This window comes from Hevea brasiliensis, chromosome 10 (assembly GCF_030052815.1).
Source record: "Hevea brasiliensis isolate MT/VB/25A 57/8 chromosome 10, ASM3005281v1, whole genome shotgun sequence".
NCBI classification, from domain to species: domain Eukaryota; kingdom Viridiplantae; phylum Streptophyta; class Magnoliopsida; order Malpighiales; family Euphorbiaceae; genus Hevea; species Hevea brasiliensis.
Window position 1 is genome coordinate 96,599,911 of NC_079502.1, and position 71,202 is coordinate 96,671,112.

Here is a 71,202-nt window from a genome sequence, read left to right on the forward strand (position 1 = left end):
AAATTTACCCATTATTAAACAAAGAAAGAGAATTTTGACCTTGAAAACAGAATCAAAGGTAATAAATAGAAAAGTAAGAATTTAGGGATTTTCTACCCACATCAGATTATAAATCGTAATTATATATATATATATATATATATATATATATATATATATATATATATATATATATATATATATATATATATGACAATACCTATTAAGAGTATTTGGTAGAAAAAAAAGATAATAAACGGGTTTTTGAGAGCACAGTTTAGCAGAAAGAGATGATTAGGGTATATATATTTCAAGAGTTTTATTATATACAAAACGATATAAGAGTTATTATTGAACTAGATTGTTCAGATTACAAATATATATTTAATTTTAAAAATAATATATATAGATAATTAAAAAAATAAGTAGGCCATTCCATAAAATATTTATTTTTTTTATAAATATATTAAAATATTATTAGCTAATCAAAATCAATAAATAAATAAATAAATAAAATATTAAGTTTCCACATATAATTGTTTAAAATTTTAATAGAAATTTAAATTATATTTAACATAATTAACTACAAATTTTATCATTCATAAAATTTTATAATATGATTTTGACATATAAAAAAATAAATGTTAGATTATATTATTAAAATAAAAAAATAAACAAACCACGCAAGGCCAGACAAAACAACTAGTTACATAGATAAAGTTTAAAATAAGAATCCAATCAAATTAGTGATTATATCAAATTTTATAAATAACTTAAAATTTAATTAAAAAATTTATAAATTATCTGCAAGATAGATAAAGTCTAAGTTGATTCGTTTGAATGAAAAAGGCTAATTTTTGGAACAAATATATAGTCTAACGCGTTATTAACTTAAATTTATTTAAATATTTCAATAAATTATTTTGATTTAATCCTATTTTATAGAAGGGGCAATTTTTATAAATATTAATAATATAAATTAAAGTGAAGCAACAAATTATTAAAAATTTCATTGTAAAATAATACTTTTATTATAATATGATAAAATAATTATTTTTCTAAATGAATTATATAAGTTTTTACAAAATTTAAATTTGTATTATATATTAAAAGTGTAAATCATATATCATATATATTCTATATGATTTCACTAAATATATGATCTAAATCAAAATTTAATGAGGAACACACATAACCATAAGTAAAAAAAATTATATAATTGTAATTCTAATTAAGTTTTCATTTTAAACCTATATAATGATTATTAATTAAAAAAATTGAATAGCCTCTAAAGAAAAATCAAAATTTATCCAATAAAAAGAAAAAAAAAAAGAGAAAGATAAAGTTATAAAATATGATATGGTATTTAAAATTATAGATTGAAAAATTCACTATAATAAAAATCTCGATGTAAGAGAAATATTTTTATAATTTTTGAGAATTTATTTATAATATATATATATATATAGTAATTTTCAATTTAAATAGGAAAATATTTAATTATTAATAATTGTTTTTGAGAATAATAAGAAAGACAACATTTCGTGAAATTTAATCTAAAAAAAATTATAAATAGCTTTTTATCACTCACGAGAAAATAATAATATTAAAATAAATATTTAAAATATAAAAATTATTATGCATATCATAAATATTATTATTTAAAAAAGTAAAATTAAAATGTGGATAATTGAAAAACTTGTGAATTTATTAAAAAATATGTGAGTAAATTTATATCTTTATAAAATAACTATAATTAGAAAAGATCTATTAATCAAAATTAAAAGATTGGATAAAATGAGCCACCAACATAAATGTTTGAATTTTTTTAACCAATAAACCATTATAAAATTTTATTTTTGTATACAAAATTTTCACTATTTAACTCTATCTGCTTTACCAAAATTAAGTGTATTGTTGAATTTATATAAAGAAAATGATTCATACTATCATAAAATTTTAAATCTATTCAAATAGAAACTTTTTTTTTTATTTATATAATTTTTTTATTATATGAATTTAAAAATTAATTTTAATTTTTTCTTTCTATCCCTATCAACCTCTCCCTTTATCTTTTGTTCTTAGGCCTAACCCTCCTTTCCACTTAATTTATCATTTTTCACAAGAAGCTTTTTTTTTTTTTTTTTTATTATTTTTTTCAATGCTATAGTCATGGTTACTCCCCTTTCGCTATAGTTACAATTGCTCCCCTCTCGCTATAGCCCCAATTCCTCCCTTATTACTAGATATTTTTAAGAAGTGATAATGATGTGCATGAAAAAGGAGAACCACAAGTTTGAAGATCTCAAGCATCAAATCATTCAATTGAGGTGTGTTCAATTCCTCGTCTTTATGGCTTTCGATAAAAAACAAAAAAAATTCACTGAATTTCATTAAAATTTTTGATAGATCCATGATGAGTGACCATAATATTTTGATTTATTTTTTGTCAATCCATTTGTGATAATGAATGAAAAATTAGCTCAACATCTCTTGAACTTTCAAAGGAGATTTTCCATACAATAAATGATGAATAAGAAGAGGAAAATAGTGATACAATAAAGGAGATCTTCTTGCCTCTTTATTCTTCATCTTAAAATCTCTTTGTAATTTATTAATTCCTCTAAATAAATTTGAAAAAAAAAATGAAGGGGAAGCAAGGTCGGAAGCTTGTTTAGCAGCTTTCAAGGTCTCCAGTTCAACTGGGCAATAGTGATATTATTATTCCAAGAATATATAGTAACAGTACAAAAATGGAGGTGGGGATATGAGGATATCACAAAAAGATGGATAGATAAATGATATGATGGTGACCCAATTGGAATCGCCAAGAAACGAAAATGCACAATAATTATAAGGAGGATTAGATGCCTAGAAGGAGAAGTTGTTTTTATGTAGTCACCCTTCTTAGCACATGCTTTTGGATGGTCCAAGAAACTTATGGAAGTTGATTAATGGTAAGCTAGCTAGTTATGGGTCATGGATGCATATAGCCCTCCCCCAGAAAGTAATGATAGTGCAATTATTGTATGTATAATAAATACATTATAATAGAATTTATATAAGATTTATCATGATAAATGATTATAATATAATTGTTGTACATAAAATGATTGTACCCCATTAAGAGTCTGAGTTTAATTTTTTTTTTTTAATTATTTGGTCAAATTTATTTTTGCTAATTTTTTTTTTGGAATTGTATTATATGATCTCTAACTAATTATGTTAATTCTTTTCAATTAAGTTAATTTCCTTTATTTGTGTCAACTATATTTAACTAATTAATTTACTTTTTTCAATCATGTTGATTATGCTATTTATTTAATTTTCAGTTATATTAAATGAATTTAATTGAGGTAATTAAAAATATGTAATTTTTTAAAAATTGTTTTATATTGAATTTTATTTTTTTTAAAAAATTAAATCGAATTACATTGAACGATTGGTTCTAAGCTAGATTTTAAAAGAGGAAACAAAATCAATTACAAGTAAAGATGCTTACCATCTGATTAAGACTACCAAACCATGGTTATTTAGAATTTAAATTTTGTCAGACTAATTTTGCTTTGATTTAATATTTAAATCAAATCATGTTAATGGAGCCTAAATGTGTATGTTTTTATTTGGAGGTGGTCTACTAATAATTCAATGCTGAATTATTCAACTGATAAATGGGGTGATCAGTATTTGAAATCTGAACATTTTGATATGAGAAATTTTATTACCATGTTAATAAATCATTTAATCTAAAAATTTAAACTTATAAATGAGAGTTTCAAGCATAGTTTTATATCTTTCTATTATAATTTACCTATAGGAAAATTATTTAATTCACTTATTTTAAATTTTTATTCATAATAAAAAATAATAAGATTTAAAAAAAAATGTGAAGAAATAAAAATTTTGAGTAAATTTTAAGTTTTAATATTGAATTGAAGAAATTTTATGGGAAATAATATATTATTATGGGAATTGCATTTTAACTAGCATCTCTTCATACTCGTAAAAATTTGATTCACTGTCGTTCATAAGTTTTATCGATTAACTTTTAAATTTGGTTAATAATCTTTATAGTTGAAAAAAGAAAAAAAATTAATTTTTAAGGCAATTGAATTTTTATTAAGAACATAAACCTTTCTATATGTAAAATAAGATTCATTTGTAATGATGTTCAATAAAATAAAATATGTTGCTATGCGTACTGGATAAATTCTCCTCAAGCTCTTGTTGCTTCTACAGTATATATTCTTGGCAGAATTATTGCCTTACCTTGATGATGTTGTGGATCTTGCTTTTGCTAAACTATCTCTCCAATGTTTTTTTCATTGTTTAAGCCAAATAAATAACAGAAAGTTGTTAGATTTTTTTAAGCTTAACTTGCAAATGGCAATGGCATGGCAGCTGCCACCAAGAAACACCACAAAACCTAACTTAAGTCTTCAAGGTAAGCAAATATTTTTATCGTTTTTGTCTTTAAAAATTTCAAATGTGTAGGGAAAAAAATACCAAATATATATGACATGCCATAATAAGAATATGTACTAATTCATTTTGAATCCATCCAGTCCAAAATAAATAATAATTTATTTCAATTCGACTGGAATAATTCATAAAATTGAGAGTTTAATAATGATCTATATGACTCAATTTATTTAAATTTTAATTTAAAAATTAAATTAAAAATAATTAATTTTTCTTCAAATAAAAAAAATATTTTGATATACAACAACTTACAACATGAAAATTAATATAAAACTAGTCATTTTACTTATGTGGTACACGAATTATTTATTATTTTATTTTAATAATATAAATTTATATATATTTTTATATTTTATATTTTTATAATTATATTATAAAATTTTGTAAATAATAAAATTTTTAATTAATTATAATTTTATTTTAGGCGTGGATAATAAATAAGTTGATTAATATATTATTTTTTAAATTATGAACAAAAGCTAGATAGATCTTTATACTTTAAAGATATTAAATGATTTAAAACTCTAAATTTTTTATAAAAACATTTATTTTTTAAGCACAATATATATTTATATACATAAATAGATGAGAATTGACAAATAATTTATCAAACATAAATATTAAGATTTAAAAAAAAATAATAAATAATTGAAAATAATGATATAAAAAATAATTAAATCAGGGAATGAAAAGAGAAAGATTTTAATAAGCATTATATTTAATATCTAAGAGAAGAAATAAATTTATTTTCTAATATTAATAAATCTTATTAAATTTCAAAATTGAAAATTTAATAAATAATAGATTATTTATATTTTTTAATTAGTTTATATATACATATTATCAAATAAGAAAAATAAAACTAATATTTAATATCTTTCTTTAATCTAAATTTTAAAAATTAAAAGAATTGATTAAGTAAATTTTAAATTTTTATTTATATATTAATTAATTAATACCTTTTGTCATGTGATATATTAATTAATTAATTAATCTTTTTTTATCAAGTATCATTCGTTTTCGGTTAGTTCATATAAATTAATGGAAGGTAATAACAAATGACTGATAAATTACATATTTTTAAATTAATTATTTAAATAGATGTCATTCATTTGTGAATTATTTATAAGTTTTTGCTTTAATATATATATTAATTTTTTTATATAACAATTTAATAGATAATTCAAAATGACATAATTCAAATCCACTCAAAAACATTTAAAAATATAAAAACTTAAATAAACCTACCCGATTGGATCCGTATGCAACCTCTACTAATAATGTGACATTTAAATAAGTCTAAGCAATCAAGCAATTAGAGCAGAACAAGATTGACTTCAAGTGGCATAAGCATTAAACAATAAACATTGAAAACAATTTTAACGGCGATGAGATGACGCAAAACTTGTCAATATTCTAATGCCGTGGGTGTGTGGAAATGACTAATGTGCAAATAAAGTTAGAATTTTTTGGGGTAATAAAGAGTTGTTAGGAGAGGAGACATGAAAAATATTTTATACAACGTTAAGAACATCGTCAACTTAGTGCAGAACTGACTCAGCAAATTGTACCCTTGGCCTGGCTTACAATTTCATATCCTGGGGAGGTTGGAGACACTTGAAGGAACAAAATTTTGATTAATATTTGATTACCATGTCTGATAGACAGCTAATAACAATGCTTTGTCGATTGGTTTTTATAAATAAATCAAAGAGAGTGAATGCATAATGGATAAGATTCCATACCTCTCCTTCCCAGAACGACGTTATTAGTAATACTTAGAGGTGGGAAAAAGCCCAAAAAAACTAAAAATATTAATTCAAATAAATTGATTTATCAATGCTTGTTTCTGTAATTTGCTAGCAAATTTTCATTAAGATGTATGAGAAATTTTTATTTAAATTTAATTTATTATAGATTAATATGTAAGATATATTTAATAGGTAGGTTCAACTGTAATATATTCTATATATATATACACACCTTTTGAATAATTTATGCAGTTTTGGAAGATAGTGACATGGTCTGGTCTAGACGTCTAGTTTTATTCTTCATGCAAGATTTGGGGAATTGAATGCAACTCACTGGGTAAAGATATCCCAGCTGTTGAATTTAATGCTTTTATCAAAATTTAGAATTGATTGAATAAACCCAAACAGGTGGGTATCAAGTGTTGGATTATGTGAATTGTTATATTCATTTTCAATTTATCTATGTCAATTCAAACTTTATACGGATTGAAATATATTATAGATTGGTTTAAATTAGATAAACATGAATTGAATCAAAATTTGCCACTTCTAACAACCTGAAACATTCATCACATATCAGGCAGATCAAGGACTCGGATCATGGGCTGCCTTCAGCCGACAGCTCCCATTGGACAGGATTTCATTGTAGAAGCAATGTATTCAGTTTGGGAAACAATTAAATTTTCTATCCATTTGACCCACATTCAACGTATGTGTTATAACAAACACGCAAATTTAAGGCACATACACAAATCGCACAATCACACAGTATAAAAAAGAAAAGAAAAATAACATATGATTTACTATGGTTTAACCGTAAGATTTATGTACACGGGAAAAATAAGAGAAAAAATTTCATTATGATGAAAAGAGCAAAATACAATCACTCAGAACTTTCAAACCTAATCCCAGTTGTTTCTCGAATATCTCACAACACTGTCATAAAGAGCAGAATATTACATTATTTATACTGAACCATATCATGAGGGCAACGGCCGAGCCCGAAGCCCATCACTGATCTTACTTTTTATCCCAATCGGGTAGTAGCACAAAATTTTCAAGTTTGATTACGATTCAGGTCCATGAAAAACATATCCGAAATTCAAGCAAAAAAAATAAACAGTATGTATACGTATGCACTTTCTATAACTGAGAAAAATGAGATAAGAGCATGTTTGCTATAAGACCTCGATTCTTTATTCCTAGTCATGAAAACTGAGCCAAAATGCAAATATTTTCTTCGGCCAACAACTAACACAATTCATTCTAAATTCATAATGCACTTGCACAAAGAGTTGATATATATTATAGGGGCCACACCATCCTGAGTCTGAGCATAATCACTGTAGCATATAATGATTCCAAGTGTAAGTGATCTGGATCTGAACCCCATATGAAAGTTTGGCAGCTTTAAGTATTCAAGCACCCAGATATCCCATCAGCGTGTTTTCCTTTGCAGGACATTGATGGAGTAGTTGGAAGGGGTGGAATCATGCACTCCGTCCTATCATTGTATCAGCCAGGAACTTGGAGAAAACCAGGAAACACAATTCTGTGATGCCACAGTTTCTCATGGTTGATAAAAATAAGTTTCATAATGGATTGCCAAAATGGGAACCCGAGAGTTGAAATTCATGGAGTAGCTCCTGCCATTTCCCCATGCATGTTCATATGCTCTCAACTTACAAGAGAAGCATTGGCCGTCATACACCATGATTAACCTGAAATTACACCATTTCTGTTGACATCAGCAGGGGATTCTTGTGGTCCAAAATAGATGGTCAACATGCCAAACCCCCAGCAAAAAGGAGGTCACATATCTTTTCTTCCATGGGAACACTATTCCAACTATAACCATCAGCCATCAGACGACTCTTTTCCTTTCTATAAGTTTCTGTTTCACAAATGCTACCACTTCTTTCTAGACCAGATAATAGAACATTATATGTACCTAAAGAAGAATTGATCCCTTTCTTTTTCATGGTTTTATAGATTTTAAGTGCTTTTTCTGTACTACCAGCAGAGAAGTATGCACCAACCATAGCCGTATAAGTAGCACTGCACTTCTGTTCATCAGGCAGTAAATTAAAAATCTTTGCAGCACAAGTGGGCCTTCTAGCAGACCCAAGCCTATAAATTAAGAGACAACCTAGATACAGTCCAAGAGAATGCCCAGCCCTAATCATTTCCTTGATAATATCCACAATCCTCAAGAATGTATTTGATCTTATCAAAATGCCTATCAGGGCAAGATATGCTGTTTTTTCAAGGTCTATGCCCATTCTCATACTGTATTCAAAGGCCAATAAAGCACTATCAGGTCTGCATTGCCTGCAGTTTACCTCAATAATAGTCGAGACAATCCAAGAATCTAAAAGAATACTCTTATCAATAACCCCAGCAAGTAAATGGTCAACAGCCACAAGATTTTGCTTTTTCAAAAGAATCAGTAAAAGTCCTCTGTCCAAAGGATCATCATCAGCACTTGTAATGATCACAGGCGCATCCTCATTATTGATAGATTCAGTAGCAAAATGAGGATTAACTTGCCTGAGGAGGGTATCACTCTCACCGGAAATTCTTAGAGTTTTGAGTGCTTCCTGAAAGATAGAGTAACGAAGAGAAAGATGATTGTTTTTCATATATTGAAGAATTTGGGCCATTGTGTTTGTTTCACCACGTTTGCAACATCTCTCAACCAAAATATTGCATACAGCTTTGTCAGGTTGTACCCCTACTTCTTGCATTTTGCTGAAAATCTCAAGTGCTTCTTGGTACTTGCCTAAAACCCATCACAAAGAGAAAAGTTTCTCAAAAAAAAAAAAAAAAAAAGCAACACTTCAACAAAAGACAGTATTATACTGGAAAAGCCATAAACATACTGCCGAGATTAGTAACATCAATAACAATTGAAAAAATGAACAATTTTTGTCCACTTCTTAGAGCATTTACTAAAATTGTGTTCTGTCAGTCAGTGGCAAAAAGTCTTGCAAACTTCCTTCTAGCAAACCCAAAATATTTCAAAAACCATAGGCAATTATAAGAATTTTTTGCAGAAAAAATCTTGAAATTTTGGCTAAATTATTATGAGAGAAGTTACAAGACATGCTTCTGAGCCTGTTATATCTTAGTATTTGTCTCAAAAAATGTTACAAGTCCAATCCAAGCAACCAAGATATACGATTATGTACCTAAAAACCAAGACATGTAATCAGCAATTTAATTTCAGCAACTTTACATCAATAGATCCAAGGGATGGTCCAAAAGTAAAGACTTGAAATTTTTCCACATATTGCTTTGGGTTGAAAGAGTTTGCGGAAAAAAAGGAGTTATTCCCAGTTTGTAGCTCATTTAATGGATATATATATATATATATTAAGAATTTGGTATAGAAATTGAATCAACACAATTAAGACAAAAGCAAGAAAGAACTTCCTTCAAAATCTAAGGTAAGAAGAACCATCATGCCTAAAAATAAGGGCCCGTGGTCAGCAATCAATAACCCAAGGACTAAATCTACGGCACTTTTTTGCTTTTGATTAATAGGCTTTCCAAACATGAGAAAAGACATCAGAATAAGCACACAACATAAGCAAGGCCTACAGTTACAAGGATCTACAATAATGCTCAGCAAAATCACCTTTCTTGTCCCCCTCGCATCCATGTCAAAACTCATTGAACATACATACGGTAAAAATGCATTCATCTTGAATTCAGATGATTTTGAATTGTTTCAATTACTAGTAACAATAGGTTAAAGATGGTTCACCTTAAGAAAGGTAATACCTTTAAATTAATCCTAAAAGAAAAATAGCACATCAATTAATCCTAAAAGAAAAGTAATACCTTCAAATTCAAACATCACTTTGATTCAAGTTTAGATTGTAGCCTGACTTCCAGAAAAATGATAAGGTAAGCCCTTAATTCAATAACAATCAAATTATTAGAAAGTCTCAAATGCTCCTGTTAGGTTCCACGCAACCCCCCAAAAAAATTAAATGAGTTTTATGTTAGAGAAAAAAAAAAAAAAGCACATTAAAAGTATATATCCCTTATATCTACCAGTCCCAAAAAGCAAGTAAACTCATGTAGAAAATATAACAAACACTTTGAGGGCAGAGACGCAACTCACCAGCAAGGACAAGGTACTCCATTAGGACAGTATACGTGTGGCAATTTGGAGCAATCCCAGATTCAAGCATCTCCTTATAAACATCAGTTGCCTCCTTCACTCTCTTATTATCAAAGAGAACCTTCATATAAGCCGTATAAGAAACAACTGTAGGATAACACCCATTTTCCTTCATTTCTTTCCAAATCTTTACAGCTCCATCAACATCCCCAGAGCTCGAAACCCAGTGCATAAGCGAAGTGTAAGTAACCGCATCGATCTTTATCCCCTTCTCTTGCATTTGCTTAAACACATAATTCATAGACGCAATCCTGCCAGCTTCTCCAAAGATGTCCAGCATTGTTGTGTAGGTAAACTGGTCGTGCTTAAACCCTTTAAGCCCCGAAGCCCAGTTGAAAAAAAGCCACGCCTTCTCCATTGGTGGGTGAGTTTTTAACACTTGATTGACAGTGTAAGAGTCCCATTGTATACCCAGTTTCGATAGGTGTTCTTTTGCAGTGTCCCAAGTGGAATATTTCAAGATTCTATATATGTTTGAAATGGTGTTTCTCATGTAAACCTTTGGGTCCTCTACACCTTTCTTGCATATTGATTTGGCTGTTTTTCTTGAAATTTTGGTGAACTGCTTGATGGGTTCTCTGGGTTTGGATTGGTGAAAGGAACGAACACATTTCATGAAACTGCTGGAGTAATGAAAAGGCCACTCACTATAAATAGATTTGATGAGAAATCTATTGATGCCACTAAAATACACCATGTTAAGACTATTTAACGATCACAACTCTTGATAGGCAATTCCGCCATCCGGTACTTCCATAATCAGGCCAATAAGAAGAACGCACAAAGTTACGAGAGGTAGCTGGACCATGGGCTAGAAGCATGTCGAGTCGACCAGCAGAACCCCAAATCCATCTATTTGAACATATGTATAAATATATTAATCTAATTTCTTTTCCTTTTTTTAAGGAATATATTAAACTAATTTCTAAGATATGGTAAAAATTATAATTTATTTTTTTATGTGAAATAAAATATACTTTTATTAATAATTTTTTTTATTAAAATTCATATCAACTAACACGATAAATTATTAAATTTACCTAGTACATATGTACTTTCATTAGATCCCATTTTCTTATTTTCATGATATAATTATTTTTATATGAATATGTATTATACTAAATTTTAATGCAATATATATACTCTATAATTTACTGAGCAACACAAATCTAAATCCATTGTCCTGAATTAAAAAATTAAACGAAGATTATTATTATTTCTTCACTTATTGTAGAGAACTAAGAACGATTTGAATCTCTTCCTCTACTTATTTTTATATTTATCATTTTTGTGATGAAAATAATAAATAATTATTCCTCATTAAAAATTTATTGGGTAAAATTTATAATTATTATTTACTCAATAAATTTTTTATTAAAATAAAAAAGAAAAAGAACTGCTCATACCCTTTATCAAGAAAAGCATAATCACAAAAACAATTTAAAATAATTATTTTGATATGAAAATTTTAAAATATTTAATAAATATTTTAAAATAATGTTTTTATTAACAACTTAAACAATAATACCAATTTTTACTCAAAAAAGGTTGATTGCGATTTGGATATATCGTTGTTTAGGAATTTGTTCCAGTTTTCCTGTTATGCAGCCATGAAAAATTGGAATTGAAGCTTGAATAGAATCCTCAAAAAACCAACAAAATTTAGAATGATCAGAAACACACAAGGAACATAGTAATACTAAAGTCATCTCTAAGATTATAATATCTCTGAGTTAAAGTCTCAATAGAAGCCAATTGAAAAAAAAAATGGATAGAGGCCACCAAGAAGAAAGACCTTGTAGGGAAAAAGGGGCCAATTTGTGGTCTAGATGGCTTGTTAATTTGTTTGCAACTTCCAAACTCGAATCCATGAACTATTGACCTCAGAGACAGAAGAAGCCATTAAATGAACTGCATTTTTCTTACAACAAGATTGCCAGTCTCAATTGTTCAGAGGTAAAAATCTAATGAATGCATTATGTAGAATATAGGCTATTGACACTGTACAGTCATGGTTCACAATGATAATGGATGCAGATTAAAAATAGAAAGAGAGATTTCTTCAAATTCTAAGATAAGAGGCACAGCTAGACCTAAAAATAAGGCCCCATTGATCATGGTGAATCTCGTATGAGTCCTATCATGATCAACAGTTAAAATCTATCCGTTATACATATAACGGTTGCATAGAATAATTTCTCCTGTAATCAGCCAAGGGTTAATGGAGCACTGATTAGCTTTTAATTCTTAAGGATTTCTCAAACATGAGAAAAAGCTCTCAAAATAACCACACAACATACTATTAAGGCATAGAGGTACAAGGATCTTCAATAATGCTCATTGAACTATATAATGCACACACTTCCTATTAAAAAATGCATTCAGCTTGAATTCAGATGATCTTCTGCGCCACTGGAGTACTTTGTCTCACATTTAGCCCTTTGCTTTTAATTTCTCATGCAAGGTCTGCTCTTGTTCTGTTTTCAATTTTGGTAACAAAAGATTTCACAAACGTTCCACAAATTGAACCACAGTCAAGGAAGTTTAAGAAAAATCCTTTACCAGAATGCAGTGCCCTTTTAGGCCTATGATATATGCCACACTTAAGATTGGCAGAGTATAACAAATATTTGGTTTTTACTCACTTTCCGACTCATATTATTCACATTTTTATGAAATAATGAAACGAATTAACTCTAAATAAAGTCATTTTAGTCTGTATTCTATTTACGATTTTGCAATAATGAATTCCATGATTCTCATAGACAACATTTCTAGATATTGCAAATTGCAATAAGCAACCATATAACATCCGAAATATTTAATTTTAGTAGATCCAGCAACAATCTCACACAGGCCAGACAATAAAAATAAGGGGAAATCACACAGAAATCCTTTCTGATAAGAGAGCATAAGCCTGCTCAACAATATAATTTTCTTTATAAAGATTGAATTCGAGTTGGACAATACAATGCGTTAGACCGCCTTCCAACCATAACATGAAATTCACACAACATAACCAAATTGGCAAAGTCAATAGTACAAATATTCAAGGACTTCTTCAGCGGTCGAGATACCTGATTATTCTCTGTGAAATCACTGTCCTTGCCTGTGTTATGTCACGGCTACACTTATTAGCATGTTCACCTAAATCCTCAATAGCTTGCATGAACACATCCAGCTTCTTCTTGATCTCATCTATCACAAGCTTCAAAGCATCTTCTTCCATAAGGGCAATGCTCGCATTTTGCAAGAGTGATTCAATTTCCAGTTCCAATTTGTTGACAAGTAGCCGTATATTATCCATATCCTTGATTACAATGAAAGTTCTAACATGCATTGAGCTTGCCAATTCCTTCTGGCCCTTCACTTCTTTCATATAACTATTCCAAAGTGAGTTACACCATTTTCCCACTGAGCCAATAGGAACAGCCAGTGCACCTGCCAAAGCTGTTACAAGAGGTGGTGCAGCAATGGCGGCTGCCACCACTGAGAAAATCAACACAGAGACAAAAGCAGCAACAAACAACACATTTGATACCCGCCTCCATGCTTTCATGTTCTTCAATTTTTTATCAAGCTTCTTCTTTTGAAGTGTCAATTTCTCTAACAAGGATTGCTGCTGCCTATACACCGACTGAAAGAGTACAAAGAAATCCTCAGTAAAAGGATCACCAACTGCCTTGAACTTACCTAATTCCTCTAATGTCTTCACATACTTCTTGTCCGCAACCCCATCTTGAAATGCTACCTCTTCCTCGAACTGCCTAAGAGCAACTTGTATGATCAATTGGCTATTCCGAGCTCGCTTAAGACAATTTTCAAGGGCAGTACAAAAATCCAAAGTTCTGGCACTATTGTCAAAGTACTCCTCAACCAAAGCAAACAAATCTTTATTTTTCCATATATCTTCCTTGCTTTGCAGTATAACTTCGACCACATCTTGATTTATGTCAAGAAGGCTATTGGTGACCTCTTTGAGAGAGTCAAAAGATAGTGATCTAAAGCCAGCACCAGTGGCAAGGGTGTTTATGATACGGTTAGTCCTTTCATGGAGGGTAGCATCAAAGGATTGCAGGTCTGGATCAAGCTTACAAGCATCCTCATATGATCTCAAGTCTGCTGTGTACTGAGAATTGCTATTCATTTGGAGTGGTGGTGGAGGTTCAACGCCTTTTTTCTTGCTAGATTGTCCCCCCATCATATCCAAATCAAACTCGAAAAGAATCGCATAAAGGCTGAAAAAAAAAATTGTAGCTATATTGTTAATATTAAGAAAGAACTAGTAAATTTAGATTGTTGAGAGCGTCTATATTTAGCTGAAATGACAAAGCTGAGATCTTTTTTCGCTTCAAATGCGAGCGAAATGCAGAAAAATCTAATTTGAGCAAAAATCCAGAAATTAAGTTGAATCAAACGATACGATTCAATAAACTTTCAAAATTTAACAAAATTGAGGAAAAATAACTTGTGGGATGCAAAAAAAGAAAATCAAAATATTAAATTTTCCAATATTTTCAGAACCCAGAAGTAATGCCTCGCTCAGTAGCAAAAATCAGATGAAAAAGCCCAAAAATTGAAAAGTAAAACTAGCTGTTTAGATATAAATTAGTTTACAGTTTAAACCTTGTATCAGATGACCTTCGAGCACCTGAAATTGAGCTCAAATCCAACTTAAACTTCAACGATCGAGCAGAAAGACAGAGATCTCGCGAACCCAAACGCTATTTTTACAGATTTAGAAACAAGTCTATAAAATTAAGAAAGCGACAAGAGGAAGAAGGGATGGAGGCAGTTGAAGCTTGTAAGAACAGGAAAGAAAGAGAAAAGGAAAGAAAATTGAGAGAAAATGTGGTCAGATAAATGAATAAAAAAATGAGGAACTAGGCAAAGGGGCTTATACTAGTATGTGCTTGTAAGGTCAACTACGCGTGTAGTTGATTTTTGCTCTTGGCCTCCTTATGTTTGATGCAGACAGAGACGAAGATGGCGAAAAGCCAAAAGTAGAGGGATGAAGTGAAGCATCGAAGAGGCTTCTTCATCTAATGGCTAACGTCTAATCCACCCCTCCTAATACACTACTATACGTTGACTGTACTTAGGATACGCGCACGTTTGGTGTATTTTTTTTTTTTTTTTTACTCCATTGTCCACTTTTACAAAATTATATCAATTAGGAAATGAAAATTTTGAGAGTATTATGTTTGTTGGTGTTAGATTTTGTTAATTTCTTACTTTGTTAATTGATAAGATTGTCTAATTTTGGAGGGTATTTATAGAATAGGAATTGTACTTCATTGAAATGATGTTGGTATAATGAATATTGTCTATATGAGGAAATGACTTTGTATAAAAATAATTGGTCAATCTTTAAACTTTTTGCATGAATTTTATATTTTCTTTCTCGATCTTCAAACTTGTAGAAAAATACAAAATAATTTGGGTGAATTAAGGGTGGATTCTATCCGTAGAATCTCCTAATTTTCCAATCAAATGTTTCATCATTACTCAATACTAGTTACCCTCAAAAAGATGAAAAAAAAAAAAAATTTTCAATGCTTAGCTATTTCAACGTTCTTGTAATGAATTAGTTAGCTCTCTTTTTAGATGAGATCAAAGATAATGTAACTTAACAGTGTATATATATATATATATATATATATATATATATATATATATATATATATATATATATATATATATATATATATATATATATATATATAAATTTTTTTATTATTTTTAATTAATAATCAAATATATAGCGCATATTTTATAATATTATAAAACATAAATTTAAAAAAATAAATTCATATTATTAATAAATAGGAACTTAATTAATTATTATTGGCCACAATTTTGGGTGAATCTCAATTTTTCTGAGTTAATTGCTTGATATTCAATGGCTTATTAAATTTTAATAAGTAAAAAAATATCTAAAATTAATAACAAGTCGTTGTAGTATAGTGGTGAGTATTCCCGCCTGTCACGCGGGTGACCCGGGTTCGATCCCCGGCAACGGCGTTTCATTTTTTATTACTTCTGATAACGTTTTTTGACTGGAAATTTCCTTTATTTTTTATTAGGAGATAGGAGTAATTATGATTAAAAATTTCCCTATAAGAATTAAGAAAACTAATTAAATAACCTAATTTTTATAAAAAAATAATAATTAATTAAATATAGAGAAAGTGATAAGGAAAAAATAAATATATTGAGAATAATCATAGATGAGGATAAAGTTAAAAAAATTAATATTTTCTTAACTTTTTGAAAAAATAAGGTAAAAAAATATTTTTAAAACATTACTCAAAATACGACAGAATCGGTATAATCAAATAATATATAAATACATTCAATTTAATATTGATGAAATTTAAATTTAAAACTCCTTAATTTTAGTGTCTCAATTTTATTCAATTATTTTTTTGCTCTCCTTAACTTTTAGAGAGAGAAAATCTTTTTTTTTTTCTTGGATTACAGGCATGTTCTTCTGTGATCACTCAGTTGTCCCCTGTTTCTTTCAGAAAGGGACAACCTTCCCTCCCCTTGCTAGACGTGAAATCACCTCTATCACCTTTGGATGGGTTTGTGAATAGTTTTGATCTGAGTTGTGCTAGTAGTAACATGCTATATAATTTCATACAAGTGATTTTAGTAGTGATTGTTTAAAAATATATTTAAATGAAAATTTCTAAATGAATAGTCAATATGAGACATGATGAATTAAAGTACATAAAAATATTTAATTACATTTTATTTCATTAGGTTTTACTAAATATAACTTAAATTTATGCAAAAACTACTAGTTTAGAAATAAAATCAAGAACTATAAAGTAAATAACACTTCAAATTCTTTAAAATCTCACAACTCTGGACTTGCTATAAGAAATAAACTTGCTAATTAATGTTAAAGCATAATCAATCAAAGATGGCAAGTTTCAGGAAGTTTTAGTTTACCCATATTTGGGAATGCCTGTCTAGAGTTTTTCAAGCTCATAAAACTGCAAATTCTATAGTACTCTATTAATTGATACATAATTGTTAGGTTAGGAATCACATCATAGCCTTGACATTGAAATTTCTAACTTCAGTTCCAAAGATGTGGGAAGACAATGGAACAAACACAAACCACGAGCCAGAACAAGTAATGTAAATAATCAGAATTCCTGGTTTAACATGAAACAACAATATTGCACAGCCAAAAACTGCACGTTTGATGCCTTTGAGGCTTGGATATAGCAGAACAGCAAAATCGGCCTTCACAGTCAACAAATCAAAAAGTTATGACAAATGTGAAAATAATTGAAAGAAATTAGGTCGGATGACTTACGATTATGGTAACAAAGTTGAGTAAGCACTAACTAAGTGAATTAAGTCAGTTAAAAGATAACCAATTTCACTAAGTCGATTTGATATAGCTCCACATAGATAAGATTGTTTGTATTTATTGTTTGATAAAGACAGACAATGATATCCACCAACCGTTCCAATAAAAGGGATTCTATTAGACCAGACTCGTCAATACTAACAGTATTAACCTTACTATACTTCATAAATAATTTGTCATGATAACTTATTCAATGTGCCTCAGTTTGACTCACTGTATGAGAGACATTCCCCCTTTTTATTTAATCGAAAGATATCGTTCATTAGATGAAAGAAAGTCTTGAGCTCAATACGTTTAGTCCATCAAAGATCCAATAAATAAATAAATACAAAGAGAAGCGCCACCTATAATCTAACTATTGTGGACCAGAAACAAGGATCCAACCCAAAACAGTTCAGGAGAGATCGGAAGCCCACATAAGAAACGTTAGGGATTTTGTACCCAATCCACCAACAAGACAATGAGTAGCCGGGGTTGAAGAAGAATCAGCGCCGCCATCTCCAAACAGGAACAGGCCAAACACCCCAAGGAAGACAACAACTAGATGAACAATGAGGGAACCAACTAAGGTTTTAAAGCCGTTAAATTAAAAGGTTTCCCGATTACACCAATTTTAAGGTCTCTCGCAAGTTAAAGATGACTCACAAACAATGGCCGAAAACTAGAGCCAAGGAAAGTCGGACAAGCTTTCCTTTCTCTTATTGCAGCCCCTTCAAGTAAAAATGTTCAGTATTCATCAATAGCTATTCCAAATTGAATATTTATTTGGTTTTAGAACTTTCCCATTGCTGGAATGGGAAAGCTATTGCCCAACAAATTCATTAAGGATCATCATATCCTATGAGAAATCACTAAAGAAATCTAGACATGTAAAATAAGTCCACCAATTACTATTGAATTGTATTGCTAGATTTTGTACAAAACTAAGCTTCAATAGAACTATATAAAGAAAAGTTTCAACTTTTCAAGTAAATATACAAAACAAACAATTGATAATACAGTGCATTAGTTTTGCCTATAAGCGATGTAATTAGCCAAAGCAATCAATGGAGCTGCCTTCTCAGGATCGAATCCAGCCAGCTGCCCCTGAGCTTCCTTATTCAGCTTCTCTGCAAATTCCCTTGATTTCTTAATCCCCAGAAGTTTGGGATATGTAACATTATCTGCCACCAAGTCCTTGCCTGCAGTTTTCCCCAATTCTTGGGATGATTTAGTCACATCAAGAATATCATCCACCACCTGAAACAACAACCCAATATCTCTCGCATATTTCCTCAACTTTTCCACTTCCTTATCGGTCCCTCCACCCAATATGGCCCCTAACACCACCGCCCCCTCCAGTAACTTGGCGGTCTTGTGAACATGAATAAATTCAAGCTTTTCTAAACCCACCTCAGATAAGCCCTCAGATCTTATATCAACTACTTTGCCAGCAACTAGCCCTTCTGCACCAATAGCCCTCGCCAATTCCCCAACTGCCTGGACAATTCTAGCAGGGGAAACATTTAAAGTAGAAACAGCGATGTGTTCAAAGGCGAATGCTAAGAGTGCGTCACCGGCAAGAACCGCCACATCCTCTCCAAACACGATGTGATTGGTGGGCTTTCCACGGCGGAGATTATCGTTGTCCATGCAAGGGAGGTCATCATGTATAAGAGACATGGTATGGATCTTTTCCACGGCGCAAGCAGCGGGCATCGCCATGGAATCGTTCCCACCAACAAGCTCACGCGCAGCGAGGCATAGTGCTGGTCGGACCCTCTTGCTGCCGACCAAGAGGGAATACCGCATAGACTCATGAATTTTAGCAGGTTCACGGAGGGAAACAGAAGCTTCTAAAGCTTGGTTAATGGAAGTAGCCTTTTGGGATATGTAATTGTTAGCATAATTACAGCAATTAGTATGATTATAGGAGATTTATATAGCATAATTATAGTAATTATCATGATTATAAGAGATTTGTGTAGCATAGTTATAGCAATTATTATTCTTGTCTAAATTAGCTCATATTCTCATGTATAAATAGATATAATATCTCTGTAAATAAGATACAGACAAATACACAATCATTTCCTTTATTACTTGTATTCTTTCTTCTAACATGGTATCAAAGCCGTAAAGTTTTTATTTCTAGTTTCTGGAGTCTCTCTTCTCTCTCTATAACCTATTCTGGTTCATTCTTTCATTCATGTTATTATACCATTTTTTTTTTCTCCTCATCTTGTTATCAATGGAGAAATCTGATATTTCATAACCTATTGCAACAGTTCTGATTGGTTCTAACTATAATCTTTGGATTCAAGGAATGAAAATTTTTTTGATAGGTCGCAAGTTTTGGCGTATTGTTACCAGAGATATCACTACGCCAACAAGAGAGAACGATAAAGCTGATGCAAAATTTGCTGATCGTCTTGAGGATTGGGATAGTAAAAATCATCAGATCATCACTTGGTTTCGCAATATCTCTGTCTCGTCCATCCACATCCAATTTGCTAATTATGACTCTGCAAAAGAAATTTGGAATTTTTTGGCTAATCGATATCAGACTATTGGACTTGCCCACTATTATCAGTTATGGACTACTCTTTATAATCTGAAACAAGAAGCAGGTCAATCTATGAATGATTTTCTTGCCCAAGTCAACCCATTTGGAATCAAATATCTCAGGCCAAAATTAGTGAAGATCATCTTCATCTCATTCAAGTTCTAATGGCTTTTCGATCAGAATATGAGGCCGTTCGAGCGTCCCTACTACATCGAAATCCACTCCCATCATTGGATACTGCTATTCAAGAGATTATTTTTGAAGAGACTCGTCCTAGTTTGGATAAAACTCCTCAATTTGAAACTGCTCTTGCAACTACTCGATCCTTACATCAGAAATCTGGCAATCAACTCTGTAAGAATTATAATCAAACTGGTCATGCTTTTGCATATTGTCCTACTATAGAATGCAGATATTGTCATGGTTACGGTCATATTCTTGAACATTGTCCCACACGCCCTCTAAGACTAAAAGGAGGGCATTCTAAATTCAAGAATGTCTCAAAGCCTGGATCTTCCTCTGTCACTGCTGTTGCTGTTGCTGCTACTGAGGGTTCTACTACCATTACCATGAGTGATCTTGAGGCACTATTCAAACAGGTTATCTCTTCTAATTCTCCTGCTGTCATGTCTGCCACTCTGGGTAATTCTTATTGGCTTTTTGACTTTGCATGTTGTAATCATATGACCACTAATCTTAAATTCTTGTCCTCTGCAAAACCTGTATCTTCCTTACCACCAATCCATACTGCAAATGGTACTAAAATGAACATCACACATACTGGTCATGTGTCTACCTCAAATCTTCATCTCCCTGACACCTATTATATCCCTAATTTGGCACTAAATCTTATTTCTGTTGGTCAGTTGTGTGAAAAAGGACTAAATGTTATTTTTTCTCCCCATGGTGTCTAGGTACAGGATCCACAAATGGGACAGATTCTTGGGGAGGATCGCAGAGTGGGTCGATTATTTGAGCTTGCATCTTTACATTTTCCTCAGAGATTTGTGTCTGCAGCTACAATCCCTAATTCCTTCATTCACCAATGGCTTCTTCGTCTTGGTCATGCTTCTGCTAGTAAAATTCAACCTTTAATTTCTCGTGGATTATTAGGATCTACTAAGTTTGAGTCATTTAATTGTTTAAATTGTCAGCTTGCAAAACAACATGCATTATCTTTTTCTCATAATAATACTACTTCAGACACTCCTTTTGGTTTAATTCATTCTGACATTTGTGGTCCTTCTCCTATTTCTTCAATAAATGGTTTTCGTTATTTTGTGATATCTATTGATGATTATTCTCTGTTTACTTAGATATATTTTTTGAAACATCGATCTAAGTTATCACAAATTTACATCACATTTGCAAAAATGATTAAAACTCAGTTTTCTTGTGACATTAAAATTCTCCGAACAGACAATGCCATGGAATATCGGGATTCTTCTTTACTTCAGTTTCTTAGTCAACAAGGCACCGTTGTTTAACGTTCTTGTTCTCACACCTCTTAACAGAATGGGCGAGCCGAACGCAAGTATCGCCATATTCTCGATTCTGTACGTACTCTTCTTCTTTCTGCCTCATGTCCAGAAAAATTTTAGGGAGAAGCAGTTTTTCATGCTGTTTATATTATTAACCGTCTTCCTACCTTGGTTCTTCATAATTTATCTCCTTTTGAAAAGTTGTTTGGACAACCTCCTGACTATTCCATCCTTAAACCTTTTGGATGTGTTTCTTTTGTTCTTTTACAACCTCATGAAAATACCAAATTAGAACCCCGTGCTCGTCTATGTTGTTTTCTTGGTTATGGTATTGAACACAAAGGGTATCGTTGTTGGGATCCTGTTTCTTGTAAGTTACGCATCTCTCGTCATGTTACCTTTTGGGACAATACTATGTTCTCTTCTCTTTTCAAATTTCATCACTCTGTCAATGCTGACTCTTTATTTTTCACTGACTCCTCCAAAGAGCTGTTTCTAAGTCCTGATCCAGGTGATTGTGATGTGCTCAATATTAGCCCAACTACATCTGCCCATGTTGAATCTGCACCAGTTGTTGATCTAGTACCTGCGCCTGCATCTCCTCCTAGCACTACTCTTCATTGTTCTACCTGTGTAAGAGAAACTCCTCATTATCTTTCTGATTTTCACTGTTACTCTACTATTGCAACCCTTCATGAGCCTCGTTCTTATCGTGAGGCAAGTACTGACCCTCTTTGGCAGCAAGCTATGACTGACAAACTTCAAGCTTTAGAGAAAACTCATACTTGAGATTTAGTTTATCTTCCACCAAACAAGACCCCTATTGGTTGCAAATGGATTTAGAAAATCAAGACCCGTTCTGGTGGAACTATTGAACGCTACAAAGCTCGCTTAGTAGCCAAAGGGTACACTCAAGAGTATGGTATCGACTATGAAGAAACTTTTGCTCAATGGCCCGATTAACATCTATTCGCAGTCTCTTAGCTATTGCTACAGTTCGTAAATGGAAACTTTTTCAGATGGATGTCAAAAATGCTTTTCTTCATGGTGATTTAACAGAAGAGATTTATATGCATCCTCCTCCTGGTTATCATTCTCCTCATAAGGTTTGCAAACTTCGGCGAGCCTTATATGGATTAAAACAAGTTCCCAGGGCCTGGTTTGCCAAATTTAGTTCCACTCTTGCTCAACTTGATTTTCTCTCTAGTCCACATGATTCTGCATTATTCACTCTTCGAACTGACAGTGGTATTGTTCTTCTGTTGCTTTATGTTGACGATATGATAATAATAGGAGATGATTCATCTGGTATTTCAGAGTTACAACATTATCTAAATCAGCATTTTGAAATGAAAGACCTGGGTTCTCTCAGCTATTTTTTGAGTCTTGAAGTTTCTCAAAATTCTGATGGCTATTATCTATCTCAAGCCAAGTATGCATCCGACTTACTTTCTCGAGCCGGCATCACTGATAGCAAAACAGTATCAACCCCATTGGAGCTCAATTGCAAACTTACACCTCTTGATGGCACTCTTTTCGATGATCCTACTTTATATTGACCGCTTATCGGGAGTCTTATTTATCTCACAGTAACTCGACCTAATATTTCATTTGCTGTTCATCTGGTTAGCCAGTTTATGTCTGCTCCTCGCTCAACTCATTTCTCTGCAGTACTTCGAATCCTTCATTATATCAAAGGCACTCTTTTTCATGGTTTGCACTTTTCCGCTACCTCCTCCCTAGTATTATCTAGCTACTCTGATGCTGATTGGGCTGGTGATCTGACAGATCGTGGCTCTACAACTGATTATTGTTTCTTCTTGGGTAATTCTCTTATCTCTTGGCGTAGCAAAAAGCAAACTATTGTTGCATGTTCTAGCACAGAATCTGAATATCGTGCTCTTGCTGATGCTACATCTGAATTACTTTGGTTACGGTGGTTATTAACTGATTTGGGTGTCACTCATTCTTCTGCCATAATGCTTCATTGCGATAATAGAAGTGCCATACAGATTTCTCATAATGATGTATTTCATGAGCGTACCAAACACATCGAAATTGATCGTCATTTTGTACGTCATCATGTTGCTCATGGCACCATATGTTTGATTTCTGTCTCCTCTGTCAGTCAAATTGCTGATATATTCACCAAAACGCATCCTCCTGCTCGCTTTCAGGATCTCTTAAGCAAACTCAAGTTGGCACCTGTGCTACCACATTGAGTTTGAGGGAGGGAGGGGGGGTGTTAGCATAATTACAACAATTAGTATGATTATAGGAGATTTGTGTAGCATAATTATAGCAATTAGCATAATTATAGGAGATTTGTGTAGCATAATTATAGTAATTATTATTCTTGTCTAAATTAGCTCATATTCTCATGTATAAATAGATGTAATATCTCTGTAAATAAGACACAGACAGATACATAATTATTTTTTTCATTACTTGTATTCTTTTTTCTAACAGTAATAATTGAAATCAAAAGAGTGGGTTGGATTATTGTGTCAAGAGTTTCTTCTTCCTTGGCAATGATTTAGGGAATTGGCAATGATATAAGTAGCCTTTGGTCGATAGTTTTTGGGCTTGAAGGCCCTTCTTTCTTTAGTTTCAGCTGGTTAGGTTTGCTGAGTTTTGTTTGATTGAGCTAGAATGTTCATTTGTTTCTTTTAGGTTTCTGTAAACCCCTATTGCTAGTTTTGGAAAAATAAAACCCTTGAAGTTGGTATTATTATTATTTTTATTATTATTATTATTATACAATAAGAAATTTCTATTTAATTTCTAAATTTTTCGAGTCCTCCATCTTAAATCTTTTTTAAAAACTAATCAAGAAAGAGTCTGATTGATATTCTTCTATTTTTAAGATGTAAAAAATAGAATGCGTTAAATTTAATTCTCTTAATCCACTTATTTCAAAATTAGTTATTTTTATAATAAAAAATATGTAGCTTATTAACTATGAATTATTTCAAGTAAAACCCTTACTTTAGGCGTTCTCTCTTAACTAAGAGCTTATTTGGTTTAACTGTTGAATATAGCTGATAACTGTTAGCTGATAGCTGATGATAGTTGATTTATGTTAAGTGTTTGGTAAAATTATATTTAACTGTTGCTGTTGATATATGAAATGAGTATATATTATATAATTTATTTTATTATTAAAATAAATATAAAATTATAAATTTATTATATTACATTATTTATTTTATTTTTAAATTAAATATACAATTATTAAATTAATATATTATATCATTTATTATATTATTAAAAAAAATATATAATTATTAATCTATTAAATTATATCATTTATTTTATTATTGAAATAAGAAAATAATTAAATTTTTTTAAAAATAATTAAATAACATTAAAAAAATATATAAAATAATAAAGTAATTATTATTATTATTATTATTATTATTATTATTATTATTATTATTATTATTTATAAAGAAAAAACTTATAATTAATTTTAAGTTTTTAAATATAAATAAATATTTTATATTATTAATAAAAAATATTTTAACAAAGTTGAAATGTATTAATTAAAATATTAAAATTATAAATAAAAAATATAAAAGTATTGATAATATTAATTTTTGAATTAAATAAAAAAGGATAATATGATCAAAATAAAAAATAAAATTAAATTAGTTATCAACTGATGAGAAATAACTTTAAAAATAGAACTGATACAACTGCAGCTGATGAGTACCATATCAACTATTAATTTTATTTTTTTAAACTTATCGAACACTCTAATTCACCTGTTTAAACTTACTAAATATTATATTTCACTTATTTGAATATCTGTTAGCTATCAGCTGCATCTAATAGATTAACCAAACAGTCTCTAATAATTTCTTACAAACAGAGAGACAAATGATTCTCCATTGTCCCAATGGATATAGACATTGGCGCGATCCGGATTTAAATCAAAATAGTTAAAATTAAATTGTAATTGAATTTAACTTAAAATTGTTTAAATTAAATTGGGATTGAATTTAACTTAGAATTGTTTAAAATTATTTTAATGGAAAAAAATACTTTGTCATTTCGTCTAATTTAATTTGTCACTCTATTAATAAATACACTGATGTGATAGATACATAATGTTGACACGATAACATACAACAACAGATGTGAAGCTTACGTGGACTACCTCCAGCCCACAGAGCGAAACCGGACTTCTCCCAGAGTCCCATGCCTAAATGCATCAACACAGTGGACTCATAAAACTGGCATTTTCACGTCTTCTTGAATTGGTAAGAGCTCTAGAAACAGGTTTTGTGTTCAATACATGCTCATACACATCCGTGCCTAACTTGGAGACACAAATAAATCAGTAGTTACATGCAAAATACCTGCAGTCAAATCAACGCTTTTATGCCAAGGGAGAAAAATACAACTTCAAGAATTAAATTTTCTAACATATGTTCCAGGCAAACGGAGAAGACTTGCAACCCAAGTCCTCGTCAACATTCGAAACATCAAATCTTATATCTGAAAAGATTTCTCAGTCTTTCTGAAATTAGTCTAAATCTGCCTTTTTTAAAAAACACAATTTCATATGCAGTTTGAAAAAGTCACTTAATCATTTTAGAGCTCTTATGACTAGAACCACGCCAAGTTTATTTTACAATTAATTTTTAATAGCCTCTTAACATATTTAAGGAGCTGTTTTCTCAACACCAACACTAATGCTAAACCACCCTACTCCGTGTAGTTAATAGTCGCTACTACCCAGTTGGAGAAAACTGAAATTGATGCTGGATGATGCTTAAGTGCGATAATATTATCCACTGATTCTGTGCTAAGTAACAAATTTGAGGTGCAAATTTCGCAAAAGCAGCCCTCAAAAAAAAAAAAAATTTTTTTCTCGTAAAGGCTTGAAAGAAATCCTAATCATGTCAAAGCAATTCAATCCTCTTTATGATAGCAGGACTTCACTTGTTGTACAGGTAGACAAAACTGAAGATAAAGAAGCCAGCCATCTGCAGTCAACAAGACAAAATGCTTAGTGCATGCACACACACTAACCTTCCCACATCTACAAACAACAATAATTCAGTTTTTGTGAGAATGAGAGAGCACCGTAGCAAAAGAAGCTCCATAATAGGGAAAGGCAGTGGTTATAAATCTTTCATATTCATTGTGTCTGAAGGGCCGAACAGGAATCTGCCATTCACAATTTCCATTACTATCAGTTAAGACAAATAACTTGTGAGGTTTTCAACGTGATATGAAGTAGAATTCTTTGTTGTGTGCATATTATTAGCAGCTTACAAGAATAGATCAATAATTTTCATTAAACAATTATATGAATAAATTTGTTGGCAAATTCAAGGATAAAAGGAACATAATTTGTGATAAACTCTTCCCCTCCACACTCCCTTTCTTTTGTGTATAAGAGGAGAGCACTGCAACTCAAACCTATAATCTCCACTGCCTAACCACTTGTGCCAGGCCCCAGATCGCTAATCAACTGTTTTTTACCCTGCTTGTAATGATGTCCCAAATATAGATATTTGGGCTGCCTGATATTATATCTCCAATTGTTTTCTCCTAGATGAGCATGCAGCAAAATTGGCACAAGCTAGAACTTGTATTATCATATATTGTGCTAAAAATATTGGTTCACTCCACTTTGTAACCATATATTTGCTTTCCCTTTCATAAGCAATTCAAACTATGTACACTACTTGGTCATACAATACATAATCATAACATCCAAACTTCTACATAGATTGGCAATTTTGTCCAATTCTCTCTGTTTTTTTTTTTTTCAATTTTAACCTTATTTGAAAAATTATTTGCAATTTTGTCCACTTGATCAAAATTAAAATTTCAAAGGTATATTTTAGTGCTTATTATTACTTATTAGAATAAAGACTAACCTAAAATTTATTTTACTTTTTCCTAACCCTCTAACCTTACTCTATCCCTCTTCCCACCCCACCCCCTTCTTTATTGTTGAGTCAAATGCTACAAAATAACCCTAAAATTAAACTAATTTTTAATACCATCTAATTAACATATTTAAGGAGGAATTTTTCTTGATAGCAACTCTAACAACAATGACAAAAAGACCCATTATTTGCTTTCCCTTTCATAAGGAATAAACAAATCAAACTATATCCACTTGGTCCTACAATATATAACCCAAAAATTCAAACCTTTACACAGATTGGCAATTTTGTCCAGTTCTTTTAATTTTTTTCAATTTTAACCTTATATAAAAATTACTTGCACTTTTGTCCACTTGATTAAAATTGAAATTTCAGAAGTATATTTTAGTGCTCATTATTAGTTATTAGAATAAAGAATAACTTAAAATTTCTTTTCCTTTTCCAAACTCTCTACCCTCTCTCTCCTTCCTACCCCCCACCTCATCCCCCTCTCTATTCTTGAGCCCAAAGCTACAGAGTAAACCATAAAATAAATAAGAAGAGTTCTAACTTCTTGAAATCATTTTTCCCTTGACCTCGCTCATCAAATGGCGGCCAAACTCCACCATATGCCATACAAGAAAATTTTTTTCCAAGTCTTTAGAAATCCTTTTCATCAAATTTAGCTGCTGCTTCTCTGTTTTCATCTCTTCTCTTCTACTTTTTTTTCTTTCCACCACCTCTAGGTGGAATATCGCGTTGCATGTGCAAAGAATCAGAAATTCCACAACTCAAAATCCCATTATTACCACCGACACTAGATAATACTCTAAAATGCGCGGTCACCGGTTGAAGAACGATGAAAGGAACTAGTCAAGTGGTCTCCATTATTCGGTAGCATGGGGCTCGGCAAGAGGGAGGAGGGCGTGGAAAGAAAAGTGGCAAAAGTAAAAAAATACTAATAAAAAAATTCTAATAATTTTTTTCCCAAATTTTGCCTAAGACAAAATTGCAACTCACTTTTCAAATCAGGCTAAAATTGACAAAATTAGAAGGATAAGAAAAAATTGCAAATCTGTATAAAGGTTTATATATATATTTTTTTCATCAGGCCTCAACATAAGCAACTTGCAGGCAAAATCATAATTGCATCAACTAATGCAAAAATATTAAGCAGGAATGTTGCTAAAATATTAAAGCAGAGAAAAAAAGTATTACAGTAAAAGGAGCTTACCTGCTTGGATAGAGACAAACTAGTGTATCCAAGCCTCTGATACTCGACCTTAAACTGGAAAACCCCATAGACATCAGGCACCTTGAATGATGCATGATAGAGACCCTGAGAAACAGGTATACAAATGATTTGAGATGCTGATATGAATATGGTTGCAAAATAAATAACAAGAGGCCAAATATACTATTACCTTCTGGTCAGTCGAGAGGGTTTTCAACACATAAGGGCTCATCATGTAGAACTGAACCTGAACATCATCGGCCACATATGGTTCCCAGCTCTTTCCAGACCATTCATATATCTCAACAGAAAAGTCCTGGAATCAAATAAAGTTTTTGGGCAGCAGTAATTTCTCTCTTCCAGTATTAACTCCTCATAACATAAATTCAAACAGAACAAAATAAGTGGAGGTGTTACCAGATCATCTTTGATCCTATACATTGCAGGTTCATCAGCTTCCCCAACTTTGTGGTGCCTAACATTAACAGCCTGGAGCCATGAACAGGATTTTATAACTATTATGCAACACATGGCAAGGAAACAAAAAGTAAAGTTAAATTTAGAACCATATGCCAGAGAGAGCCATGATATCAATAATCTAAGCTCCCTTGATAAATTAGTTATTTATTTTTCCTCGGAATACTTGCATTCATATGTTATTAACACAAAATAATAATCCAAAATCTGTTACATCCATCTCACCTTTAGATGACCTCTTTCATGGAAGATCCATTTGCTAAGTTCAGTCACAAACTGCTCGTTACCAGATTTGTCATATCTGTTGTTAAAATCATAGAAAAATATCACTATGTGCTATTCAGAAGAACACAGTGAAGGCAGAATGAAACACATGCATCTGAATGGTAATCCATGAACTTGCTCAGATGACGATTCCATAATCAAATCTACAGGAAAGGAAGCACATTCAAATCTACCATCATGGTTGGGCCTTTCTTCAGATGTACGTTGTTTGAAAGCAGTTTCTAACGCCAATGCATTTATTTACAATATATTCCACAATAATCATTTAACAGGAAAATGGAATACAAATAAGCTTGGAGGACCACCCTTAACCCCTTAAAGTAGAACCAAACATAAACAACATCACATTTGTCCATATGAGATTTTTACCAAAAGGAGGGCAAAAAATGAAGTCTTCTAATAAATGTCTAACATAGGAACGTACAGCCGGCCATTGGCATGATATTGGTCCATAGTTGTCACCTGTCAAAGGCATACCTAGGCTGCAAAGTTCACCCAAGCCCAAGGTCACATGCCTTGATTGTTCCCTGGCAAGGCTTGAGTGCTTTTAAGGGGTGTCTAGGTGTAATGGGTGCACCTTAAAGACCTGAGGATTTTTTCACTAAAATCTCATAGTGATTTGGTTTTTACCATTGGATTGTTCTATTTATGTTAATGAAATAAGTACAATAGCACAGAATCAACATTTACAAGGTGAATATCATGATGGGATTTGGAGTTTTGATCTCGAGCTGAAGTTACCTCTCCCCCTTCTAGTGAAGTTGAGTCTCTGGTGTAGTGGCAAACAAAGTGCTTCTAGGTATAGGGCTATTCTGTTAGAAAATATAGATGAGGAAAGGACCTTTTAAAGTTGATGGGCAACGAGGAAGAAGCATTGATTTGTGTGTTGTACAATGCTTAGTGGTGTTTTGCTACTTTTTTTACTCTTGCATGCACAAGGATTTTGCAAAACTAATATGGCTTGAGGTTATATTCTGTGTTCATGATTTCCTTGCACTCTACTCTACCGTGCATATAACTTATGTTGAAGACATCCTAGTTATCTTCTTCACAGTATTCATGTGTTATTATGATTTTTTTATTGTTCTTGCATTCAACTAATACCACTAAAAATTGAAAACATTATATATGTATTTTACACAAGCTTTAATATTTATGCACCTCATATTCTTCAACCACACACTTGCACTTTGCACCTGGTGCCTATGCATCAAGCGTATTGAATGCCTTGTGCCTTTGACAACTATAGCATGATTAGCATTAAGTTTCATGGTTAAAAAAGAGCATTTTAGAAAAAAGCACCGTTTTAGATAATATTAAAAAAAGCAGTTTGAAACAAGTTGTTTTATTATTTTAGTGTTTTTAAGGTTAAAACATATCAAGTTTAATTTTTAATACTCTCGGACTAATATATTTAAGAAAATATTTTTCTCAACAGCTCTAGCAGTAACGCCAAACAAACCCTATGTATTCAACTAACAAGTAACAAATATGACTTAAGACAACATATTAGGGTAAATTTTATGTACTCTATGAAATGAATTAACAATTAGGTCGCCAGCCTCAATTTATTGCATTATACCTATAAACCCAGACCCAACAAGCATATTTATATGGTGGACAAAGATAACTGATTTATAGAATTATCCTATAGAAGTACAATGTGAATAAGAATAAAGAATAAGAAGCCATAGAAGCCCACAATAGATCCATACAAAAAAAATACATTAATATTAAGTGCTTGACTTACTTTATTTTGCTCTCAGCATTCTGCACACTTGATGTGAAAAATCTGAATCACATAAAAAGGAGATTCCATCAATGAATAAATATTCGTTAGAGATACAATGGAGCAGGAAACATCAGAAAATTACATACCGGTTACTAAATATATCCAAAGAGCCAGTAATCATAATTCGAGCATTGTTTCTAGCCTGCATCATGTAAACACTGTTAACAAAGAGAATATACTCCTAAAAGTTCTTTTCATCAAAGCTCAAGCTATGTATAAAGTTTATAATTGCCACTGGGCCATTATAGTCAAATAATTAATGCAGTGTCACTATGAACAGAGAAGCATTATCTATCAACCCACTAGAACGTCTTATGGAGATTATTATACCATCAAGTAGACACATTCACCAGAACCACATATCAAAGTTACCTTCTTGCTTAATCGGAAGATGTAAATATCTTCATTCTAGAGCTACAAAGACATGCATAATGGCACACCAATAGAATGGCCACTTGGCCAGCAGAACCTGACGCGAGAATATAACTATAAATCTACATAAATCCAATAAGAAATCAGAAAACGAAAACATTTATTGCAGTAGATTCACCATGTCAACTCATGAATGCTTTTGTATATGTCTCTGTGCGCGAGCGCGAGCGCGGGCTCGTGAGTGTGTTGGCAATGAGGGGCAGGGGGAGGAGAGATAAGAGTTTGGTTGATAATGAGATGCAACTTACCTGCATTACTGAAACTAATGAGATAGCAGATCCGGTGAGTGATGGAGGACTTGACAGCTTAGAATTAGGATTAGCTGAATATGCTGAAGGAGAAGCTGAAAGGACTTTCAAGGCCTACACAAATATACAACAGAGAAGCAAGCAATAGCGTTAACCTATGTACGCTCTTAACTTTAGCTATATTAGCAAAGAAATAATCAAAGCCATATTTAACCTTACCAGGCCATTGGCCACATTTATAGAATGTGCAATACCTTTAAAAAGTACAGGAGCCTGTTTAATGCATAATAGTAAACATTCAGAAGTTAAAACATTAAATTTTACAAAATATGCTATCATATATAAATTTGTACAAGAAATATAGGAAATGAACAGAACAATCAAATTAACCTCAATTTTAGTCTTTCCCAGTATAACATCAGATTGAATCAAATCATCTGCAGCAATCAACGTGTGATCACCCTCGATCTCCGAGACCGCATATTTTTTGTGATCGATGACCATAGCCGACGGATCCTGCAGTGTTGAATAAACTCTATCAAAAAATAAAGTTGAAAATGGGAAAATAATAACGACGGATAACCCATGTTCATAATAAATCCAAGTAAAATCCACTAAATGATTCACGAATTTTACACTGACCTCATCAAAATCAACTCCACATTCGGTGGCGATGCTCTTAATCAAATCAGACGCAGAAGCATCAGCGGCTACAATCAAGTCATGGCCCGAGTCAACGAAGTCAAGCACAGCTGCTAAATCCAATGCACCTCCAAATCCTGGCCAAAAGAATGGTACGAATTAAAAAAAAATCCGTGCAAGTGACACTAGAAGCAAATCGGAATACATGAACTTACTCTCAACCGAAGGAGAGAAGAGAACCAACCCATCGTACAAGTACTGCCCATATCTCTGAAGTGCGAGCTTGGGATCGTCGGCGAGCTTGAAATCGAGGTCGAATCCACGAGACTTAAGTGAGTTGAAGAAAATGGAGTGGGAGGATTTGAAAGAGAAGTCGTCGAGCAAGACAAGAATGCGGCGATCGGTTGGGGATTCCGGTGAGAATGAGGAGCAGAGAAAGGGGAGCAGGGAGATCGTTAGAAGTATCGAGATGGAGAGTTTCTCCATTGCCGCGGCTCCGTCCCTCTCTCTCTCTCAAATCCAAAAGGGTTTTGGCACAAGTACCAGCAAATGATTTGAGCTGTTGAAAATGAGTTTCGGAGTTTCGTGTGTTTAATATCCGCCTAGTTTTCGTCGAAACGAAACGTTTCTGTTTTCTTTTTTCTTTTTCTTTTGAAACCACAAGCAACGTTTCTGTTTCCATCAATCATTATTTCTATGTTTTATTTCTATTTCGTTAATTTTTATATTTACAATGAAAATTTTAATTTTTTTAAGTAAAAGGTTCAAAACAATATTAAAGTACACGTAAAAGAATAGGAATACCAAAACCTCTCTTAAAAAACAATTTCACTAAGTTATATTTTGTTTTGTAAAAAAATATTTTTTAATTACAAAAATTAAATTATTTTTTTAAAAAATAAATTATTTTTTAAAAAATTAAAAATATTTATATATACATAATATATACAAATATTATTAATTTAATTTTGTAATAATAAAATTATTTTTATAAAAATTATGTTTAAAAAAATAATTTTTATGAAAATATTTTTATATATAAATTATTTTTTATAAAATAAAAAAAAATTAAATAAAAGTTAATTAATAAATGGAATATATCTTATAAAAAGTTGCTTTAATGAATGAGCATGAAAAAAAAGCAATACATACAAAAAATTGATATATATCGCTAATCATTCCACGGGAAAGGAGTAGACGGTGGGCGCTACAGAACCGGTTTGGATTAAGGGGATTGAAATTATAGAGATTTTTTTTTTAATTTTAATTAATTAAATTAATTAGCTAAATCTTTTTATTTTTAAATAAAATTCTATTTTAAATTAAATCAAATTAAATTATATCATTTCGAATTTATTAAAATTGATTAATTCTGATTAAAATTCAAATTAAATTAAACCATTTCATTCTGATTCTGATTTTGAGCCGGACCTAGCCGAGTGTAGAAGGTAGTTTGAGCATTGGAAACAGAGGAACGCGTCGTCATTTGTTGCCAAATCTGTCTGCGCTCTTTACATATATATATATATATTACTCTCCTCCTCCCTTCCTCACTCAAAATCACACAAATTTTTACCTTTTTTACTTCTTCTCTCTGTCCATTTCTTTCCTTGCACCAGGTGCCCATCTATCTCTCACTTCCCTCCTTGTTATATGACTTTCCTTTTTTTTTTTAATTATATTTTAAGCTGCTTTCGTTTTTTTTGATGTTTATCTTTATTTTCTTTTGTGATTTTGCTCTTACTGTTGAGATTTTTCTTAGGTTTTTAGCTAATTGGATCGTAGAATGGATTTTGCTTCTTTTTTTTTTCATTTTTGTTCTAATTTTTAAATAGGAATATAAAGTTTAGGATCTGTTTAAGAAATTTATTGTTTGAATTTGAAATTATTTTTCCTCGATTAATCCATGGATACGTGTGTGTGGGTGTGTTATTTATTGATCGGTTAATTGAGTATTGTTGATGGGTTTGTTGATATTGATGCGTGTGATATCTGGGAATAATTTGTTTTGAGATTTAGGAGCTATGATTCGGCTTTTTAAAGTAAAGGAGAAGCAGAAAGAACTTGCTGAAAATGCCAATGGAGGGGTACCCATCAAAAAGCAAACTGCTGGAGAATTACGTCTTCATAAGGGTTCGTCTCTCTATTGTTGTATTTCGTGTTTTTGAGAGTCGTTATCCACTTATATGGTTATTAGTTTGTGCCTTTATTTGTAACTTAAAAGCGGAGGAAGGAAATGAGATGCTAGAGGAAATGGATTCTATTAATTGTATGATATCAATGGTGCATAAGGTTATTTGGTTCTCCTTTTGGGTTTAAGAGGGGTCTAGTTATTGAATTTAAAGTTTAGAGATATGTGTATTATGAATTGGTTTTAAAAGGTCATGTAGTTACTGAAACTACTTTAACAGTTTAAATTTATATTTAGACACCTAATCTTAGTTTTCTAACTTCTAGAATATGCTGAGATTCATGTCATTCCTAGTGTTTTTATATTGTTAGTGGATAATACAATTTCTAGTGCCTTTTGCTGTGTCAAGTAGAGTGGATCAGGCTTCTTGGGAAATTTCTGATTTAGGAATTTGACTATTGTGTATAACAGAATTTTAGGAGCTGTGACACTTCTTTATTCAATCTCTCATGGCTTATAGGCCTAGAGTTGATGATGATCTAGTTGCTTTTGTGAAGCTTGATTGGCAAGCTGTAGGTGATACAGATCAAACCCAAAGCAATTATGGCATCTGTCACATACTGCACCAGTTTTTTCCCATGCCAAAATTTCCATGTACTTCACACAGTTTTGTTGGTGTTTTGCTTATTTAATTTTATTTTATTTATTATTATTTTTTTATGGATATAGTTGAAAGGTGTTCAAGAGATATTGCAGATCATTTTTTGAGTTGTTGCAATTGTTAAACTAGTGCTAGGAATCTTAGGGAAATAGCAAAGATATTGTCGAATACATTTGTTGATCATGTGATCTTGGGCAGAAATTTCCAGAATGTTTGGAAATGGAAAGGCAAAAGGAATGCATACAAATATCTATTTGCTTTTGGTACTTTAATAGGGCAGTAATCATTAAATAGATATCATGGTACAAATATGACCAGCTTTATGGAATAAGTCTTTATAATGCTTCTTTGAGGAAGTGGATTGAGTCTTTGAATATGCTGCTCAATGATGTTTGTCTTATCCTTCTGGTTTTAGAAACCAAGAAATATCATCAACTAACTTTTATCCTAGTGTTTCCTTACACTACATTTGTTTTTTCCCTGCAGATATTTCTGAGCTGAACCTGCCTAAATCATGCACCATTTCATTCCCCGATGGCAAGGACAATCTGATGAATTTTGAGGTTTCAATCCGACCAGACGAAGGATATTATTTGTAAGGATAAACCATCTTGCCTCTAGAACTTAAGACAAGTAATCATGGACCACTGCAAAAATTAATCTGTAATGTTTTAGCTTTCTTTTTTTAACTGACATTTGCTTCTTTGTACAGAAAGATGAGTTTCTCTATGCTTTAATCTCAAAGTTTGCCTGATTTCTATCAACAATTATTTAACTGATACTTTTTAATTGTGATTAGAGGTGGCACATTTCTGTTCTCTTTTCAAGTTTCTCCCATCTATCCACATGAGGCACCGAAGGTTAAGTGCAAGACCAAGGTAAACTGGCCAATATTATTTTTACATTATTAAGACATCTTTTCCTGCATGAATTAGTTGCAATTTTATGGTGGTTTGTCTTTAATGTGACCTTCAACATCCAACTCCTAGGTTTATCATCCTAACATTGACTTGGAAGGAAATGTCTGCCTCAACATCTTGCGAGAAGACTGGAAACCTGTCCTCAATATAAACACTGTCATATATGGATTATATCATCTTTTCACGGTATTGTTTAATGTTTTTTCTAGTAAATTTCTGTATTTTTTTAGCCATTTGATATCTCTTTTTAAAAAAAAAAAAATGAATTTCTTCTTAAATTTGTGTGCAGGAACCAAATTATGAGGATCCCCTTAATCATGATGCTGCTGCAGTGTTGAGGGATAACCCAAAAATGTTCGAGTCTAATGTGAGAAGAGCTATGGCTGGAGGGTACGTGGGGCAAACCTTTTTTCCACGGTGTATTTAGCTTTCGTTTGGCAGCGCAAAGTGCCATTTCACTTAAGTTATCCATGCTTGAATGCCTGTGGTTGTAAAATTTATCTGCAATTTACATTCTGTCGTCTTTTTCAATTTTCTGTTTGGAGTTGGGGGCATTAGTTCCTAGAAGTGCAACTTAAACAAAAACATAATTTGTATGTTACTGTAACTCATCTGATGTGATTTGTATGTTAACATGTTGTGACTAGGCTAGACTCTGTGTATGGCTTAGAGAATTACGCTTTGTCAGTCCTTAATGTGCACACTTGTGCATAGCATGACACCTGGTTCTTACCATACCTTTCGTGGTCTTGAAATGAACATCTGCTATTCTTTCAGTTGATATTTTATGGTATCACTAGTCATTATAATGATTCTTGACGAATATTAGAGGTGTGCAAAGACTATATAGAAGGGCTGTACGATGTGGATTGCATGAGTGTGGGCGGCATTTAAGATTTGTATATATTATATAATACAGGCACGGCAGAATGCAAATAATGTAGGCAATGAAGGACGGTCTCATGAGTATTGAAACCCTGCCTATCTCCGTTGAGCACAACTTTCGCAAGGTATGCATTATTAGAAATCAAAATTAAGCTTTGAGTTAACAATATGGTACTTCAATATGTAATATTTTTTTTGGAACCAGGACTGAACTGTAGGGCTAAATTGGAATCGTATCAGTTTGCAATTTCAGCCAGTTTTGGTTCAAGACGATTTAGAATCGATTATGATCTGATTCAATAACAACAGTTCTTGTTCTGAATTTGATTTTTATTTTTGAGTGGTTTGATTTTATTAGTCCATGCAGCACTTTCCTACGTCACGTCCTCTATTTTTTTAAAAAAAGAAAAAAAAGAAAAAACGGTTTGTGCCAGAACCAGAATCGAATTGCAGAGCTAAGCTGCCAGTTTTAGTCTGATTTCAATACAAGGTTGGAAAGGAGGAGGACCAAAACCAGCCCCCTGAATGCAAAGTTCAGGACCAGTTCAAACCCTTGGGCAATTGAAGGGCCAGTTCTATATTTAACAGACCTAATCCTATTCCGGTTCAAGGTCTTAACCAGGCCATGGCCGAATCTTCCTCAAAATGTCATAGGGCTCACATTCCATGTTTATTACAACTAACCTTTCTCATCAGAACAAAAAATGATAATTCTTCACTACATGGCTTCAACAACGTGCTGCCTATAGCCTATTGTATGGATAAGTTGCTTTAATGCATATGCTTCAACCAAGCAAAAAAACTGAGTATCAATTCTCAACTAAAATAATTCTGTAAAAAGTCAATGCGTGTCAATTATCACATGATTTAATCCTTACAATGCTTCTCGTGTCGTCTCTACCTCTTTTAAACCTGACATTCTGGTATTTTCACGATCCTGCCTAAAATACTTGTATAATGGAGTGTAAAACAAGCAACACAAACCAAATGGAACTGTCATCATTGACAGAAGCCCCTTTGACAGGGCAGAAGCCTGCTGGACAGAACCCTTAACCGGATCGATAGATTTTGAATCATAACCAAACATATTTTCTGAAAGAATTCCAACTAAGGGTGCAGCAAAAGCAGAGAGTGATCCTTCAAAAGCACGATCGAATGCATAAATCATAGTTCTGTGTTTTACAGGGACTACTTCGGCAAACATTGGCGCATTAACAGCAGGGCCATTCCAGCTGATAGTCAGCCCCATCAGGAAAACTGTAACAGCAAAAGTGAAATAACTGTTCACTGACAGAGGAATTTCTTTAAGCAGAAACCAAGAGAATGGAATGCCCATGATGGCGCTGAATTGTGCACACATGATGCGACCAGAGTGAGGGTAAATATGTGACATTCGATCTGCTATCAATCCACCAAGGAGGGCCCCCAATGAACATCCAACAGCAAAGAGACTTAGGAGGAATGCTGTGCTATTATGATCAAAACCTGAATAAGAGAGCAGCCAATATCAATAAGGAATGTAAATAAGATAAATAGCAATATTTGTCACGTAAATAGGAAAACAGGCATGCGGCAAAGAATTTATTGTGGCATTCCATTGGTGTTATCATACTCATCCACATCAACAATGTATCATAATCATTGCCATTTTCCATTTGCTCACCAATTAGTTCAAACCACATAGTGAAGAACACCATGGCAGTCCATGGTAAAGTACCAACAATGCCCTGCAGAACAATAACCTGAAATGTTTTCACTCTCATAACAGCTTGCATGGCTGTCCAAGACTCTGTCCAAATGGAAGATACACTAGAATTGCTCCTTTCTAACAACTCATTCCTGCAGCCAAAACAACTAAATGACTAAAAATAAAAGAAGAAAATATATCAACTTCCTAACCTATTTACCCAGAAAAGGATAAAATTTGTTTACATCCAAGAATATTCATTTTTGGATCATTAAAGATGATATGCAGAACAAATGTAAACAATAATAGACATCAAAATAGGTGATGAAACTAAAGTATCTAATGCAAATGATTGGTACCTATTGTATCTTTCACAAGCATCGCGAGGTGTATTGATTGTTTTCCTTGGGTCAACAACAAATAAGAAAACAAGAAATCCAATTGTTGAACTCAACGTTGCCATCATGATGAAAGCACAACGCCATCCTTGGACGCCCCAATACTGCTGGCCAGCCATGACAGTCGCGAGCACACCACCTCCTATACCACCCATGTTACCAATAAGGTTTACCAATCCAAATCCAGTTCCTCTTACACCATCCGTATAGCTATCAGCAATGAAAGACTGCAATGCTGGTATCACAATTGCTAGTCCAAAACCATTTACAGCTCTCCAAAATGCAACCTGCAAAAAATGCTGGCTTGCACCCACTGCAGCAGTTGATATGGCCCAGCATAATGTCCCCATTGCAAGAACTGCAGGGCGATCATAATTTATAACTAGTACACCTGCCAGGGGTGATGCCAGTCCCTGCACAAAGTTCCTTATGAAAGTAAGATACCCCAAATCAGATGGCCCTGCATTAAAAGCTTCGCTAACTTCTTTGTAAACAGCAGGAAGGAGATTTTCATCAGCACGCTCCATTATAGCAGCCAAGTTTATAAGAATGAGAGAAAGAGAAATCCCAAAAATCTTTCTTGTTCTGTGAATAGTAAAATATTGCCAAAAAAAAGAAGAAAAAGTCAATACACGAAATAAAACTTCAATCAAGAGGTCAAACAAATTAATTGGAAAAAGAAAATGCATGGAGTTCGATATCTTTCCAGAATAGAAAGCTTATGCATTCAGAAGGGAAGAAGCTACCATAATATATGTGAGCATGACACCTTTATACACTAGATGTTCTACAACATATTGACCGCCATATTTCCAGCCTAAGTGCATATTAAATCTAAGCTGATTTAATTTATAGCTCTTCTCAATAATATACATGAATTCATGTAAAATGATTAGACTTGTGTATAGTTTTTCTAGAGGATTTAAAGTGTTAGACTGAATTGATCAATAAATGACTACATGCAGTTATTATCAATGATTCAAGGAAAGAAAATTAAACATGGAAAGGAACATCACGAGATTGTGTAAATAACACCTTTAACTATGGTATCAAAATTTTATGTCATAGCTTTGATCTGTAGGACCATAACCGAGTCAAGTATAACATAATTTATGAGATCAGAACAGTATCCCAGAGGCAATAGCTAATGCAAAGTTGAAATATTTGGAGAAGCGAATATTATTTCCAGTCTTCAAAACAAATTCCACAGCATTCCTGAGTGGATGATTTGATCTCAGGGTTCCTGGCATACTCTCAGCAATAGAAAACCATTTATGAGTACCCAGTCCAGCTACAAATCCCCCTTAAAAAAGGAAAAATGCTCCAGTACCATTCAACAGGTGAAGTTTAAGAGGAAGGACTTGATGATTATCATCCAGCAAAAGAAAGAACTAAAAAGGATAGAATGCATTCTAGAAATTTGTTTACTATCAGAATATCCCACAAAGTTCACAGAAATGAAGACAAAATTTTCAACAAATGGTGCAGCGAGAATCTTAACCTTAGCTCTCAATGGTACTACTGTGCACATAGGGTATGATTACAACACATCATCAATACATCAATGGTCTAATTAGTTTCTTACTAAAAGATTCACTCAGTACAAATACACCTCAAATGGTGCATGAATATCACCTATCCAGAAATATAAGCATTTTGAACATGATAATTGATCTTAAATATATTTCAATTGCTTCAACTAGTGTTTGAGGTGAGAAATTCAACAAGTTTCTTTAAATGGCAAACAAAGCAACCTAATGATTCTTGCAATATCATGATCAAATACTATTATTAATTCCACAATCCTGCAAGGAAAAAAAAAACATTAAATTGCTTTTTGAGTCTCAAATTAAACTTAAACAACAAAATGGTTTCCACTAGCAAGCCAAGTTGATTGAAAGTAATGATCTGTAAAAGCAAAACTTATTTAACTCCAGGCACATTTTAAATACAAGTCAAAGTAACAACGTGTTGGATTTATGACTCAAAGTACTAGTTGATTTGGAAGATTTCTTCCTAATTTGAGTGGGAGAAATATTCCTCAATACGATGGAGGAATATTTCTTATATAGAGTATAACTCTTATTTTAGAGTTATTCCTCAATTGAGTGAAACTCCTAATCATATTAGGATTTAGTGAATTAACACTATAAATAAGAGAATGATGGAAAAGTTATTTGACTTCTTTGTCCATAAAAAGTGACTTTCAACCCATGGAATGGGGTTGTCGCCTATTGTAGAGAGGGGCTTTGAAAATTGCTGAGGATTTGGTGCTGCCCATTGATGAGAGTCTCTTGTCTATTGCAGTTTCATGGAGGGAAAAAAAGCTTCAGCTTAAGGTGAAGAAAAGACATAATTAAAGAGGAAGATTATTGTCCATCGAGTTGAAGATACCTTTGGTTGAAAGTAAAACTGTTGCGACATTTAGAAGTTAGACTCACAACATGAAATATGCAACCTTAAGGTAATGAAAAGTTGAAATTGAGGTAAAGCTCTTGATATGAAATTAATAATGTTGACGACACGAAGATTTTTTTAAAGGAAGAAGCAAGTTACACGCAAGATGAAGATTTGAAGGGTTCAGATTATTAGATTTATGACTAAAAATCTTACTTAATTTAGAAAATCTTTTCCTAATTTGAGTGGGAAAAATGTAGAAAGAAGGAATATTTTCTATATAGAGTAGAACTCTTATTTTAGTGTTATTGCTAAATTGAACCTAATCAGATTAAAATTTAGAGAATTAAAATTTAGAGAATTAACACTATAAATAGGAAAATAGTAAAAAGTTTAGTGCTATTCTTAAATTTGCCCATGAAAAGTTACTTATGAAGAGTGGCTTTTAACCCATTGAGTGGGGTATCGCCCGTTGAAAATAGTGGTTTTGGCAATTGCTGAGATTTGGTATTGTTTATCGAAGAGGGGCTCTTGCTCGTTGCAGTCTAATAGAGAGAAAGGGGTTTAAGCCTAAGGTAAAGAAATGACATAGTCAAAGAGGTAATGATGAAAACACCCTTTGAGTATAATTGGGATGATGGGTAGTTTGAGATTGTAATGGATGATTTATTATTAACGATATGCATGTGTATGTAGCCTATGTGAAAGGTTGAACCATTGTGTGTTACTTTATTTCTTTTCTTTGTAGTTTACCCGCGGTTCACAACACAATGCAATTCATGCGTTCTTAAAATTGAACTCATAGTCGTAATAAAGATATTGAAATGTAAAACAGCGAAAAACCTGCGATTTTTCAGCATATTGAACATGAAAAATAAATGAAACAGATCACTCCACCAATCACAAAACACAGATTGTCACTTGCAATAGGGAAAAAAAGGAAAAGAAACTATAGCCCAAACTAGCAATTTTTGTTCCTGAAATAGCAAGCGATGATTACCACAACCCTAAAATCTAAGAGAGTAGAAAAAAATTGAAACCAGAAGATTCATCCCATGAACTGCTTTAAAAGTTTACAGAATGAAGAAAAAGAAACCACGATCCAGAAAAAGAGTGATGAGGACTTACTTCATGGTACAGATTTCTGGGAAACAGACTTGGAACGAAGATCAGCACCAAATCTGAGATGGGTCTAACTAAGACCCACAAACGAAGACACGCCCAGAATCCGAAGAAAACCAGAATAGCAATAAATTCATAGCATTTGAAACGGGTCTTGGTCCCCAACAACTCTTCTTATTACAAGCACATTGCTTTATTTCTGTGTCTGTATCCAATATCAATTGAATAATACTATATATTTATATACACCAACAGATACGCCAAAAATGGCCATTGGAGGATTAAGAAGATTCTTTAAAAAAATAACCCCTCTCGGAGTGATGACCTACCAGATTGAAAATGGAGGTTAATCAATTAGATTACTCGAAAGGGACGTTAATGTGAAAGAAGTTGTGGAGAGGTCGCCTTCAATTTTTTTTTTTTTTATTTAATAGTATAAAAATATAAATAAAAGTCTAAAAAGGATCTTAATCTTCCATGTTTGCATGAATGCGTGGCGAGCTGAGTTGGGTTTTGTTTGCAAGAGATGATGAAAAGTCAGAGATTATGAGATCACAGACCCCAAGTGATGCAAGACATGTTTACACGTAACGTGTACCCTATTTGTCTCTTGCCATGGCCTTGTTCGTGTCGGATAATGCTGAAAAATTAGATTTTGGCGAGTATTTTTGTGAGGTATTTGGGCCATGAATTCAGAAAGAGAGACATTACCAAAATCCACACATGAACTCGTTGATGGCCTGATGGGTTTGCAATTACATGGACTAGACATGCAAATTGCAAATTATTCATCACAGCTTTATGAACATTCCTTTGCGTTTTCATTACATGTGACAATTTTAGATACGATATACCAATGCGATTTCAAAAAAGTACAAAAATAGATTATTCTAATTAAATTTATTTATATTTATATTAAAATTGTGCTATTAATTTATTTATGATATGTCAATATAATTATATTATAGTGTGAGTTCATTCATTAACATAATTTGACATATTTATAACCTAAGAATAATTGCAAAAAAAAAAACACTAAATCTTTTTTTTTTTTAATTTAAAATTTTATCAACCATTCAATTTTTGCTTTATTATCTTAATGTTTAATTTTAAGTGCAACTGTATCTAATTTTTAAAATCAAATTTTACGTTTGAATATTAAAAATAAACGTTTACAATAATTTATAATTATAATCAAATCTTGCAATTTTAAATAAAATTAATCTCAAAATAATTATAGCCAAATCTGTCAATTTTGAATAAAATTAAATCTAACATTTTAGATTTTGTATAATTATAGTCAAAATTTAAAATTAATTTGGATAAATTTAAATTTTGTGAATCAAATTATATTTATAATAACTATATACTCTAAATTTACAATTATGATAATTAAACGTATTAAAAATATTTTATACTTTAATAATTAAGTTAATTGATTATTTTAAAAATTATAACTAAATCAATCAAAAGATTAAAATCGGTTCATCTAATATATATTCTATGAATTTAGGTAATAAAAATTTAAGTTTAGAGTGTTTAGTTGTCATAATTATAAATTTTATGGATAAAATTTAAATTTCTCTTATTTAATTTTAAACTTTAGTTATAATTCTCATAAATTTTAGATTTATAATCTAAAATTAAAATATTTAAATAAATTAAAAATTATTCGTAGATATTTAACTTTTATATCTAATTGTAAATTTAATTTTTAAAATTAGATTCAGTTGTATCCATTATCAATCATTATAATAATAAATTCAAAATTAAAACATTAAAATAAAATTAAAAATTGATAAAAAGGTTTAATATTTTTTTGTTTAATTTATCATGACGAGTTGATTGAGAACTCATTAACTTGTTTTGATTCGTTAACTCGTAAATGATATTGTAAAAATTAATATTATTAAATATAAAGCTAATTATATATTATATTGGAGTTTTATTACTTTATTATTGGTTTATATTTACTACTTGTAATTTTTTTATTAAATTTATTTAATTTATAATTTTATGGGATAATTAAAAGTTATATTATTTTATAATTATTTATTTTTATTTTATAAGCTAAAAAAATTATTAACTAAATGTTAAAATATTGTATATATTTCATATTTTTATACATTATTAAATTTAAACATAATTAAATTTATTTTATAAAATTCACATTAGATATAGTCTTATAACATATCGAAGCGTATCAAACAAGTAATGGAGCACGTGGCTCTCGAGTAACAAGGAAGGATGACTCGTCGAACCAAAGAAATAAAATAAAAAATGCGTTGGTGTACGAGAGAGGTCCGCACGTGCGGGCGGTGGTGTTGTTGTTTTCCAATTCCAAGTCCAACTAGGCTGCGATGCACTGCACCATTTCCATCAAGCTTAGCTGGATCCCCACGTGTCCACGGCGCGACTATCGCTCCTCGTGTTTCTTTCTTCAATCTCTGATTATGACCACCTTTCCATTAACGAATATTGCATTGCTCAATGGATTCTCCTCCTCCTCGTCGTTCTGAATCCCATGTTTTATCCTCTGATGTGTGGGTGGGATGGATCGATTTGTGATGATGAAGATTAGGAGAGACACAGCAACAGAGCTAGTGGAGAATTGAGTGGCTCGGAAACTGTAACCACCGGCAGCAGAAGAGGGAGCTAAGCCTGAGCGGTTCCTCTGCTATTTTCCCCGTGAAGAGAGAAGATATGGTTATTGGATGAATAGGGACCACATCACGTGTTGGCTGGTAAGCTAGAAGGAAATGTCTAAGCTAATGTGGTCCCTACTCCATCTGGTGTGGTGGTTTGCGTTGAACTATTATTACAGAAATAATAATAATAATATTATATGGGTCCTACGTCGCACGTGCGCAGGGAGCCAAAGGAGCGTATGTGGGTCTCACGTTTCTCTCTTTCTGAGGTCGCTGTTCGTCCTTGTCTTGTTCGTGTGTGCCGTTCAAACTGAACGTCATGGCAGATTGGCAGTACCGTCCAAAGGGGAGAAATGGAAAATGCTCTGTGCGGACATCCCCATCTTGGGAACAATATAGTCTAATCACAACCATCGAAATTCGAATCAAATCAAACCTTTGAATTTTAAAAAATTTTGTTAAATTGAAAAAACTTTAAAAGGTTTAAATTTTTTAATCATTTATTCTTTAATTTATGAGGTAATTTATTTCTTTTAATTATTTTATATTATTAAAATTTAAATTTAATTTTGAAAATTAATATAATTAAAGTTACAATTCTATTAATTTTTACTGTGCTAATTCTTGTCCAAATGCCTTTTATTTTATTATTTACCGAGATATTTCACAGAAACAGCAGAGGAGTGAGGTCATAGATTTACCGACACTGAAGCGCTGTTTGGCATTGTATTTTTTTATGAATAAAAATATTATTTAAAAATAATTTTAAAAAATTATTTTATTATTTTAATATTTTTATAATTAAAAATAATTAAATTTAATTTTAATTATTTTTTTATATTTTTTAATTAATATATTTAAAAAAATAATTTTTTTACTAATAATTTTAATAACAATGCCAAACACGCCGTGAATCTCCGCTCTTAACTTCAGCTAATTCTTACTCTTTTACACTAATTAGCTCCGTCTCTCTATCTCCTGTCTCTACTGCTCGTCAGTTAACAGTTACGGTGTGTTTCTTCCTACTCTTTGGCTAACCATATATCCTTACTGAAATTTAAAATTTTTTAAAAAATATTAATAATTTTTATTTAATATTTAAAATCAAATTTTTATAATATATTATTAAATTAAAAAAATAAATTTTAATAAATAAAAAATGCATTCATTTTGCACTCAAGAAATTAATTCGGGCGGTAGAAAAAATCATTCAATATGTGAAGTTCAAATTCCGAACACTTAATCATTCAATATTCTTTTTATTATCCTATTGTATTCTATGATATAATTTTTATTATTAATATATTTAAAAAAATTATATGTTACAAATTTATTTAATTAAATGGTATAGTAAAATAAATATAAAAAAATTATTAAAATATTTTTTTATTATTTTAAATATTAATTTATAAATAATATTATAATAATAATTGAAAATATTTTTTATTTTTAATTAATTATTAAATATATCTTATAAAATAATATAAATAAATTTTAAACAATTTAATTCATTAAATTATTAAATTAAAAAATTATTATAAAAAATTTATAATTTTATAACTCAAAATTATAAAAAAATAAAAAATATATATTATAAAATATTTTTTATCAGATGTGTGATCAATTCATCCATAAATTATTTTTTTAATTAAAAAATTTTCATTTTCTTTCCATTAAGAATAATAGGCAAAATATTCAATTTAACTACTGAAATTCAATTTAATCATTTTAACCTTTTTAACAATTTAATTTAAAATTTTTAATTTAAACACAATTTAATTTAAAAATTAAAATTTATGAATTAATTTTTTAATTTTGAAATTAAATTTTTTTTTATTTTTTGATTTAAATTAAAAATTAAATAATTAAATTTTTTTATTTTATTAATTTTTGAGTTAAATAAAATTGAAATAAAAATTTTTGAGTTAAATTAAATAAAAAAATTAAAAATAAATTATATTCAACTTCACCGATAAATGCAGGTATAATAAGTCAAAAGTAAATAACTTTACCATTTCTACGAGTGTCAAAAGGGCGCGAGGGAAGAGAAGAATCTAAAGAAGCAGCACGAGCAGCTTTTTCTGTTCTCACTTACAATATTTCAACAAAGCACTAAGCATTATCCTCGTGATACAGGGGGAGAGAGAGAGAAATCAATAGCAAAACCAAGCAGAGCTGCTGAAGGAGGAAGGGGTGTTTGCTGGGGAAAAATGACCGCCGGTGGATCCTCAGGGAGGTTGCCGACGTGGAAGGAGAGAGAGAATAACAAGAGAAGAGAGAGGAGGAGAAGAGCTATAGCTGCTAAGATTTATGCAGGGCTTAGAGCTCAGGGGAACTTTAAGCTTCCTAAACACTGTGATAATAATGAAGTCTTGAAAGCTCTCTGCGCTGAGGCTGGCTGGATCGTTGAAGATGATGGCACCACCTATCGCAAGGTATTTTTTTTCTTCGAATTTTATGGATTTTCTTTCCATCAATTTGTTTCATAGATCTACATGCGCGGTCTATAGATTTTGGTTTTTAAGTGGTTTTATTGAGAAACGTTTCTATCGATCTTGACCTTTGGGTTCTCTTCTTGGTTCACCTTGTCTTTATCTGAAATTTATTTTCTTCTGCTGTTGTATTTTATTTCAATTTGTCCTGATTTGAGCAAGTCTCTGGTCTCAATTTTTTTTTCTTGATTCAATTTATTTATGTTCATGCTTGATCTGTGGCATTCATGGGCTTTTTGATCTAGAAAAATTTGAGAGTAGATGAGAGGAGAGTTTGCTGCCCCCTTTGATCAACTCTTTATTTTAAGGGTAAATTTTCTGCTATATTTATTGTTTTTCTGAATCCAAAGTTCTTGCTTTATCATAGTTGTTTTGTCCTCCCATTTAATAATGACATAGGATTGCTGGCTGTTTTTTTTTCCCTGGTTTCGACTGCTGAGTTGATTTCTTTCTAGTATTTTTGGGTTTAATCTTATCAATAAACTCATTTCTCTGTTGCTATAACTTCCGGAAATCAAACCCTTTATTTTCTTTCAATTTTTCACTATGATCGATAAACAAACGACCATTTTCTTAGGGCTAATTCCCCTCTCACAGAGAAGTGAGCTATGGAAAGTGTATCCCACGTGATTGTGATTGTGAGAGATGCACCTAATAATTTTTCCTTTCTTAGGCCCTTTGGGATTGCGTTTCAAATGGTAAAAAGCCGGTTCTGATTGAAACGCAACCCCAAACGGGGGAAGTTAACCGTGCAGAATAGAAATTGATGATAGGAGCGAAGATCTTGTAATTTTTTTTTCTCTTGAAAAATATAGCGTTCACTTTCGATTGGAGTTAAAAAATTAGCTTATAAATTTTAAGAATCTCTTTTCCTATAACACACATCAATAATTTAATTGTACTTTCACTTATGATGTTAAGTTTTGAATTTTACTAACTCAAAATTTTATTGGTTCACAATTCAAATTATAAAGCAATGACTTAATAAGTTCATACATGAATATAATTACCAAAATAAAATATACGTAGTTAAAAGTTAATAAAAATTTTCACCAAATTTTGTATCCATCTATACTAAATATCAAAATTAATAAAAAGCCAATGAATGAAATTATGAATGAAATTATCAATTTTAATTATGAAATAGAATGAAAAGGAAAAAAAGAGTAGAAAGTAGTAATAGAGAATGGATAAGAAAGAAAATTGAGTCTTGGGATCTTGAGCTTTTATATATATATATATATATATATATATATATATATATAAGGAATTATAATTTGTTATTTTGATAGGTTAAAATGTTTATATAATTAAGGGTTTGAATTATGAAATGTGTTGAGTTAAGATTATGACGACAAGTGGATTTAGATATTGCAAAAGAAAAAATTTGGATTGAACTATGAGTGCAGCACTAATCCAGCTAGGGGCATAATGAATCCACCCAAGAACAAATATAAGAAACTCACTTTTTTTTTTTTTTGTGTTACAGGGGCAGTGGCCCTAGCTCCCATTGTCCATGGATATGATTCTTCAATCTTATATTATATGATGTTTTTCTGATAACATTGATTATTAACTCTTGTAGTCTTCTGTCACAGGGCTGCAAGCCACCCCCACCAGAGATTGCTGGCATTCCAACAAACATCAGTGCATGTTCCTCTGTTCAACCCAGCCCACAATCGTCAAATTTCCCCAGTCCTGTACCTTCCTACCATGCCAGTCCAACATCCTCCTCATTCCCAAGTCCCACTCGGTATGATGGAAATCCCTCCACATACCTTCTTCCTTTCCTCCAAAACATAGCTTCAATCCCCACGAAAAATCTTCCTCCTCTTAGAATATCCAATAGTGCTCCTGTAACCCCACCACTTTCTTCACCAACTTCTAAAAGTTCAAAGAGGAAAGCTGTCTGGGAATCCTTTTCAAATGGCTCTCTAAAATCTTTTCACCATCCTCTTTTTGCTGTTTCTGCCCCTTCCAGCCCTACACGCCGCCAACATCTTACACCAGCAACAATACCAGAATGTGATGAGTCTGATGTCTCCACTGTGGACTCTGGCCGTTGGGTGAGTTTTCAGGCAGTTGCTTCCCAGGTAGCTCCTCCTTCACCAACATTTAATCTTGTTAAACCAATGGCTCAGCAGAGTGGTTTTCAGGATGGAGTTGACGGGCATGAAAGATTAGGGTGGGGGGCCACAGCGGAGAGGGGGAGAGGGCTAGACTTTGAATTTGAGAATGGCAGGGTGAAGCCATGGGAGGGTGAGAGGATTCATGAGATAGGGGTGGATGACCTTGAGCTCACACTTGGGTGTGCAAATTAAAGGCCCATTAAGCTAATATATAATTAGTCTTGGGAACCTAAGAACATGGAAAATAATTGGAGTTTATTGTGCATTCTCAATGGTATAATTGGTGTGCATTCTCAACCGTATAATTGGACTATCTTAGCTAATGGAATGCCATTGCTAGGGGCTTACCTGTGACTTCTGTGATAGCGTGGAAACCTTGAATTCGCATTCGAACATGAATTCCGTGCATCCAATCTTTCCTTTTAGATGTACAGTTCCTTTTTCTTGAATCCATTGCAGGAATCTGAATTTATCTGATTCAGTCGCTTTTGAGCAAAATTTCTTGCAGGCTTTCATGGAAGGGCAAAGCTAAAGATCCCAAATTTTCTTGTACAGGGAAAAGATTGGTGCTAGTGGATTTGGAAGATTGTATTCTTCCTTCATCTGTTCATATTTTTTCTTCCATTTTTCGTTGATTATAGTGCCCTATTCACATGTTAATAGGATGGCCTTTGCAAGCTTCAAATATTTAGCATATAGATTGTGTATCTCGTTGGGGATTATTGAGCTGTTTCTCATGCTCTGTAGACTTTGAAGAAACACAATCTCAGAGCTATAATTGAAGCTGATCTTTACTTTTTGACTAGCTTTACCCGCAGATTATTATTATTTTATTCTAATAATATATATGTATTGTTCTAAAACAATTCTAATAACATCATTTAATTTAATATGTATATTTTATAATAAAAAATTTTTAATTAATTGTAATTTGGCTTCAAGTGTTAATAAATAAATAAGTTATTTATGAGATTAATTTTTATTATTTTAAATTATTTTAATATACCAATAAATGACAAAAACACATATGAGCTGTATTAATATATTTAAAGTTAAATGTTTAAATTTTATAATAATGTTTTAGTGAATAATATATATATATATATATATTAAAAATAATTCCCTTGTTTTTTAATTTAATAAGAAATTTAATAAAAAATATTGAATTTCAGAATTTTAGATAATTATTTTTTTTATAAGATAAAATTTAAATATTTAAAATTTAAAAATGTTTAAATAAAATGTTAAAATTTAATATGATAAGTTAATTTTTTTTTATAGGAAAAAAAATAAAAGAAAGATTAAAAAAAATTATGCTGCATAATTTTTTTTTTTTAATTTTTTAAGTAGTCGGCATGAGGACAAATGACTTGTCTTTATTGGTAATGTTGGTTTTTATAGTGATCAAAATAATTTTTGCTGGTTGTCAGATCAAATGGATTAGAGAGAGAAGGGAAATTTTGGTTCTTGGAAAGCAAATTGACAAGAGCACCTCTCAAATCGCTCACTTTGAGAAGGGGAATTATTGCCACAGGCTCACGAGACCTCAAGGCCCATCACTATTCCCTTCAATCACATAACTTGAAACCAACAAACAGAAGACTACAAGAGAACTAAAGCATATCAATAATACACTTACAAGATTACTATTTCCAAAAGCAAAACCATGCTCTATCATATCGTGAGAATGCTTTTGAAATGTCAGACTATATCTTTATCCTTCACAGGAAGTGCTTGGCAAAGATGGGGTCAAACCAACTCGAGCATTATTTTGGAAGAAGGTAGGTCTTGGAGTGTCAGACTGGAAATTGGGGTGGTGGGTCAAGCAACCATGTCAAGTTTGGGCTTAAGCCAGGATGGTGGAGACTGTAGACAATGCAATAATGGTGAAGAAAATGTATTTTGATTTTTTTTTTTTCAATGAAGGGGGAAGAAAGCAGAAAAAGAAGATGCAGAAGTCCAGAAAAATTAGAATAATTTGGGTCTCTGGCATAAGTAGGGCCATTTGCTGCTATTTGAAGGTTTGGTTTGTTATGTATGGAGGATCAATGCAGAGAGAGCGTCATTATTGTGCTATTTGTGGCATTTTGTGCGTCAAAGGAGCATCTTAGAAACCAAACCTCAAGAGGGCCCTCTTCTCATGTGATGTGTTTCTTTTTCTTCATGGTTCATATCTTTCATCTTTATATCATAATGTACCTACTACTCTTTATTGCTAGTACATCTGTGAATTTCTGAATTCTCATAAGATATATTTTGGCTAAATGAACTTTGTGCTTGTTTGATTCAAATAGTTTACTTTCTGGGAAATTTACTTTCGGTTCGATGAAGATAGTAAGAAGTCGAGGCATAGAAGTTAAATTTTAGCACTTTTTGAGAATTTGAAGTTTCTGAACTGAGTAACCCAACCAAACAAGTAATCACAGCATTCGTTCTCCATTCCCCTAATACAGTGATTACAAGTACAACATGATCATGCTAGATATGTGGGTTGAGGAACTATGATGTGAATATAAACCAACCAGTGGACAAAAGTTGTATGGGCAAATAGCCTCTCCAGTATTGGGCCTTTAACAATATATTTGATACCCAGATGCCCAAATATATTCTTTTCACTTTAAGGCTTTAGTCAGAAGTGATACATGAAGCTAGGATTGTGGAGTGACTGGTGGTCCTGAAATGGTCTCTGCTGGTGACCACCTTCAATCACCCATAGACCCACAATTTAACCTTGCACAACATCACCAATGGACTGTCTCTGCTTTCTTTACCAAGAATTATCATTTCCCATTTTACATAAAGACTGTAACTTTAAGGCTTTGCTCAGAAGTGATACATGAAGCTGGGATTGTGGAGTGACTGTGGTGGTCCTGAAATGGTCTCTGCTGGTGACCATCTTCAATCACCCATAAACCCACAATTCAACCTTGCACAACATCACCAATGGACTGTCTCTGCTTTCTTTACCAAGAATTATCATTTCCCATTTTACATAAAGGGTGTTGCTACACAAAACAGTCTGTGCATAACTCCTCTCTCTCTCTCTCTCTCTCTCAAGCCACAAGTCAATCAATTCACTAAAAAAAACCAGTATAGATCAATAAATTTATGTTCATTATAAAGCTAAAGCAAATGAAGAACTTGATTTGTCTTCATTTAGTGTAATTTTTATATCAATTTTCTTTTTCAAATAATTTTTTTTTCTCTAAACTCCTTATAATATTTTAACAAAAGAAAGGCTAAAACAAAAACCTAAACAAACTGACCATAACCTACTTCACATAAATCATGTGAAAGCATGCAAATAAAGACTTGCCGGAGGATCATCAAAGAGAGAAGTTCCATGCGCTTTAGAATTTGTAAAGGAAGCTGCGTAAAAAAAAAAAAATTGTAAAGGAAGCAAGAAGTTTATGAGTGTTTCTTAATGAAAAGGGTAAATATCTAACTTAAATTTGTAAGTATTTTCATAAAAGTTGTTAAATTTTAATTTTTTTCATAAAATTAATTAAATTTTAATTTATTTTCATAAAAATTATTATATAGAAAATTAAAGGTTTCAGATTAATTATTTTATAAATAAAATTATATTATTTTACTAATTTCTTGAAAAAATAAAAAAAAATATAATACATAAAACGTATATAGCTATTCCTTTGCTGTTAAATTTCTTCCTTTCTCTATTTCTTCTCCACCAGTAATAACTAGTTAGGTAATTTTTGTCACGACCCAACCTATGGGTCGGACCGGCACTAGGACCTGGGCCAGCCTAAAGCTCCCGAGGCCCGTAGTAAGCTTAATTGTTCATTAACCCAACTCTAAGGCCCATTTGGGCCCAATTTCAAGAAACCAAACGGACAGAGTCTGGCCATAAAATGAACTTTCTAACGGGGAGTTTTCGACTCACCCGACCTGTAAACACAATAAATACTCAATTGGGGAGCTCAGCTCACCCTCCACATACTCATCAACATAAAAATAAATGGGAGCTCAGCTCCCCCATCCAATCCATCAAACATGCATAGAATATTAAGTTTACAGGTCCAAAATAATAATTTAGTTTACAGACCCAAATCAAATAAACATTTCTAACACATGCGGAAATTCTAAGATTTAACAAGTTTATACAAACATTAGTAATCGACCTGCGAGGAGAAAGCGAGTTAACCTCAAAAATATCCTCCCGTGGCACGGAAAATTTTTGAACAGGAGTGAGCGTTCGACTCAGAGAGTAAAATATCAATTTTAACCATAATCTCTATAACTATCTAAAACTAATGCACCCTGTAGAGTGAAATACAACATCAACATCATTTTCACATCATAACATCAAAAAGGTAATTTGGAGCACTCACACACCCTGTAGAAACAATCATAATATATGGGAGCCGATCCCTATCTGACTCTCTTAAATCCAACCTGGTGCCAGCGAAGAACTCAAGCCGGACTCTTAATAAACCAAATCGGGGGTCCCAGCGAAGAACTCAAGCCGTGACTACCCGTCCTATCCATAGTCCACACCACATCACACGCACGCTAACGCACGCACACTGCTCCAAATTACCACAACAACATCATGGCACTTTAACAGTTATCAATGCAACATAAATCGTGTCTAGAGTTTAACTACATAAATATATGCATATAAGTGATGCATGGGCATGCTTGAACATATAATAATAGTGAAATTACAATTAAAATTAATATTTTACTCACAGACTTAACGGTGGTCACCGTAGTGGGCGGAAGAAGAAGGTATCTGGCTCAACTGACAATTTTATTACAATCATTTAATAAATTTGACTCAATACAAACAAAGAAAAAGACCAATACGTCCTAAGTCGTGCCGAAAATCCGGCAGAGTCTCCCCTATACCTAGGACCTACCCAACCTGCAAAATGGCTCAAAACACACTTCTATATTTACAATCCATATATCCTCAACTCAATCATATCACACAGCCCCCCCTGGGCCCATCAAATCAATCATCCATCACAATATGTAAAATTTCAATTTAGTCCTTATAATTGACCATTTTTGCAAAAACTGCCCAAATAAGTTCTAAAAATTCTAAAACTTTGCCCCGCGGTCCTTAGCAATATTACTAAGCTATTGCAAAAAGAATCATAATTTTCTAAGCTACCACGAATATTTTATGGATTTTTAATCCTATTTAAGCACTAGAAAATTACGAAAAAACAAGGTTCGGTTTTACCTTTGCCGATTCCGACTTCAGGGACGCGCTCGGGACATCTGACAATGGGGGGCTAGCCAAAACCTCGGTCCAATTCGGAGACTTTTCGTGCAGTGCATGCAGTGGAATTTCGCAGACCCGGTCAACTGTCGAATTTCCGCGAATCGAGGATACCTACACGAAGCCCATAACACGGGGGTTAGTACATAAATTTTTCAGAATTTTCTAAGCTCATTAAATGCTCGGAAAAACACTGCGAAGTTCCGTGGGACCCACCGAAAAACGGTGTCGAAAAAATTTGAAATTTATGTCGCCGCGAAGCTCTCGACGAGTGGAGCGTGCTGGTACCCTCGGTTTTCTCGTGGGATTCACGGTTTTCGAGAAATCTAGCCCAAAAGTCGAAATGGGCTAAAATCTTCCCGAGCAAAAATCGGACAAACCGCTCGATGGATTTCGGCGTTCTTGGTGTCTATGGAAAGCTCTCGCCGAGTAGATGATTTTAGACACAAGACCCGGTCCAATTGGTGGCCGGATCGGCCGGATTTTGGCCGGAGAAGCCGAAACGCCGCGCGCGCGAGGGAGGGGATTCGCGCGCGGTTTCCGGCCGTTCTGGGCGGCGGCCGGCTGGCTGGGGTGGCAGGGTGGCGGCGCCGGTCGGCTGGGGTGGCAGGGGGAGGTGGCTGGCCGGCGGCAGGGGAGGGAGGAGAGAGAAAAGAGAGAGAAAAGGGAGAGGGAACGACGCGCGCGGGGAAGAAAAAGGGAAGGGAGCCGGTCCGATTCGGTCGGTTCGATTCGAAATACAAAATTTTGAATTTTTACTCTGCCTCGGGACCGAAAACGAGGTCCAAAAATTCCGAAAAAATTTCAGAAAACTCAGAAAAATACGTAGACTCCAAATATATTTTTAGTTTTGCCACGTGGTCTTTAAATTAATTTTTAAAAATCATCAAAGTTTATATTTTCGGAAAATCGAACCCGATTTTTAAAATCCGAAAAATCTCAAAAAAATTCAAAAATTTAAATAAAATTAAAATACCAAAAATGCTCATAAAATAATAAAATTTAAAATTTTTGGGGTGTTACATTCTTCCCCCCTTACAGAAAATTCGTCCTCGAATTTTTACACAAGGCAGAATAAAGCACATGACTATACATTGAACAAATATGGGTACTTGCTATGCATGTCCCGTTCTGACTCCCAGGTGCGCTCTTCCACTGACTGACTCCTCCACAAAACCTTAACCATAGGGATCTGTTTTGATCTCAGCTGTCTCACTTGGTAGTCCACTATGGCTACAGGCTGCTCCTCAAATGTCAAGTTCTCTTTTAGCTCTATCACATCCGGCTGCAGTACATGAGAAGGATCGGGAATGTATTTCCTGAGCATGGAGATGTGAAACACGGGATGAACGTGAGAGAGGTTGGGTGGTAGCTCCAACCGGTAGGCAACTGCTCCAACTCTATCAGTAACCTCAAAAGGTCCAATATACCGAGGTGCCAACTTGCCCTTCTTTCCAAATCTCATGACTCCCTTCATTGGAGAAACCTTCAGGAATACATAGTCGCCACAAGAAACTCCACATCCCTCCGTCTGGGTGCATAACTCTTACGCCTCTTGAAAAGCTGTTTTCAGTCGTTCCCTGATTAAAGGAACTACCTCTGAAGTGTACTGCACTAGGTCTACATCATGCACCTTCGCTTCCCCCATTTCTGTCCAACACAGAGGAGACCTACACTTTCTTCCATATAATGCCTCATAGGGTGCCATCCCTATGCTGGAGTGATAACTGTTGTTGTAGGCAAACTCCACCAAAGCTAGCTGCTCATCCCATTGACCTCCAAAATCCAAGACACTCATGCGAAGCATGTCTTCCAGTGTTTGGATTGTCCTTTCTGACCGTCATGCATCGAGGGTGGAAAGCCGCATCAAGTTCAACTGTGTGCCAAGTGCCTCCTGCAACTTTCTCCAAAACCGAGAAGTGAACTGGGGCCCTCTGTCAGATATTATGGAAGCCGAAACTCCATGCAATCTGACTATTTCTCGAATGTAGAGCCGAGCATACTGTGCCACAGAATATGTAGTCTTCACAGGTAAGAAGTGAGCTGATTTGGTCAAGCGGTCTACAATTACCCATATCGAATCATATCCTCACGTGGTACGAGGCAACCCAGTCACAAAATCTATAGTAATCATTTCCCACTTCCATTCTGGGATAGGGAGCTCTTGCAGCTTCCCTGACGGTCTCTGATGTTCAAACTTCACCTTCTGACAAGTCAAGCACTTGGACACAAAATCTGCTATGTCTCTCTTCAGGCCATTCCACCAATAGCTATCTTTCACATCATGGTACATCTTGGTGGAACCTGGGTGGACACTGTACAGTGTGTAGTGTGCCTCTCGCATGATTTCATTCCTGAGATTGTCCACATTGGGCACACATATCCTCAAACCATGCACTAGGGCGCCATCATTGGCAAATCCAAACTCACCACCTTTACCTTGCTGTACTCTTTCTATGATCTTCATCAATTGTTGGTCTCTGTGCTGGGAAACTCTAACTCTGTCTCTCAAGTCTGGCCTCACTGAAAAATGAGCCAGCAATACCCCCTCATCTGAAAGATCTAGGATTAAACCTTGATCCATCAACTCATGTACCTCCTGAATCAATGGTCTCTTCTCTACTGAAATGTGCGCCAAACTGCCAGAAGATTTTCTGCTCAAAGCATCTGCTACAACATTGGCCTTCCCAGGGTGGTACTGGATGGTGCAATCATAGTCCTTTAGAAGCTCCATCCGTCTCCTCTGTCTCAAGTTTAAATCCCTCTGTTGGAAGATGTACTTTAAACTCTTGTGGTCGGTGTATATCTCGCACACTTCACCATACAGGTAGTGTCTCCAGATTTTTAGTGCAAAGATTACAGCCGCCATTTCCAAATCATGGGTGGGGTAGTTCTGCTCATGCCTCTTCAGCTGCCTTGATGCATAAGCCACTACCTTTCCATTCTGCATCAAAACACACCCTAGGCCAACTCTGGAGGCGTCACAATACACGGTGTACCCTTCACCACTCATAGGTAGTGTCAACACAGGGGCAGTGGTTAGACACTCCTTAAGCTTCTGGAAACTCTCCTCACAGTCATCTGTCCAAATGAATGGAACATTCTTCCGGGTTAACTTAGTTAGGGGAGCTGCTATCCTGGAGAAATCTTGCACAAAATGCCTGTAGTAGCTAGCTAAACCCAGAAAACTTCGCACCTCAGTGACTGTTGTAGGCCTAAGCCAATCGATTCTGACTTCAATTTTCTTGGGATCCACTTGAATACCGTCACTAGAAACCACGTGTCCCAAGAATGAGTTGCTTTATAGCCAAAATTCACATTTCGAAAATTTGGCATATAGCTGGTGCTCTCTCAAAGTCTGCAACACCATCCTCAAGTGCCACACGTGTTCTTCCTCGGTCTGAGAGTATACCAAAATGTCATCTATGAATACGATGACAAAACGGTCCAAAAATGGCTTGAACACCCTGTTCATCAAGTCCATGAAGGCTGCTGGTGCATTAGTGAGTCCAAAAGACATCACCAAGAACTCATAATGACCATATCTTGTCCTGAAAGCCGTTTTGGACACGTCCTCATTCCTGATTCTCAACTGATGGTAGCCTGATCGCAGGTCTATCTTGGAAAAGAATCTAGCCCCTTGGAGCTGATCAAACAGGTCATCGATCCGAGGAAGTGGATACTTGTTCTTCACAGTCACCTTGTTCAGCTGTCTGTAGTCAATACACAACCTCAATGACCCATCCTTCTTTCTCACAAATAGAACAGGAGCACCCCAGGGTGAAGTGCTCGGACGTATGAAACCCTTGTCCAAAAGCTCCTGTAGTTGCTCCTTCAGCTCTTTCAATTCTGCTGGTGCCATCCTGTAAGGTGGCATTGATATGGGGTTTGTACCCGGCACAACATCAATGCAAAACTCTATTTCCCTTCCTGGTGGCAACCCTGGAAGCTCCTCTGGGAAGACATCCATAAATTCTCTGACAACAGGAACATTTTCCATGCTGACACCTTCTACAGATGTATCTCTCACCAATGCCAAATACCCTTGGCATCCACGCCTCAACATTTTTCTAGCACTAATTGCTGACACCAAATTATATGGAGCCACGCTCCTATCAACATCAAAGCTAAACTCTTCCACACCAGGTATGTGGAAATACACCTTTTTGTTCCTGCAGTCTAAAGTGGCATAGTGAGTTGACAACCAATCCATCCCCAGGATTACATCAAAATCCATTACTGGTAGAGGAACCAAGTCTGCTGGGAGGATCTTTCCATCCACTACCACTGGGCTACCCGGAAAAACCATATCTACATCTATGTTGTCACTAAGCGGGGTAGCTACCGACAAAGGACATTCTAAGGTTGTAGGGTTTCTACCCAACCTCATGACAAACACAGGGGAGACAAATGAGTGCGTAGCACCCGGATCTATTAAAACACGAGCCTCATAAGAACAAACCAGAAGAATACCTGCCACAACTGCATTTGAAGCCTGAGCATCCTGGTGGGTCAGGGTGAAAACCCGAGCTTGACCCCTACCCTGAGTGGCAGAACCCTGATACTGACTTCTACCTCCTGATCTGCCTCCAAATCCACGTCCCCCTTGTCCTCGGCCCTGTTGGCCATCGAATCGATCGCCGCCATGCCGAAGCACCTGGATACAACTGGCGAGGAACATTTGCAACAGAACCCTGTGACCCCATCTGTGGCTCACTGAAAACGGGGCATTCTCTAGCAAAGTGACCCGGTTGGCCACACCTGAAGCATACTCCTGATCCCATCAAACAAGGTCCTGAATGTCCTCTTCCACACTGTGCACAAGGTGCCAAGGAGGATCCTGAACCGCACCTAATCGCTGCACTGAATCGTGACCACTGCTGGATCCGTACCCTGGTCTGAATCCTCGAGGTTTGTGTCTAAAACCACTCTTCTTGTTCCTACTTTTTCCTCTGTAATTACTCTGGCCACCACTGTCCGGAGTACCCATGGAAGGGACACCTGAGGAACCCTCTGCTCTGTTTTTCTTTGCTCTCCCGCTGTCATCCGCAGCATAGCTAATCTCAATCTGTCTGGCTCGATCAACCACCACATCAAAAGACTGATTAGACATCATGGCCAGGTTCGCATACCTCCTGTCAAGCCCCTTTAGGAATCTCTTCACCTTCATAGTTTCAGAGCTCTGCTGCGGGGCATATCTGCTCAATTCGAAATTCAGAGCATATTCATCTACTGCACTGCCATTCGTCTTAAGGCCTCAAAGGCCCACCGCTTCGATCTCTGAAGCTTTCGCACAAACCGATTGATAAAAGTTCCACAACCGAGCCCATGTCAAACCCTCCATCCGGTAACACGTAGTCATTCATCCATTGTCTAGGCATAGGCCCCATGACATGCCGCATACACTCTATCGCCTTCTATCGGGCCAATCAGACTTCTGCACGTCTGCAGGAATCCAAAAACCGATATGCATCGTCTGACACATCATAAGTACCAGGCACCAACTTCTTGAAATTAATTATCTGTTTATAAGGTTCCCCTCTTGGTGCGGTGGACTGCTGCTGTTGTGGAGGGTGGACCATATACTGCGCCATCATGTCGATGGTTCTTTGCAGACCAGCTAGAGTAGCTGCCATGGGGTCCATGGGACCCTGTGCCATAAAGGACCGATCTCAGATCGGGGTGGCTGCTCCTCTACTTGAGCAGCTCTAGGCCTCCTACCGCCTCCTCGGGCCGGCGCCTCATCCTGTGCCGACACCTCGTCAGGCACATCTGGTTCTGGTGCAGTGGCAGCTCTCCTGCTTCTACGCATTTTCCTGAAATTCAGCAGCATTAGCCCACAAAAATTCAAAACTGCTCATTACACAGCTCTATAGACTCATATTTATACATAATATATGGAGCAGAAACTAGAAGCAAAGACGACAATGCAAGACGAATGTGAACCCTATTTTTCCGCATGTGACTCCTAGTAGACTCTTTCCAACACTTTAGACAAACATTCCCTAAGAATCTGGAGCCTAAGCTCTGATACCACATTTGTCACGACCCAACCTATGGGCCGGACCGACACTAGGACCTGGGCCAGCCTAAAGCCCCCGAGGCCCGTAGTAAGCCTAACTGTTCATTAACCCAACTCTAAGGCCCATTTGGGCCCAATTTCAAGAAACCAAACGGACAGAGTCCGGCCATAAAATGGACTTTCCAACGGGGAGTTTTCGACTCACCCGACCTGTAAACACAATAAATACTCAATTGGGGAGCTCAGCTCACCCTCCACATACTCATCAGCATAAAAATAAATGGGAGCTCAGCTCCCTCATCCAATCCATCAAACATGCATAGAATATTAAGTTTACAGGTCCAAAATAATAATTTAGTTTACAGACCCAAATCAAATAAACATTTCTAACACATGCGGAAATTCTAAGATTTAACAAGTTTATACAAACATTAGTAATCGACCTGCGAGGGAGAAAGCAGGTTAACCTCAAAAATATCCTCCTGTGGCCTGGAAAAATTTTTGAACAGGAGTGAGCGTTCGACTCAGAGAGTAAAATATCAATTTTAACCATAATCTCTATAACTATCTAAAACTAATGCACCCTGTAGAGTGAAATACAACATCAACATCATTTTCACATCATAACATCAAAAAGGTAATTTGGAGCACTCACACACCCTGTAGTATCAATCATAATATATGGGAGCTGATCCCCTATACAGCTCTCTTAAATCCAACCTGGTGCCAGCGAAGAACTCAAGCCGGACTTTCGCTTAATAAACCAAATCGGGGGTCCCAGCGAAGAACTCAAGCCGTGACTACCCCCCGAAGGATCGGGTCCCAGCGAAGAACTCAAGCCGTGACTACCCGTCCTATCCATAGTCCACACCACATCACACGCACGCCAACGCACGCACACTGCTCCAAATTACCACAACAACATCATGGCACTTTAACAGTTATCAATGCAACATAAATCGTGTCTAGAGTTTAACTACATAAATATATGCATATAAGTGATGCATGGGCATGCTTGAACATATAATAATAGTGAAATTACAATTAAAATTAATATTTTACTCACAGACTTGACGGTGGTCACTGAGGCGGCTGGGCGGAGGAAGAAGGCTGTCCTGGCTCACCTGACAATTTTTATTACAATCATTTAATAAATTTGACTCAATACAAACAAAGAAAAAGACCAATACGTCCTAAGTCGTGCCGAAAATCCGGCAGAGTCTCCCCTATACCTAGGACCTACCCAACCTGCAAAATGGCTCAAAACACACTTCTATATTTACAATCCATATATCCTCAGCTCAATCATATCACACAGCCCCTCCTGGGCCCATCAAATCAATCATCCATCACAATATGTAAAATTTCAATTTAGTCCTTATAATTGACCATTTTTGCAAAAACTGCCCAAATAAGTTCTAAAAATTCTAAAACTTTGCCCCGCGGTCCTTAGCAATATTACTAAGCTATTGCAAAAAGAATCATAATTTTCTAAGCTACCACGAATATTTTATGGATTTTTAATCCTATTTAAGCACTAGAAAATTATGAAAAAACAAGGTTCGGTTTTACCTTTGCCGATTCCGACTTCGGGGACGCGCTCGGGACGTCTGACAATGGGGGGCTAGCCAAAACCTCGGTCCAATTCGGAGACTTTTCCGGTAACGGGTCTGTCTGGCCAGAATTTCGCAGACCCGGTCAACTGTCGAATTTCCGCGAATCGATGATACCTACACGAAGCCCATAACACGGGGGTTAGTACATAAATTTTTCAGAATTTTCTAAGCTCATTAAATGCTCGGAAAAACACTGCGAAGTTCCGTGGGACCCACCGAAAAACGGTGTCGAAAAAATTTGAAATGTATGTCGCCGCGAAGCTCTCGACGAGTGGAGCGTGCTGGTACCCTCAGTTTTCTCGTGGGGTTCACGGTTTGTGAGAAATTTAGCCCAAAAGTCGAAATGGGCTAAAATCTTCCCGAGTAAAAATCGGACAAACCGCTCCATGGATTTCGGCGTTCTTGGTGTCTATGGAAAGCTCTCGCCGAGTAGATGATTTTAGACACAAGACCCGGTCCAATTGGTGGCCGGATTGGCCGGATTTTGGCCGGAGAAGCAGAAACGCCACGCGCGCGAGGGAAATTTCACGTGCTTCCGTTGGCGCGGCCACTGGGTGGGTGTGGCGGGTGGCCTACTGGGTGGCAGTGGGAGGTGGTGGCGGGGAGGGAGGAGAGAGAAAAGAGAGAGAAAAGGGAGAGGGAACGACGCGCGCGAGGAAGAAAAAGGGAAGGGAGCCAGTCCGATTCGACCGGTCCGATTCGGTCCGGTTCGATTCGGCCGGTTCGATTCGAAATACAAAATTTTAAATTTTACTCTGCCTCGAGACCGAAAACGAGGTCTAAAAATTCCGAAAAAAATTTCAGAAAACTCAGAAAAATACGTAGACTCCAAATATATTTTTAGTTTTGCCACGTGGTCTTTAAATTAATTTTTAAAAATCATTAAAGTTTATATTTTCGGAAAATTGAATCCGATTTTTAAAATCCGAAAAATCTCAAAAAAATTCTCAAAATTTAAATAAAATTAAAATACCAAAAATGCTCATAAAATAATAAAATTTAAAATTTTTGGGGTGTTACAATTTTATTTATAAATTAATTGACAGGTCAGTAAATTTTATAAAAACACACATAAATTTAAATGTCTGCTTATAATAATTATCCTAATGGAAAGATTTTTTTGTCCTTTAAAATATGACACAATATTCAATAATCATTTTCGTCCTTAAATAAAATTTGCAGTCAAATAATCATTTTATATTTTAATTTTAACTAAATAAATCTAAAAATAACAGTATTAATCAATGGTGTTAAAAAAATTAATAAAATATATTGTTAATGAATACAATATTAACCATTTTAATTTGTGAGAAAAGAATAATCTTTTTAATTAAGTGTGACAATAAGGACCATTATTTGTGAATACAAATGCTCATTGTTTTCTTTGCAAAAAAACCAGAAACTTAAATCAACAACTATATAATCTATGTGATATCTTCAAATTTAATTAGATATTGGTCTAAAATTAAATTAAAATCGACTGGTTCGGTTCATAATTATTTTTTTTAAACGGTATCAAAAATTAATTTAAAATTAAATTTATATATTTTAATGGTTATAAAAACTTTAAAATAATTAAATAATTTTTTAATAACATTTAATATATTACTTTTTCACAAAATATTTTTAATCAATATTTAATTAAGAAGCTAATTAGCATTGTTAAATTTTGTACACTATATACTTATAATAATGTAGCCAACTAGTGACATAATCATAACTATGAATTATCCATTTTTATACACTCGTAGAGCAAATGTACCACATTTAGGATAGGGATCAACCATAATTATGTGTTGTCCATTTTAAGAGACTTAAAAGAACGAGTGTCTTTAAGTATTATCAACATGGGCAAGCTAAATAACTTATGTGTTGCCCATTAGGCGATGCTTATAGAATAAGCATATGGCAAGTTTGTGACACCATGAACATAATAAAGAACCTATGCATTACTTATTTGGCGATGCCCATTAAAAAAAAATATTGGCAAGTTAATGTTATTATACAAAGACATTATTATATCATAAAATTATGAATTAACGACACTTTTAGTAATGTAAATATAATATTAATATGTATTTAAATATGTTAATTAGTGTTGTTAAATTAAATTATTAACGTCGCTAACAACTTGTATTTTCTTTTCGCGTGAGCTTCCATTCTCCACGGCGACGAGACCAAAGACGAAGTTTGAATCTAGTAATTGGATGGGGAAGGAATGAATGGAAAACATGCCGTGGTCCTCACTCCTCAGGCTTCACGTTCAACGCAGCCAGTGGGGAAGCTGTGCGCTGTGCTGGTCAGCGTGAAACTCCCACGAAGTAGGGAGTCAGAAAATTTTTGTGACGTAAGGTAAAGGTGATTTCATGTAAAATTAATATATAAATTAATTACAAAAAATAATAAATTAATTAATATATAAAATAATAAATTAATTTATTAAATATTTACTTGACAATCAATATTTTTATTACATTTTTTTTTTTGGAGGGGAGAGCATGGCCTTCTAGTCCATCATAAACTCCGTCACTAATTTGAGCTAATATTAAAATAATAGTATAATTTTGATTATCAAAATATTAGAAAATGATGGGAAAACAGAATCTTCATCGTAAAGGAAAACAATGAAAAACAAGTTAAAACTATTTTTAAAATCTTAATTAAATTAAAAAAAAAAACTTGCAAATGTAAACAGAAAACCCTATTTTCTTGTTTTGTTAATTTTTCTAAAAACTATCACAAATTTTCAAAGCAAACAAGTCCTTAGTTTATTTATTCTTTCTTGATTGACTCCAATTCCACCATTTATCTTTTCAACTTTTCTATCCATTCTTTCTAATGGGTTTTGCCAAGACTTACTAAATGACTCACTATTTTTATTAATTTGTTTCAATAAGAAAATAGATTTTATTTGTTATTATTTTATGTATTTGTCTAAAAATTTGTGTAATATTGCTATTAAAATTATTATTAAAAAATATATCTTTAAATATATTAATTAAAAAATAATTTAAAAATAATTTAAATTACATTAAAATAATTAAATAATTTTTTAAATAACATTTAATATATTACTTTTTCATAAAACATTATTTTGAGCTCCATCATCCACGGCAACGAAGACCTGAGACTTTTGACGTTTGAATGGAAAACATGTATTTGTCCTCACTCCAAAGAGACTTAGCGGTCAGCGCGGCCTGTGTGTAAACTGCGCATGACAGATTATTCTATACGATGATTATATGTTATAATGGTTCTTTTGAAAAAATGAAATATGCTTATTTTAATTCTATTTGTACCAATGAGTTGATTGAAAGGAGCCCTAATTAAGATTCTATGTGGGGCATGTTCATGGGCTGATCATCCTATAAGATGCCCACCACCACATTGATTCACACCATATAGGACGATAATAATAATTTAAAAAAGATATTTTTGTACAAAATATTTATTTAAATTTAATTTATTATAAATTTAAAATATAAATACATAAATATCTCTATATTTTTTGATACATCTTAAATTCAAAATAAATTAAATTTTTTAAAAGTTTTCGTTGCTATATACGTAGGACCCAAGTAACAATACAGTATGCAGGAGGTGACAGCTCCTTGATGACTTTTCCTTCCAAGTCGTCGAAGCTTCTTAATCCAATATGCTCTCTTTTAATGCGTATGAATTATAGATGCCTCAGAGAAACGTAATTGGTTTCTTTAGTAATTTACTAATTCTTAAAATAATTTTATCAATTTTGACGTCGTATTTCTTCGTAAGATTAAATATTTAATTTTATTTAAAAAATAAAAATATTAAGCCACTCGTATTAAATATTTATAAATAAATTTAAAAGAATGTTAAATAAATTTTATTTATTTATTATTTCTAACAAATTTTGGTAAAAAAGAGTGATTGTTAATTAATTTAGAAAATATATGATGAGCAGTCAAATTTTGAGGTCAAGTTGGCGCAGCCTGACCCTTGTCCTTGCCCATTAAAAGTGGCACTACTGTAAATTTACAATTGGATTGCTTTTGTTCTTTTTCTGCGCAAAAGGCCAAAAATGCAGCCGGCAATGGCTTCAAATTCATACGACTTTTATGGAAAGTCTGTGTCTCTGTATCCCTGGCTTCCAAGCAAGAGCGACCCTCTCATAGTTAGAAAATCAATTCAATGGCAAGGAGCTCAGATGGATCAAACAATCAGAAACTATAATTCACTTCACTTTATTTCATATTCACCATTTAATTCAGTCAATCGACAAAAAAAATAAATAAATAAAATAACGGCTGCAAAACGTTAACTGCATCTAGAAAAGTCATTAAAAAAAAATTAATTATAAGAATTGAAAAGGAATAAAGGTTTAAATTTTCATGTCCAATCAGAAATTTATCAAGGAAACTTTTTGTATATATTTAGTGTATAAATTAATTTATACTCACACTGATTAAAAATTAGAATTTAATGATCAACCAAATTAAAAATTCTGTATCGCTTAAATATGATAAATCAATTATTCAATCTTCATAAATAAAAAAAATTCCTGCTAAGGGCACTTTACCTTTATAACTAAGTTAAGTGATTTTTTTTTAAAAAAAAAATTAATATGATAGTTTTGGTTATTAAATTAATAAATATGATATTTTGTTTAAAAAAATAAATAATATGATATTTATGCTTATAAATATGCAGCAAGCAAACACTATATCTTCATTCCGAGCTACAGCTAAAGCACAAAACTCTTTCTTTAACTCTGGTATCCATGCAAACCACAAAGCCTCATGCAGCACTATTGGCTAGCCCTGGCATGGGGCACTTCATCCCTGTCCTAGAGCTAGGCAAACGCCTGGTAAGTGAACATGGCTTCAATGCCACAGTCTTTGTGGTCACGACCGATACCTCACTCTCCCAATCCCAGCTTCTCAAAAAATCACATCCTATTCCCAAACTACTTGATATTGTCCTGCTCCCACCAGTGGACATTTCTACCCTAATCAACCCAACTACTGGGATCCTAGCACAACTTGCCATAATGATGCGTCAAGCTTTACCAAGCTTGCGCCAGGCAATATCAGCAATGAAGTTTTGCCCAACCGCTCTTATTGTTGATATTTTTGGAACTGAAGCTTTCGCCATTTCTGAAGAGCTTAACATGCTCAAATACGTGTTTATCACTTCCACTGCATGGTTTCTTGCTCTAACCATACACCTGCCTACCCTTGATGCTAAGGTGGTGGAAGAGGAGCATGTTAGGAACCATGAACCGCTAATGATTCCTGGGTGCAGCTCAGTTCGGTTTGAGGACACCTTTGAACCGGTACTAGACCGAAATAATCAGATGTACATCGAGTACATTCGCATGGGGGTTCAGATGCCGACGGCTGACGGTATTTTGGTGAATACATGGCAGGATCTTGAGCCCAAAACGCTTGGCGCACTTGGAGACAAAAGGAAGCTTGGATGGGTGGCTCAGGCGCCTGTCTACGCAGTTGGGCCACTGGTCAGACCCGTCAAACCCGGTTCGAGTAGTGACGTGTTGGGTTGGCTGGATATGCAACCCCAACAGTCGGTTGTTTATGTTTCATTTGGGAGTGGCGGAACACTTTCAGCTAAGCAAACAACCGAACTGGCATGGGGTTTGGAGTTGAGCGAGCAGAGATTTATTTGGGTAGTACGGCCTCCCGTAGAGGACGATGCAGCTGCTGCAATTTTCAAGACAGGCCATAGGAGTGATAACACTCCAGATTTTCTGCCTGATGGATTCCTGACGCGGAACCAAAAGAAGGGTCTGGTGGTCCCAATGTGGGCACCCCAAACTGAGATCTTGAGCCACCCATCGGTGGGTGGATTCTTATCACACTGTGGTTGGAACTCAACCTTGGAGAGTATAGTAAACGGGTTACCCATGATTGCTTGGCCACTATATGCAGAGCAGGGGATGAACGCTACAATGCTTACGGAGGATATTGGGGTGGCTGTTCGGTTGAAGTCGACACCACCAGTAGTGGTGAGCAGGGAGGAGATAGAGACAACGATTAGACAAGTAATGGAGGACAAAGGAGATGCAATAAGGGCTAGAGCAAAGACACTAAAGTCAAGTGCCGAGAAGGCTTTGAGTAAGGGTGGCTCCTCATATAATTCACTTTCTTATGTGGCAAATGACTGCGAGATTAGGTTGAGGTACATTAAAACAAAGGCTGAAGGAGCTTAGAAGAAGAAAAATGTCCTCCATTCTCTAGTACGCTTTGATTTCCCAGTGCCAGTAACAAGAAGGATGCTGTATTTCCTTTTAATGAATAAGGGCTCCATTCTCTAGTACCCTTTGATTTCCCAGTGCCAGTAACAAGAAGGATGCTGTATTTCCTTTTAATGAATAAGGGCTTGTTTGGCATTGTTATTAGAACTACTGTTGAGAGAATTATTTTTTTAGATATATTACTTAGAGAGTATTAAAAAATGATTTAAAATTAAATTTGATAAATTTTAGTTATGAGAATACTAAAATAACAAAATAGATTTTTTCAAACTGTTTTTTTTTTTCAACAGCATCTAAAATGGTACTTTTATTCAGAAAAGTAGATTCAAACCTCCAAATACAATGCCAAACAAGCATTAAATAAGTTGCAATTTGCAAGATCAGAACATATGACATAAATAAAATGAGTAACTTGCAGAACTCAGGCATATGTACTAATACATAATTCATAGATACAATTAATGGCACTTGTAAAACTAACATAGCAATATGCACATGAAGTTCAATCCGCAAATAACAAGCTGAAGTATCAGTCTTTCTTCTCTTTATTTTTCCTTTGCACAGAGAGAAGGGGCAAAGAAGGAAGGGATTTCTGCTACTCGAAGCAAAGATGTCACACACCTATGGGTTCAGTAGCTTTCTTCAGCCACGCCTTCTCAGATTCATCCAAATATGGAGCCAGAACGTCCCTACATCTTGAATGATAGGTGTCCAGCCAATCAATCTCATCGGGCATTAGGAGGCTCACATCAATTAACTTTGTCTGATACGGTGCCTAGATATCAGCATATCATCAAATTTTAATATGTAAGAATCAGCATATATATATATATATAAAACAAACATTATATGTTCAAATATTACATCTAAGTGAGAGGAAATTAGTCATATCCATTAGACAGGGCTACGGTGTGTGTGGAAAGAAGCAGTAAAAGTATAATATTTCATAAATATTGCACTTTCTGCAAGCAGCCATAGGAAGCATTGCTTTAGGATTCACATGTTACAACTGAGGATAGCAGTTCTCCACTAATCTATTAAACACTTAAAGATAGAACTTCACCTCCCTAAAGTTTTTCAGGACAGAAAGGACAGTGGTAATCCAGAACTTTTTGACGTATTAAAAGCTGGACAATCAGTTTCAGAAACATTTAAAGAAATTTTACATATGAACAAGCTGCCACATGGTTGATCTTCAGGGTCTCCTTGCACGCATGTGGATTCTTTCTGAATGCAAAGGATCAAAATGTTGGAGGCTTAAGCCAGTCCTCAAATTACACTGCTTGATAATCTTTGTGCACCATTCTAACTTGGACCAACAGTTTCTTTTACCCTCAAATTATATGCATAATGACTAGTTTGACTCAGCTAAGTAGTAATTAGTTCCAAATTTGTACTTTTCTTACTTGGACTCGTTTTGAGTTCTTTCATGCTGGAATTCATATCCAAAGTCTTTCCATGAAGAAACAAGTAATCAGAATGGAGAACACGGAGAACATGAAAAGAATTGACGCACTATCAGCATAAGGCATGAAAAATAAAGTGCTCAACATGTACATTTAGAAGATTTAGATAAATTCACATGTGCTTACCCATGTTATGTGCTCAAATGATAAGTAGCCTTTGTCACCAAAATTGAATTTTGTATTTCCTTCCTTAACAATAAGCACATTCTCCAATCTTATACCAAAGTTCCCATCTTCATAGTATCCAGGTTCTGAGAATTGCAATGCCAACAAAGTAAAATTTTCACAGTTCTAGCATCAATATAT

At 33.7% G+C, this 71,202-nt stretch overlaps 9 protein-coding genes and 1 non-coding gene across 13 annotated transcripts in view; 4 read left to right on the forward strand and 6 right to left on the reverse strand.

Annotated features, from left to right (window-relative positions):
• Window positions 1-7,386: 7,386 nt before the first annotated feature.
• Window positions 7,387-11,258, reverse strand: LOC110669976 (pentatricopeptide repeat-containing protein At2g01390). Its single transcript, XM_021831874.2, has 2 exons — window positions 10,345-11,258; window positions 7,387-8,994 (listed from the first exon to the last, which is right to left on the reverse strand). The coding sequence occupies exons 1-2, from the start codon at window positions 11,099-11,101 to the stop codon at window positions 7,994-7,996; spliced, it is 1,758 nt and encodes a 585-aa protein (XP_021687566.2). The 5' UTR covers window positions 11,102-11,258; the 3' UTR covers window positions 7,387-7,993.
• A 2,041-nt stretch (window positions 11,259-13,299) lies between these two features.
• LOC110669977 (UPF0496 protein At2g18630) lies at window positions 13,300-15,443 on the reverse strand. Its single transcript, XM_021831875.2, has 2 exons — window positions 15,031-15,443; window positions 13,300-14,642 (listed from the first exon to the last, which is right to left on the reverse strand). The coding sequence occupies exon 2, from the start codon at window positions 14,606-14,608 to the stop codon at window positions 13,466-13,468; it is 1,143 nt and encodes a 380-aa protein (XP_021687567.2). The 5' UTR covers window positions 14,609-14,642; window positions 15,031-15,443; the 3' UTR covers window positions 13,300-13,465.
• Window positions 15,444-16,356: 913 nt separating this feature from the next.
• Window positions 16,357-16,428, forward strand: TRNAD-GUC (transfer RNA aspartic acid (anticodon GUC)). The gene has a single exon. It is a non-coding gene; the product is annotated as a tRNA-Asp (tRNA).
• Window positions 16,429-18,656: 2,228 nt separating this feature from the next.
• LOC110669986 (geranylgeranyl pyrophosphate synthase, chloroplastic-like) lies at window positions 18,657-19,681 on the reverse strand (the record flags this gene model as incomplete). Its single annotated transcript, XM_058128655.1, has 1 exon — window positions 18,657-19,681. A coding segment is annotated over one exon (882 nt), but the record flags the coding sequence as incomplete, so codon positions are not given.
• A 6,886-nt stretch (window positions 19,682-26,567) lies between these two features.
• Window positions 26,568-33,363, reverse strand: LOC110669984 (dolichyl-diphosphooligosaccharide--protein glycosyltransferase 48 kDa subunit). The gene is made up of 13 exons (XM_021831889.2): window positions 33,034-33,363; window positions 32,819-32,955; window positions 32,567-32,692; window positions 32,396-32,449; window positions 32,177-32,290; window positions 31,583-31,638; window positions 31,455-31,496; window positions 29,645-29,720; window positions 29,360-29,431; window positions 29,133-29,258; window positions 28,943-29,047; window positions 26,915-26,998; window positions 26,568-26,814 (listed from the first exon to the last, which is right to left on the reverse strand). The coding sequence occupies exons 1-13, from the start codon at window positions 33,302-33,304 to the stop codon at window positions 26,767-26,769; spliced, it is 1,311 nt and encodes a 436-aa protein (XP_021687581.2). The 5' UTR covers window positions 33,305-33,363; the 3' UTR covers window positions 26,568-26,766.
• Window positions 33,364-34,269: 906 nt separating this feature from the next.
• LOC110669979 (NEDD8-conjugating enzyme Ubc12) lies at window positions 34,270-37,737 on the forward strand. 3 transcript variants are annotated; one of them, XR_009140392.1, is made up of 8 exons: window positions 34,270-34,437; window positions 34,838-34,951; window positions 36,097-36,205; window positions 36,410-36,488; window positions 36,600-36,716; window positions 36,820-36,920; window positions 37,450-37,540; window positions 37,621-37,737. XR_009140392.1 is itself a non-coding variant. In XM_021831878.2 (6 exons), the coding sequence occupies exons 2-6, from the start codon at window positions 34,843-34,845 to the stop codon at window positions 36,955-36,957; spliced, it is 552 nt and encodes a 183-aa protein (XP_021687570.2). In that variant the 5' UTR covers window positions 34,270-34,437; window positions 34,838-34,842; the 3' UTR covers window positions 36,958-37,306. The 3 variants fall into 3 exon arrangements, 2 of the variants coding, with proteins under 2 accessions (XP_021687570.2, XP_021687571.2); XM_021831878.2 differs by lacking the exons at window positions 37,450-37,540; window positions 37,621-37,737 and having other exon boundaries at window positions 36,820-37,306; XM_021831879.2 differs by lacking the exons at window positions 37,450-37,540; window positions 37,621-37,737 and having other exon boundaries at window positions 34,292-34,437; window positions 34,832-34,951; window positions 36,820-37,306.
• Window positions 37,738-38,218: 481 nt separating this feature from the next.
• On the reverse strand, window positions 38,219-43,491 carry LOC110669978 (uncharacterized). The gene is made up of 4 exons (XM_021831876.2): window positions 43,026-43,491; window positions 39,462-40,085; window positions 39,079-39,254; window positions 38,219-38,900 (listed from the first exon to the last, which is right to left on the reverse strand). The coding sequence occupies exons 1-4, from the start codon at window positions 43,028-43,030 to the stop codon at window positions 38,290-38,292; spliced, it is 1,416 nt and encodes a 471-aa protein (XP_021687568.2). The 5' UTR covers window positions 43,031-43,491; the 3' UTR covers window positions 38,219-38,289.
• Window positions 43,492-47,671: 4,180 nt separating this feature from the next.
• On the forward strand, window positions 47,672-51,093 carry LOC110670004 (BES1/BZR1 homolog protein 2). Its single transcript, XM_021831919.2, has 2 exons — window positions 47,672-48,102; window positions 49,758-51,093. Exons 1-2 carry the CDS (start codon window positions 47,878-47,880, stop codon window positions 50,478-50,480), a joined length of 948 nt encoding a protein of 315 aa, XP_021687611.2. The 5' UTR covers window positions 47,672-47,877; the 3' UTR covers window positions 50,481-51,093.
• Window positions 51,094-67,892: 16,799 nt separating this feature from the next.
• Window positions 67,893-69,473, forward strand: LOC110669959 (anthocyanidin 3-O-glucosyltransferase 5). Its single transcript, XM_021831843.2, has one exon. The coding sequence runs from the start codon at window positions 67,937-67,939 to the stop codon at window positions 69,383-69,385; it is 1,449 nt and encodes a 482-aa protein (XP_021687535.2). The 5' UTR covers window positions 67,893-67,936; the 3' UTR covers window positions 69,386-69,473.
• Window positions 69,474-69,801: 328 nt separating this feature from the next.
• Window positions 69,802-71,202, reverse strand: part of LOC110669960 (aminopeptidase P1) — a 7,064-nt gene continuing 5,663 nt past the window's right edge. Inside the window, exons 15-17 of one of the 2 annotated variants that reach the window (XM_021831845.2) lie at window positions 71,023-71,147; window positions 70,837-70,882; window positions 69,802-70,205 (exon numbers count right to left, since the gene is read on the reverse strand). In XM_021831845.2, the coding sequence (XP_021687537.2) occupies window positions 70,180-70,205; window positions 70,837-70,882; window positions 71,023-71,147 (197 nt within the window). In that variant the 3' untranslated portion in view covers window positions 69,802-70,179. The remainder of the gene's footprint in view (window positions 70,206-70,836; window positions 70,883-71,022; window positions 71,148-71,202) is intronic. The other variant, XM_021831844.2, reaches the window with a different exon arrangement.

Coding starts and splice junctions, on each gene's coding strand:
- LOC110669959 (XM_021831843.2), top strand. CDS start 67,937: ATGCAAACCACAAAGCCTCATGCAGCACTATTGGCTAGCCCTGGCATG.
- LOC110669979 (XM_021831878.2), top strand. CDS start 34,843: ATGATTCGGCTTTTTAAAGTAAAGGAGAAGCAGAAAGAACTTGCTGAA. Junction 34,952..36,096: donor AGAATTACGTCTTCATAAGG/GTTCGTCTCTCT, acceptor TTTTCCCTGCAG/ATATTTCTGAGCTGAACCTG. Junction 36,717..36,819: donor GATTATATCATCTTTTCACG/GTATTGTTTAAT, acceptor ATTTGTGTGCAG/GAACCAAATTATGAGGATCC.
- LOC110670004 (XM_021831919.2), top strand. CDS start 47,878: ATGACCGCCGGTGGATCCTCAGGGAGGTTGCCGACGTGGAAGGAGAGA. Junction 48,103..49,757: donor ATGGCACCACCTATCGCAAG/GTATTTTTTTTC, acceptor CTTCTGTCACAG/GGCTGCAAGCCACCCCCACC.
- LOC110669984 (XM_021831889.2), bottom strand. CDS start 33,304: ATGGAGAAACTCTCCATCTCGATACTTCTAACGATCTCCCTGCTCCCC. Junction 32,450..32,566: donor TGGGAAAGACTAAAATTGAG/GTTAATTTGATT, acceptor TGCATTAAACAG/GCTCCTGTACTTTTTAAAGG. Junction 29,048..29,132: donor CCCTCTCGACTGACCAGAAG/GTAATAGTATAT, acceptor CCTGTTTCTCAG/GGTCTCTATCATGCATCATT.
- LOC110669978 (XM_021831876.2), bottom strand. Junction 39,255..39,461: donor GCTTGTGAAAGATACAATAG/GTACCAATCATT, acceptor TTTTGGCTGCAG/GAATGAGTTGTTAGAAAGGA. Junction 38,901..39,078: donor TATGTGGTTTGAACTAATTG/GTGAGCAAATGG, acceptor TCTCTTATTCAG/GTTTTGATCATAATAGCACA.
- LOC110669976 (XM_021831874.2), bottom strand. CDS start 11,101: ATGGTGTATTTTAGTGGCATCAATAGATTTCTCATCAAATCTATTTAT. Junction 8,995..10,344: donor GGAGTACCTTGTCCTTGCTG/GTGAGTTGCGTC, acceptor GATGGGTTTTAG/GCAAGTACCAAGAAGCACTT.
- LOC110669977 (XM_021831875.2), bottom strand. CDS start 14,608: ATGATGGGGGGACAATCTAGCAAGAAAAAAGGCGTTGAACCTCCACCA.